At 49.6% G+C, this 70,525-nt stretch overlaps 1 protein-coding gene across 1 annotated transcript; it reads right to left on the bottom strand.

The window, feature by feature from the left end:
• Positions 1-8,738: 8,738 nt before the first annotated feature.
• TMPRSS4 (transmembrane serine protease 4) lies at positions 8,739-41,647 on the bottom strand. The gene is made up of 13 exons (XM_059392633.1): positions 41,458-41,647; positions 25,926-25,959; positions 22,484-22,600; positions 20,443-20,595; positions 19,265-19,394; positions 16,871-16,972; positions 15,861-15,901; positions 13,833-13,992; positions 12,591-12,757; positions 11,705-11,803; positions 11,375-11,517; positions 10,034-10,183; positions 8,739-9,640 (listed from the first exon to the last, which is right to left on the bottom strand). The coding sequence occupies exons 1-13, from the start codon at positions 41,458-41,460 to the stop codon at positions 9,629-9,631; spliced, it is 1,311 nt and encodes a 436-aa protein (XP_059248616.1). The 5' UTR covers positions 41,461-41,647; the 3' UTR covers positions 8,739-9,628.
• Positions 41,648-70,525: the final 28,878 nt, after the last annotated feature.

Here is a 70,525-nt window from a genome sequence, read left to right on the forward strand (position 1 = left end):
GGCTCCAGGTGGGGGGTGGGGTGGGACTGGTGTGTTAGAATGATGGCAGTTACTGGGGCTTTAGAACCACGGAAATGAAAGGGGCCAGAGCTGGGTCCATGACAGGTCCAATGACAGGAAGCCAGGCTTAGAGATGGGAGTTTGGGGGTTGTAGGCAAGGCTGGGTTAGAGATTGATGGGAGCACAAAAGTGGGTCTGATGGGTGCCCATATTACTTTTGAAATGTGTTGAGACTTTCTTTACGGTCTTACATAGTTGACTTTACAGATGTGCTTGAGAAGGATATTCATCTTCTAAGTGTTGAGTGCAAGATTCTATACCTGTTAAGCATGCTAATCATATTATTGAATCTTCTCTATTTTACTGATATTTTACCTGCTTGATGTAAATCCGTACTTGAGAGAAGTATGCTGCAGTCTTCCTCTGTGATGGTGGTTTTATCAATTTCTCCTTGTAGTTCTGTTAGTTTTTAGGGCTATTTTATATTCTGTTCATATAAGAAAAACCTATTTATTGAGAAACATTTCATTTTTTAAAAAAGATTTTATTTATTTGACAGAGAGAGAGAGAGAGAGAGAGAGATCACAAGTAGGCAGAGAGGCAGGCAGAGAAAGGAGGAAGCAGGCTCCCTGCTGAGCAGAGAGCCCAATGTGGGGCTCGATCCCAGGACCCTGAGATCATGACCTGAGAGCTGAAGGCAGAGGCTTAACCCACTGAGCCACCCAGGTGCCCCCGAGAAACATTTCAAATATACAGAAAAGTAGAAAGTATAGTAAACATCACTTCAATTTCTCACTTGACATTTTGTCATATCTGCTTCAACTGTTGTATTTTTCTTGAAGTAAATTACACCTTCATGTCATTTTATCCCAAATATTTCTGCATGCATGTCTAAAATTAAGGATATTTTTATAAAGTATGATATCATTGTCACATATAATGAACAGTTTCTTACTATCATTTAATCCCCATATCCTATTCACATTTCCCCAGTTGCCTCTTTGCCCAGATGTCTTTCGCTGTTAATTTGTTGAATTCAAGAGACAATCAAGGAACTCGTATTTGGTTGTTATGCTTCTTAAGTGCCTTTCATGACATTGACCTATGGCAGAGATTGGGTCACCTGTGTGGTTGAACGTCCCACCTTCTGAATTTATCTGTTAATTTCCAAGTGGTGTCATTTAACTCATTCCTCTAAAGTACATATTTCCTATAAGCTGGAAATTAGATGTAGAGGTGTAGAATAAGCATTTTTGATAAGGAGTCTTGAGGTGGTGCAATCTGAGGCATTCTTATTCACATCGGGAGGCATGCAGTGTCTTGTCATTCCACTGTTAGTGGGCAGAGTGATGTCAGCCTGATTCCTTGATTTTAACGTTAGAGTTTCCTCTTGAATCTGTGGGGTGATACTTGGGCATTAAGGAAGTACCCAGTTCTCCATAAACCTTTCACTTAATGCTTTTCACCTCCATTGATGATTCTTGCCTGAATCCATTGTTTCTTTTTAAAAAATTTTTTATTTGATTTTAATTTTAATTAACATATAATGTATTATTTTTTCCAGGGGTATGGGACTGTGATTCCTCAGACTTACACAATTCACAGCACTCTCCATGGCACATACCCTCCCCAGTGCCTATCACCCAGCCACTCCATCACTCCCACCACCCTCTCCTCCAGGAACCCTCAGTTTGTTTCCTGAGATTGATTCTCTTATGGTTTTTCTCTCTCTGGTTTCATCTTGTTTCATTTTTTCCTCCCTTCCTGTATGATCTGTCTTGTTTCTCAAATTCTTCATATCAGCAAGATCATGTGATAATTGCCTTTCTCTGATTGACTTATTTAGCTCAGCATAATAGCCTCTAATTCCATCCTTGTCATTGCAAATGACAAGATTTTTTTTATGGCTGCCTAATATTCATTCATATATATATATATATATATATATGGGTATATATGGATATATATCCATATGGATAAAGAAGATGTGATATATATATGATATATATATATGATATATATATATTTTGTATATATATTTCCATAGTTTGGGCATTGTGGACATTTCTGCTATAAACATTGGGGTGCACATGTCCCTTCAGATCACTACATTTGTATCTTTAGGGTAAATACCCAGTAGTTCACTTGCTGGGTTGTAGGGTAGCTCTATTTTCAACTTTCTGAGGAACCTCCCTACTGTTTTCCAGAGTGGCTGCACCAGCTTGCATTCCCACCAACAGTGTAGGAGGGTTCCCTTTTCTCTGCATCCTTGCCAATGCCTGTTGTTTCCTGACTGGTTAATTTTAGCCATTTTGACTGGTGTGAGGTGGTATCTCATTGTGGTTTTGATTTGTATTTCCCTGGTGCCGAGTGATGTTGAACACTTTTCCATGTGTGTGTTAAGCCATTTGGATGTCTTCTTTGCAGAAATGTCTGTTCATGTCTTCTGCCGATTTCTTTACTGGTTTATTTGTTCTTTGAGTGTTGAGTTTATAAGTTCTTTATAGATTTTGGATACTAGCCCTTTATCTGATATGTCATTTGCAAACATCTTCTACCCTTCTGTTGGTTGTCTTTTGGTTTTGTTGACTGTTTCCTTTGTTGTGCAAAAGCTTTTTATGTTGATGAAGTCCCAGTAGTTCATTTTTGCCCTTGCTTCCCTTGCCTTTGGCGATGTTTCTAGGAAGAAGTTGCTGTGACTGAGGTCAAAGAGGTTGCTGCTTTTGTTCCCCTCAAGGATTTGGATGGATTCCTTTCTCACATTGAGGTCTTTCATCCATTTTGAGTCTATTTTTGTGTGTGGTGTAAGGAAATGGTCCAGATTCATTCTTCTACATGTTGCTGTCCAATTTTCCCAGCACCATTTGTTGAAGAGACTGTCTTTTTTCCATTGGACATTCTTTCCTGCTTTGTTGAAGATTAGTTGACCATAGAGTTGAGGGTCCATTTCTGGGCTCTCTATTCTGTTGCATTGATCTATGTGTCTGTTTTTGTTCCAGTACTATACTGTCTTGATGATTACAGCTTTGTAATAGAGCTTTAAGTCTGGAATTGTGATGCCGCCAGCTTTGGTTTTCTTTTTCAACGTTCCTGTGCTATTCGGGGTCTTTTCTGGTTCTATATTAATTTTAGGATTATTCGTTCCATTTCTTTGAAAAAAGTTGATAGTATTTTGATAGGGATTGTATTAAATGTGCATATTGCTGTAGGTAGCATAGACATTTTCACAATATTTGTTCTTCCAGTCCATGAACATGGAACATTTTCCATTTCTTTGTGTTTTCCTTAATCTCTCTTTTTTAAAGATTTTATTTATTCATTTGACAGAGAGAGAGAGATCACAAGTAGGCAGAGAGGAAGGCAGAGAGAGAAAAGGAGGGAAGCAGGATCCCTGCTGAGCAGAGAGACCGATGCAGGGCTTGATCCCAGTTAATGAACTGTTGGATCCAATTGGTTAGTATTTTGGTGAGAATTTTTGCATCCATGTTCATCAGGGATATTGGACTGTAATTCTCCTTTTTGATGGGGTCTTTGGTTTTGGGATCAAGGTGATGCTGGCCTCATATAATAAGCTTGGAAGTTTTCCTTCCATTTTTATTTTTTGGAACAGTTTCAGGAGAATAAGTATTTATTCTTCTTTAAATGTTTGGTAGAATTCCCCTGGGAAGCCATCTGGCCCTGGGCTCTTTGTTGGGAGGTTTTTGATTACTGCTTCAATTTCCTTACTGGTTATGGGTCTGTTCAGGTTTTCTGTTTCTTCCTCGTTCAATTTTGGTAGTTTATCCCTCTCTAGGAATGCATCCATTTCTTCCAGATTGTCTAATTTGCTGGAGTATAGTTGCTCATAATATGTTCTTATAATTGTTTGTATTTCTTTGGTGTTGGTTGTGATCTCTCCTGTCTCTGAATCTATTATTTCAATAGAAGTTGCAAATTCTCTGTCATTCACTGATCTTGATTAGATCTTGATTAGCTTTTTTTTTTTTATCTTGATTACATTTTTTTGTGTGTATAAAGAAGAGCTTCCCTTCACCACCTCAAGCCACCTTTTTACCTGGAGGTAGATTTCTATGGTGAAGGAGAATGATGATTCCCCCCACCCCCCTTTGAATGCTATTTCAGAATAAGGTCTTGGTTTGACAGCCAACTCTATTGGTGACAAAGGGATCGTATTTTTTTCCTTTCTTTTTTTCTTTTTGTTTATAGGTCTTAACTTACTCTATCTTCCTGGTGAATTGATCCTTTTGTGACTATCTTTTGACTCTCTTTATCCTAAAATCAGTTTTGTCTTTTTGTCCTACATCCCTATTTAAAAAAAATATTACATAGCTTTTCCAGCTTAAATTTGGTAAAGTGCTTGTGTTCTAGATCTTTTTTATTTTTTTTAAATTTTTAATGGTTCCCTAACCTAATGTTTTGGGTTTCTCTTTTATAAACAACACATAGCTTGATTTTACATTTTTATCCAACTTGATTAACTCTATATATTAGTTGGTGAGTTTAACATGATTATTGATAACTTTTATTTTTACCATCTTTGTAGATTTTGTTCCATTTTTCTGTGCTTTCTCTTTTTCAGTCTCCTCCTCCTCCCTCTGAGATTGTGTTATTTCTGTTTGCTTTTCCTTAGTGTATTTCTTATTTTTATTATCTTGGGAGATAAACACTCTATTTCCATTAGAAATGGAAATGGGTGGTTACTCTTCTGACCACTTAAAATATAGTACATACACTTTCTGTAATGTAGCTTTATTCAATATTTAAACTTCTTGAACAATTTCAGAACTTTAGACTATTTTAACTCCACCCATCCCCTCCTGACTCACATGGTATTGTTATCCTGTATTTTAGTTAGGTTTTAAAAAATGAACCCACAAAATAGTTGCTATTTTACATAGACAAAGTTCGTTTAAATTTTTGTACGCTTTTACCAGTTGCTTCCCTATGTCTTCTTGCACCTCCATTCTTACTATGAGGATAGTTTTTCTTCTTTCTAAAGTACATATTTGAATTTACCCAAAGGATACAAAATATGAATTAGAAGGGATACATGCACTCTGAGGTTTATAGCAGCATTATCTACAATAGCCAGCTTATGGAAACAGACCAAGTGTCCATTTATAAAGAAGATGTGTGTGTGTGTGTGTGTGTGCGTGCGTGTGTGTGATGGACTCTTACTTAGCAATGAAAAAGAATGAAATCCTGTCATTTGCAATGACATGGATGGAGCTAGAGAGTATTATGCTAAGTGAAATAAGTTAGAGAAAGACAGATACTGTATGCTTTCATTCATACATGGAAACAAAACAAAAGAAACAAAACAAACCAGTAAAGGGGGGAAAAATGAGAGGCAAACCAAACAACAGACTTTCTTTCTTTCTTTCTTTCTTTCTTTCTTTCTTTCTTTTACAGAGAGAGATCACAAGTAGGCAGAGAGGCAGGCAGAGAGAGAGGAGGAAGCAGGCTCTCTGCTTAGCGGAGAGCCCGATACGGGGCTTGATCCTAGGACCCTGGGATCATGACCTGAGCTGAAGGCAGAGGCTTAACCCACTGAGCCACCCAGGTACCCCCAAACAACAGACTCTTAACCAGAGAACAAACTGCGGGTTCCCAGAGGGGAAGTGGGTGGGGGACGGGCAAACTAAGTGATGGGGATTAAGGAGGGCACTTGTGATGAGCACTGGGCGATGTATGGAAGTGTTGAATCGCTATATTGTACACCTAGAACTAATATCACACTGTATGTTGACTAGCTGGAATTTAAAAATTAAAAAAAAAGTGAGGTACATACTTGAGATTTTCCTTTAGAGAATATCTGTTGGTAGTATACTCTATTATTGTTTTCCTGAATGCCTTCTTAAAAGGTAGTTTTGTAGGATTCATAATTTGCTGTTGTCTAGGCACACTGAAGAGTCTTGTGGTTCCTTTCCTGCTGAGGGGATGTCTGCTGGCAATCTGTGGTTTGTTTATTTATTTATTGTGAGTGTGTGTGAGTGAGAGAGCACAAGCATGAGTGGAGGGGCAGATGGAGAGGGGAGAGAGAATCCCAAGGAGGCTCCATGCTCAACGTGGGGTGTGATTCCACAACCCCCTGACTTCAGCTGCAGCCAGAATCAAGAGTTGGATGCTCGACTGACTGAGCCACCCAAGGTGCCCATTGCTGTGGTATCTTGATGGTGTTGTAGGTTGTCTGGACTGTTTCTCTGGCTGCTTTAAAGAGTTGCTGTTTATTTTTGGTGTTCTGAAGCTTCATGATCATATACTGAGGTAAGGATTATTTGAATGTTTCCACCTGGGTTGTACACGTGTGTACCTTATAATGGCAAATACTCTGTGTGAGGGTTCATGCCTTTAATGAGTTCCAGACAGTCTCAGCTGTTACCTCTTTAGATGTGGTTTTTCCTTCATATTTCTGTTCTCTCCCTCTGAGACTTTAACCGGTTATGTTAGACCTTCTTATTCTAGCCTCCATTTTCCATAACCTTGTTTTCGTATATATGTGTGTATATATATATATGTATATATATACATATATATATATATATTTAAAGATTTTATTGAGAGAGAGTGAGTGAGTGCACACACAGGGAGAGGGAGGAGCAGGCTCTCTGTTCAGCAGGGAGGCTGATTTGGGGCTCAATCCCAGGACCCTAGGATCATGACCTGAGCCGGAGGCAGACGCCTGACTGACTGAGCCACCCAGGCACCCCCGTATATATGTATATTTTATTTCCTTATTTCTTTCTGCAGTAAACTTAGTAACTTCTTCAATCTACCTTACGGTTTGTTGATCCTCTCTTAATTTATGTCTGAAATGCTACTTAACCCAAACATTCATTTTATCATTTTAATAATTATAGTTTTTATTTCTAAGAGCTCTATTTGGTTCTTCTTCACATCTACCTATCATATTTGCTTATTAAAATACTTATTTTTTTTGAACAGAAAATAAGCGTTGGTGGAGAATGTGGGGAAATTGGAACCCTTGTGCACTGTTGGTGGGAATGTGAAATGCTGAGATCCTTATGGAAAACAATAAAAAATTAAAAACAGATACCATATCATACAGCAATTCTACTTCTGGATATACATCCCAAAGAATCGAAAGCAGGATCTTGAAGAGAGATCTGTAGACCCATGTTCATGGCAGCATTATTCACAATAGCCTAAAGGTAGAAGCAACCCGGATGTCTGTTTTGATAAACAAAACGTGGTATAAATAATGGAATATTATTCAGCTTTAAAAAGGAAAGAAAATCTGATGCAGGCTACAACCATGGATAAACCGTGAAGACACTCTGCTAGGTGAAATAAGCACAGGAAGGCAAATACTATATGATTCCACTTACATGAGGTACCTAGAATAGTCAGCTTGATAGAGACAGAAGGTAGGCAGGTGGCTTCCAAGTATTCAGGGGCAGAAGAAATGGGGAGTTACTGTTTAATGGGTACAGAGTTCTGGAAAGGAAAAAACAGCTTTGAGATGGATGGTGGTAATGGTTGCACAGCAATGTGAATATATTTAACACCATTGAACTGTATACTTACAAATGGTTGATATTAAATTTTATGGTTTTTTTTTTTTAAAGATTTTATTTATTTATTTGACAGAGAGAGCACAAGAAGGCAGAGAGGCAGGCAGAGAGAGAGGGGGAAGCAGAGAGCCCGATGTGGGGCTTGGTCCCGGAACCCTGAGATCATGACCTGAGCTGAAGGCAGAGGCTTAACCCACTGAGCCACCCAGGCACCCCTCATGTGGGTTTTAAATTAAAAGTATTTAAAAGTGTCTTAAAATGTGGAAAAGGTACCTATTTTAAATTTCTTTAAAGATGCGTAAATTATTGGCGGTCCTATAGTGTGATAGTTTATAGCATGAACATTGGAGTCAGAATACTCATATTCACTTTTCCCATATGTAACCCCAGGCAAGATACTTAGCCTCATTGAGTCTTACTTTCTTACCCCTAAAATGGGGATGGGATATGAATGGCATTGATCTTGTAGGTTTGTGTGAGTCTTAAATGCTCAGTACACAGTGAAGCACTTAGAATAGTGTCTGGCAGGTAGAAGTATTCTACCATATCACTTTTTCTTATAATCTGATAATTCTAACATCTAAGGTCCTTGAGGTTTTAAATTTGTTATTTTTGATGATTCCCACTCCCAAGGTTTTCTTTTTAAAAAACCTTGGCTGATCTTTGATGGTGATCACTGGGTCTGGGTTTAGTTCTGATCTCAGCTTTCATATAAGTCTTGGTCCCTTGGACACCCCAGATTTTAGTTAGCTGTTGCCCCCAGATACCTATCTTTGTTTCAGCTCATGATTCTGATAGCTTTGTTTGGTTGATTTTTTTTTTTTTCTGTCTTTGAGGATTTCTGTTATTTTCTGAGAACCTACTAAAGCATTGTCAAGTATATTTAGGATCTGACCAAGTATATTCAGGATTTAGGCCTCAGAATACCCAGGCCCCAATACAGTGGCCTGAGAAGTTTATGGGGCTTAATCCTCTGACCATTTGAGTGTAGGACTTGTGCTTATGTCCCTAGAACCCCACTAAGGGACCACCTCAGACTTTACAGGTGATAATTTTTTTTTTTTAAAGAATGAAAGCAACCGGCCTGGACTCTCTAGGTAGAAGTAAGGACTCAAAGGTGCAGTATTTCTTTCCAGCCCCTGGGCGAACCATGATTTACTGTCAGTCTTTTTTTTTTTTTAAAGATTTTATTTATTTATTTGACAGAGAGAGATCACAAGCAGGCAGAGAGGCAGGCAGAGAGAGAGGAGGAAGCAGGCTCCCTGCTGAGCAGAGAGCCCGACGTGGGACTCGATCCCAGCACCCTGAGATCATGACCTGAGCCGAAGGCAGCGGCTTAACCCACTGAGCCACCCAGGCGCCCTACTGTCAGTCTTGAGTACCAAAATCCTCCCTCTCCCAAGTCATAGGTGTTCTCTCTGGTCTTTGGGTCTCTTTTTCGTTGTTTGAGAATCCGTGGTCTCCCCAAGAACTTTTCATACTCAGGTTCAAGAATGATGCAATAGTTCTAGCTCAGTTCTTAGCATGCAGCCCAGTCCGCCTGTGTCAAGGTCTTCACACACCTGTTTAATAGCAGCAGCTATAGAGCTAACAGTCATAACACTAAGTAATAGTTGTACCAATAGCAGGACAGTGCATTTTAAATTACAACTGGTTTCTTGCTCTGTTGGGCCTGAGGATGGGTGGAGGAGAGGGCTGGCTCAGACTCTTTTCTCCCTCTACTCCAATCCTTGGTGATCTGGGTTCTCATTGGAGAGTCTGCTTCCATTCATCAAGGTGGGAAGGTTTCTTTTGTGCTTAGCATGCCTCTGAGACCTTGGCCAGAAGGCTGGCCTGTCCAGTGGACGGTGTCTTTCTCCCAGGGATATCAGGAGCCCCAGGGGTGGCAGTGCTGGGGCTGCTGACTTCCTTCTGGGTACGTTTGAGCTGTGAGGTCTTTTACAAGAATGGAGGCCCTTTGCTGCACGAAGAAATGTTAAGGCTGTGGGCAGAGTGGTGTGCGCTCGGGGGCTCTTGCTCCGTCTGACTTCTCGGATCCTCAGGTGGGCAGGACAGGGGGAGGCTGTTTCCAGGAGAATGGAGGGGCAGCAGCATCATGACTCCGACTATGATAAGAGACCAAAAAAGACATGATTTGAAACTGAACAAGGTGGTGATGTGTGTGGAATTAGCCGGCCTTTTTTGAAGCTCTTTTCTCCTCTCTCCTCTAGGGAGTTTTCTTGAGCCTTTCCACCCTCCTCCTTAACGGAGTCTGTTCCTGGGAAACGCTCTGCCAGAGAATAGAGAATGATAAAGCTGGGTGTATTCTATACCCTAAGGCGTTTGCATTCATTTGAAATCTCAGACTTAGAAATTTCAGCTCTTCTGGTGGAATTGCAGATTTTCCCTGGTGGGGAAGATGATTTAGGATGTCCGGGGTCATCTCAGAGCCATTTAAATCAAACTAAAGATAGTTTGTATCTTTAAGGTGGAGGAAGGGGGCGGCACAACAGGCTCACCTTCCGGACATTGTAGATCCAGTTGAGATAGGCTGTGACCTTGGTGTATACTCCTGGAGTGCTGGGGCCCCCACAGCCATGGCCCCAGCTCACGATGCCCACCACTTGCCACTGGTCAGAGTGATACATCAGGGGCCCACCGCTGTCACCCTGTGAAACACCAGAACAGGGGTTGCTGGGGAGGGCAAGCAGGGGCGGGGTGGAGGAGTGGGCTTCTCTTTCTTCCCTGCCTCGCACCGGCTCATCTGTTCCTCTGTATGCCCCCCACTGCTCCCCAGTGTTCTATGCTGTTCTGCCCTCATTGCCTCTGCTCATGCTGTTCCTGTAGCCTGGAAGGCCCTTTCTTTTGAGGCAAAAGGGTTCTTTTTGTGGTCAAGTAAGTTGTTGGTGTGCCTTCTCTCAGATTCACAAGGCACGCTAGCAAACTCAAGGCTCTAGGGTTCCTCAGTGAGAAGCCTGATTATCTTTGTTTAATCCGGTACTTCCTAAATTTATTTAGCTGCTCATGGGTTGCCTTTTGCATGCCAGGTACCATTCTAGACAACTGGGATTCAATCAATGAAAGGAACAAAGATCCTGCCCTCAGGGAGCTTAGAGTTAGATGGAGAAGAGAGAGAGAATAAACAAGCAAAAAACTCAACAGACCAGAGCATGTCAGATAGTGAAAAGTGCATTACTTTGGGTGTCAGTCCCAGCTCCTATAGCCCCCGAGACTTCCTCCCTCAGAACCCAGTAACACCATAGCCTAACTGCCCCTCTTGTCCACCACTGTGAACTCCCTAAGGGCAGAAGACACTGTCCCCAAAACCCAGTATTCACCTGGCATTCAAGTGATGGCCAAGAGCTATCTCTTGAGTGGAGGAATTTAATGACTGAGAATGGGGTTGGAGTGGGGTTAAGGGCTTTAGTGAAAATGGCTCGGAAGAACCTCTGGGGATGGAGGGAGTGAAAATGTATTTAGGGACTAATGGGGTTTGGGGGCGGGGGAGGCATTGTTCCAGGGCTCATCCAGCAGGAGATGGGTTTTCTCTAGTCTAGTGCAGCATCTTGACAGTTCTAGAGAAAACAGACCTGGCCATCCTGCTCTCACGTGACTCCTACTCCTGTGGGTGATGGGAGGTAAGAGCAGGTGGGTTGGCTAACCACCTTTGTAGGTGAAATACACACCTGAAATCTTTCTGCTTGTCTCTGTCCATCCTTTCCCTCCCTCTCTCTGTTCTTCCCTTCATCACGATTGAGTGCCCACTGTATGCAGGACTTCATTTGGGGCTGTTGGCCTCTGGACTTACTTGTTTTTCCAGGACTAAAATCTCTATCCAAGGAACTCCCTCATGATCCCACCTGGCAGGTATCCACGCCGCCCTCCAGGATGCCGGCACACAGCATCTGCTCAGTAACTTCCCCCTGGTAGGCGTCCTCTGCGTTGCACCGAGTATGGTCAATGACTTGGACCGAGGCCTGCAGCAGTGTGTCAGACAGCTTTCCTGGGAAGGTGAAACACATGTGTATTCCCATTCTTGCCTCTTACCCCCACCCAGGATAATTCTCTGGGTTACCTGGCATCTCAGTGCTTGGATTTCCAGGATGGGTTTTTTCCCCCAGGGTGGTCCTCCTTCCCATCACCTCCAGGAGCTGCTCCCTCAGCCCTGTGTTCCTGAGCCCAGGACTTACCTCCATCCTGCTTCGTAAAGCCCCATCCAATGACCCAGAGTGGGGTGGCTGGAGTGAGCTCCTCATCAAAAAAGGGTAGGCAGATGGGCCTGACTGTGCCTGCCAGGAGCAGAGAGAAAGCGGAGAGAGCCTGATGGCTAAGTACTCTGGAAAGGTTGACACCAGGGTTTCTATGACCTGTATTCCAGGGGATGTTAACAGAAGTGGCATGAGAAAGTTCTGTGGTCAAATAAGTTGAAGTATAGTTTAAACATAATACAAGGAAATTAAAAATTAAAGGCCTTATCATATCTTTATATGCTAGTGTGCCCCAAGAAAAGAGCTCTACTATAAAAATGTTTCCCAAATTTAGGATAGAACCCTTTTTTTTCTCCAAGGGACCAGTGTCCTGTGGAACTGACAGTTGCAAATGCTGAGAAATACTATCCAAGCATGAGTCATCTAACAGAGCTGTTCAAAGAGTCCATGGGCTGCTTTAAAGGTAATGAGCTCTCTGCCTGTGGAGGAAACCAGGTGGGCACAGTAACCCCTTGGCAGAGATATGGTGCAGGCTCTTGGCACTCATTGAGGGTGGAGGATGGACTAGAAGATCTTTTAGTTCCCTTTCAGCCCCAAGATTGGATGAGTCTATGATTCTCACTTGATATGCTCCACATGGAGAAAACAGACCTCAAAAGAACCCAGCTTGACAACTGAAAGGGTTGTGAGCTGACAACTGAAAGGGTTCTCATGGCCCCTCACTGATGTTAGGCTGGTGTATTCACCGGAAACAAATGTACAGCTGAGGGCTTGAGAGGAGAAGCAGTGTGCCCAAGTCCATGTAGTGAGCTAGTAGCAGAAGGGGAGTATAACCTGGCCTAGGGGGTCTGTTCCCACATGCCCTCACCGGAGAATGTGAGTGGGAACTGCAGCTTCACGAGGGCAATGTCCTTCTCTTTTGGGTACGTGGTGTTCAGCTCAATGACGAAGATGCTGGCCACAGCCAGGGATGGGAAGTTGTCCAGTTTGTCTGAGCCAGCCCTCACTTTCCAGGTGGACACATCGTGATGCTTCCTGGGGTGGAGGCAGAGACAGCGGGGTTCAGGCCTGAACCAAGCCTGTGCAGTCTTTGCCCACAGCTGGGTCCCCAGGGCGCTGGGGGTCGGGGTGCTGAATGTTCCTGCTGTAGGGGGTTATGATGGTGAGGCCAGGGGTGGTAGAGAAGGAGCAGGTCTGAAGAATCCCTTACAAAAGGACAAATTCTAAAAGGGAATTTGATCCTTTCCCCTGGTGAAACTTGCTCAAGGAAACTTCTAACTGGAGGGCTAGGGAAGGGGCTGTTCCCAGCACCTGAGCTCTGGGGTCCTGGCACTTTCCTGCCCCCGGTACTGTCTGTGCTACTCATGTGGTACTCGTATTGTCAGTTTCGTTATGCACTTGTCTGTCTGCCTCCTGACACTCCTGCCTGCATAGTGTGCATGGGTGGTTTCCCAGGAAAGGACTTAGAGCTTTGTCAGATCTCAAAGGTTAAGAATCTCTGGCCAACACTCTGAATTCCTCTAAGGCGCTGACAGAGCTAATGCATACAGATACATAATATAGTACTCATTAGATATTGAATGAATGAATGAATGAAGGAAGGAAGGAAAGTGAAGAGGGCCTGGGAGTAGTCCTTTCCCAGAGGTATGGGCAGGCCTCTCTCTGCTGGCTTGTAAAGGAATCTATGCTTTCTGCTTTAAGTTTTTGGGTATAATGGGGGAGTGACAGTGATTCTCAACCCCAGAACCACTCCAGAGAAGACTGGCAGAAGGAGCACATTCTCAGGACTCCAGGAAGATGGATGGGAAGAGCTTCTGTGGAGTGAGTAGGGACTGGACTGAGGACCCTGGGTATCTGATTGCTTCCCAACTAGAAGAGGTCAAGCTTGGTGATCAAGCTTGGTGACCAGCGCCTTCTCCTCAGACCCTGGGTGGCTAACAAAGGATGTTCAGTGTCTCATTGGGGGTGGCCACACCCAAGGACGTGTTCTTTAGAGGGAGGGGAAAGAGAGGGTAGGGGTTTGGAAAACAGGCTGGGAGGCAGGGAACCCGGATACTTAGGCCCCTCCAAGGCTTTGAGCCCCCAAGGCTTCCTTTTGGTGCAGCCTTACCTGAAACAGTGGGCTGCCGTGAGGATCCAGTAGGGGTCCAGAATGCTCCCTCCACAGATGTGTTGTTTGTTGTACTGGATGCTGACCTGCCAAGGCCAAGAATCCACAGAGGCCGTCTCCCCGCCCACTACCCGAGGGGCCTTCAGGCTGTCCCCACAGGCTGGAGTCAGCAGGGAGGGGGGAGAAATCAGGAGTCAGGCTCTTGAGGGATGGACTGCCTCCCCTTGGAGCCCTGAGTCAGTTCCGTTAGAGCAGGGCCCTTATGACTGGGACCTGGAGGGTTGGGGAGGACCGCCCATTTTGAGTTATTCTTAGGGAGCTGGTGTCTCAGACCATAGACTTTTTCCCAATCTCCATCTCCTTTTTTGGGCTTTGGATGTGTTTATATTGTGAACATGGGTGTATCCATTGTGCTGGGAATTCATGGCCTTCAAACCACAGGTGATAGAGAAGTACAAAAGTCCTGCCCAGGTGGAGTGTCCCAGCTGCTCCTGCGGAATATTGGCAAGCAGATGCCCACAAACTGCTCTGGGAGCCGGGACTGGGAAGAACATTCCAGATACTAGATCTTCCTATCCTAAACTCACCTTTTTCCAAGTCCCTTCCCCTGTGATGAGTAAGTTTCCCAATTTGACATCCTATGCTCTTTCATATGCCACTGTCCTTGGCTTTTCCATCATGGCCCTAAAGCTCTGGTAAAAGCCTCATTCCCATCTCCCTGCCCTCCAGTCTCTCCAGTCCTGGTGGTCATGGCCACAGTGGTGGTTCTCAGGAAAAGGCTGCCATTCTTTCTGGGCCTATGCCAGCCAGGGGCTTTTCAGATACTTGTTATTCCAAAATCTGCTTTCTCCGTGTCTCCTTGCTCCCTCACAGCGCAGAGGCATCTTTCTTTCTAGAGTAGAGTTTAAAGTCCTTCTGGCAGTTGCCCACTGTCCTTGTCTGAAGTTTCTGTCTAGCCAAATCGATCTGCTTGTGTAGCTCCCTAAAAAGTTGTTCTGCTTTTGCTTGAGGAAGCCCCCATCCCTGAGATGCTGTCCTATTGCTATTTATCTAAACCATTGATCCATTCAGCAAATTTGAATTAAGTGCCTACTGTGTTCAGGGATGCTGGGAGGAGAGTAGAGGACAAGAAAGACAGACAGACGTGGTCCTTCCCTTTTGGGAGCCTACAGCTCAGTGTTTAGCCTGGGTACCACCCCCTGGGAGCCACCCAATCCCTGGAGACTCCCCCACCCCCATCCTGGAATTTCCATAGCCTGCTCCCAGTGTTGGCCTGTCTTTCATTTCCTTTGTGCTTTGGTCTTCCTGTTAAGACTGACAGCTCCTCAAGGGAAGATCTGTGACTCCAGCCTCCCTGTGACATCAGGGCCATTCAGCTTAGAGCACAGATGATGTGACTAATGGTTCAGTCATTCACTAGCTAGCCACCACACACCAGGGATTGTGGGCATCACGTGCTCATGATAGAACGTCTTAATATCCAACAGGGAAGCCTATATACTACCCAACGGCAAAGGCAGTGACAGTGGCCTTGTTCCATTCCGCCTATCCAGTATCTAGCCAGCCTGGCAGGCTCTGTTCAGTTCTTCCGCAAGTCTGGGAGGACAAGCTGGGTCACAGAGCTTGTTTTCTCTTCTGTTCTCTGTAAGGATCTTCTGGGGCAGTTGGACAAAAGGCTTTCTTGGGAAGAGGAACCTCAGAAGGGTCAGGTGAATTACTCAAGGTCACACTGGAAGCCAGTGGGACTGGTGCCTGGGTCTCTCTGTGGCAGTCAGCTATGAGCTCTGTTCAGTCTGGCACCACCCACCTGTGGTCTTGCATCTTTTTCTTTCTCTCTGTTCTCTGTCTCTCTCTGTTATAAACTCCTTGAAGGAGCACTTCCCTACAAACCCAAGACAGAAAGAAGTAAGTTTGGGACAAAACAGAGAGAAACTTAGAGTCTGAGAGATTTAAGAATGAAGATGAAGGTCTTTCTCCCCACTCTTTGCTGGCCCAGGGCCCAAACCCTCAGAGATGGGGCGTACTCACCAAGGCAGTGCAGGGAGACCAAGGAGCCTGAGAGACAGGGTCTGGAAGGGAGACACAGGGCCTTGAGGTTTCTGTGGGAGGTGCGGACTTCGGTCCCCTGATCCTGTTGACCCCAGTCCCCTTCCCGAAAAATCTGGAAGATTTTCCCGGGAAATCTGGAATCCACATGCTGAGGTACTATATAGAAACCACGTGACCATTTAGTTCAGTGCAATTCAGTTGGCTTGGGTTCAAGATCCTTGATTTTAAGGACTCACAATGTGCTGGGCCCTGCCTGTGTCCGAGCCCAACCCGAGCCCTTGGCATCCTGGAGAGGATGGGAGAGCAGAGCCTGGAACAGTGTCTGTAACACTGTGCACTTTTCAAATGAACGAAAAGGGGGATTTCAGTGGAATTACAGGCACACGATCCTTCTGCTACCATCTTGGTTCTTTTTAAGATTTACTCTCTGGAGAATGAGCAGCCCTCAGCAGCAGCCCCAAATGCTAGGGAGCCAGCATCCTCTCCAGTACTCTCTGCTGCCGTGTGACCATTTTTCTCTAGATGCTGAACTGTCATGTGGGGTGGGGAGGCAGAGGAACAGGCCGCTGCCAGAGGCTGTGGGGCCTTTTCTCTGGAGAGCTGGGAACGTGGAGAGGCCTTACCCTGGCCTGGGTAAGTGGCGGGATGGATAGAGTGGCCTTTGGAATCTTGACTGTTGGGTTTAATTGGGAGTGTAAAGCAGTAGGAAAATTTTTCGTTTTATTCTTGGATGAGAAGGCCACCCATACGTGGACATGATACCTTGTCCAGCTGTCTGTTTTATATGAAAAAATGGAGTCAACCCAGAAAACCTCTCAGAAATCTGATTCTCTAGCTCTTGGTATCTGACAGTCTGCATGGCCTGGAGTTCTTCCTGTGTTCTGACTTATATTCCCCTTGCTGCACCTGCTTGGGCTGGCTGCCTACAGCCCCGATGGCAGCCTCCATATGCGAGCTTCTCGTGGGCCAGGGGCCATCCTCCCACTTACCCACTTAGCTTTTGCACCTGAAGCTCTTGGCCATTTTCTGTGATTCCAACAACATCCAGATTTTGGTCTGGGCCAATCTCCACAGCTTTGAAGGAGGGTTTGCTGCTCACATTGGGAGAGAGAGAGAGAGAGAGAGACGTGAGCTAGGGCAGGAGGTTAGGAGATGTCAGGAGTAGCCCCCACTCCCAGGAGCTGCGGTGGGAAAGAATGTGTCCCAGGACTCAGATCTGGGCACAATGCTGATGTGGTCTTGCTTTCCCAGAACTCTGGACAAGTTATGGACATGCTTTCCTAACTCCCAGCTATAACCCTATTTCAAATGTCATAGGATATTTTCTCCTGGGTCATAGCCAGAGAATTAGAATGTGGATATCTGGTTTTCTGAACAAGGCATCTGGGCTGAATTGGGTAGGAGGGGTACTTTATGGCTCCCTTGGAGGTAGGACAGGATGAGATCATTCTTCACATGAGTCCAGAAGAGTCTCTCCCTTGGAGCACCCACGCTCTTTCTCTCCACCGATCCGTGTTTGTCTAATTTCAAACACGGGTTTAAGTTTTAGCTCCTCCAGGAAGTCTTCCCTGAGTCATCCTGTTGTCCTGATCGTCTGTTCTTCCCCATTCAGCTATGCTAGTGCTGGTTCTGTGTGCAGGGTTCAGGATGACTGAGGCATGGGGTTACTGGCCACTGATGCTCTCACATTCCCGGGCAGGAGTTGTGCACTCCTGATGGGCCCGGTACACCTAGAAGGGCCTGGGTGTGGTGGTACTGGGTTTCAGAATCCTGGAGATGGAGGCTTTGGTCCTGCCTCTGACATTAGCTTGATGTGTAACCTTGACAGGTCACACCCTTCCTTGGGTTTCCTTAAGCCTCACTTTCTCCCTCTGTAGAATGAGAGGTGGACCCCCTGATCTCTAGAGCCTCTCCCATATTGAGCCATCTCAGGTTTATGGTCCTGGGACAAAAAGGGCTTCTTATCTAGGTGGAGAAAGGAGAGAGTAGAGAAATCTGAGACGTGGAAGGAGGGACAGTGGTAGAAATGGATAGTCCCTGGAAAGCTAAACTGTGTTCACCCATTACATCCTAATGAATAATTCTGACCAGCTTTGATTCTGTAGAACTCAAGAAGCCAGCTGGTTTGGTGCATTAGTGTACTCCAGAAGGGCAGAAACGTTAGCATCCTATTACCTTAAGAAGCCTGGGAGACACCTTGGTTGCATAAGGCAGCCGCAGCCGGAGGTGCTGCCCATGGTGCTGCCCGTGGCACTGGGCCCTGCTGATGCTGCAGTGGCTGGACTGCAGTGAGGAGGAGGGGCTTGCTGCAGGGGAGGCCTGGCTGCTGCTGGAGGAGGGGTAAGAGCAGGGGCCAGGCATAAGCAGCCCAACTGTGCCACATGGAGATTGTTGAGCAGCAGAGAGGCCTGATAACCAGAGAGCACAGGGGGCCCCAAGGTCTGATGGATCAGTAATGCTGCTGGGAGCATTTACTGAAAAAGGACCTGGAGGCTGCTTTAAGGGACGGAAGAGAGTTCCGTGATTGACTGACGGTGTCTGCCTAGCAATTCTCATTTCTGCCTAGACCAATTTCCTAGAGTCCTTGGGGACCTGCCCCACTCTGCAGCTGAATAAATGGGTTCTTTTCCCTCCTTTCTGGTTATGCTTTCTGAGTGGTCGGTGGCTTCACTTCTCTTCCCTTTATAGGGAAGGCCTGGGGAGGAGAGAATTACCCAAGCTGGAAACAGAGATGCTGCGAGGACTCCTGATAGGGGGCTTGGGCACAGCCCCCAAGCCTCTCCCTCCCCAGCTCCTACCAGGCGAGTTACTTATCTTTCCTGAACCTGTTTCTAAAATAGATACAGTAGTAACGACCCTATTGGTTTTTGCCAAGATCAAATGAATATAATGCATCAAGCAGATCACCCTTATGATTATATAACTCTTCACCACTGAAGCTTTGGAGCTGCTGTAGAAATTTGCTGGCAGAGCTGTGATTGCCGATGGGGCCTCGATGGAATCAGGTTTGTTTAAACTGAGTTTTAATCAATGGGACATTGAATAAGTAAGTATTATACTCTGGGGCAGGGCAGCTTCTTGTTGAGCTGTGAAGGAGTGAGGGTCTCGAGGAGCCAGCATGGTGTTGGGGGTGCGTGGTGAGGCTTACATTCTCTCGCTGCACCTGATAGCTCTCCTATGACATTGCCAGTACTTGCCCCAATTAACCCTTGAGGAAACCGGGGTTTAGGAGATTGAACTTCATGTTGGTTCTATGCTCAGGTTCAAGAGCAGTTCTGTCTGACTTCTGTATCTATATTTTTAGGAAGGGAGGGAGGAAAAGAGGAAGGAGGAAGGAGGTCGTAGGGGTTAGGGGACGGCCTCTGGAGGCTGGGGCCGGGTACCTGGCATAACCCATCTGCCCACAGGCTGTCTTGGCCAGAGCTTCTGTGAAGTTGTCAAAGCAGGCAGAGGCCCAGCTCTGTGTGGCCGGGTCCAGTACTTGGAGGGTGGATCGGTCCCTGGAGAGGCGGACTGAGAGGGGAAAAACCTGGGTCAGTTCCAGGGCAGGGATCTGTCTGGCCCATCTCCCTCAGAATTCATCATGGGACCAGCACAACCTCCCTACGCCCAGTGTAGAGCACTACAGAAAACCAGCCCTTTCAATTTCAAAGGACATTCTTCTGTTTGGCTTTGCCTGATTGAGCCTTATTTCAGTGGTAGCGAGGGTGACCAGATGTCCTGGAAGGAACCTCCTTGTGGACCTCTTGTCTTGGTAGAATTACCAGCAGCTCTCCATTTTATTCTTACAGATACCAGTTTTGGTGATCTATGGTGACTCTACCCATGGTCCTCATGGCCTGCCTAGCCTGGGGGACTTCTCACTGAGGAACCTAGCTTCCTTTTGATGTGAGGGAGGAGGTTGAGAGGGAAGTATTATTGGCAGTAGGATGGCCGGTGCCCATAGACATTTGACTTCTGATTTAAAAAAAAAAGGATATGTGCAAGAAGTCACTTCGTCCTGCCCGTCAACCCCCCCCAACACCCATCTCCTGGCTGACTTTTCTCTCCAGAGCCCAAGTACTAGGTGAATGAAGCTGGGCCAGCCCCATATGAAAAGAACGTGAGTTTTTGTTGGAAACCTCTTCTAGTCCTTTGAAGGACCTAGCTCAGTCTTGTTACATAGCAGGCTACAATAAACACCTAAGGATAGAAGGATCAATAGTTAATGGCCTGACACCCACTTTTCTAGTCCTCTTGAAAGAACAGATGTCATAGAAAGGAGGGAACTCCCCAGCGTTATCCAATCCAGCTGCATGCCTCAGTTCCACCCCAGTGTAGCAGAACAAGGCAGGCTATGTTACAATTTCCTGTCCCTTCTAGCCTGCATCTGTTCCTCATTTTCACCGAGTACTTGCTCCGTGTTAAGTACTGGGAATCTAGTCCTGTTGCTCTTACGAACCTTGCAGCAGGGATGGAAACTGACCAGTCAGTTGGCAGATGCTGTGCCTTGAACCCAGGGGGACCTGAGCTGGTTTCCTGCTGTGCCCTCCCCCCTGGTCCCTCCAGCCCCTGTACTCACCTGCCACTGGGGACCCATCAGGGAAGGTCTTGACACAGTGCTGCTCGTCCTCCCCAGAGGCACAGTCCTGCTGGCCATCACACACTTGCCTCCTTGAGATGAAGTGGAGAGGCTGCCCGCAGAGGAAGTAGTATTTGTCCAGAATCATCTTGACTGGAAGGCAGGGGCAGGGAGGGGGCAGAGAGGACTGACCGTGAAGCAGGCAGCCCTGGCGGGAGTGGGGGATGGGATAGGCTGTGTTTCCCTGAAATCGTGCTGGGCTTCAAAATAGGCAGGTGAGGGTTCCAGACCCAGTGATGCCACTTGATAGCCTGGGTACGTGGTGCTGAGCCTCTGTTTCTGTCTCTGTAAAGTAATGCCTGTCCCATACCTATATGGTGTGAAGCAAGAGAATGTGTGGGAGAAACTTTAAAACAGCCCCACTGGCCTCATCCTCCCGGTGCTGGCACAGTACCTCTGGTAATGAGCCCAAAAGATGAGAGTGCTGCCCTGCCGCCTCCCCTGTGACTTTAGACCTATCACATCCTCTCCCAGGGCCTCAGTTTTCTCAGCTGTACAGTAGGGTGAGGTGGTTGAGAACGTTTCGTGAGCTTGTGGCCTTGAGGGTCTTGTAACCACCAAGTGCATGCAGTTATGGGTCTGGGTGTTTTTTATCTGGGGCTGAAAGAGCCATGGAGGGGCTGGTGTTTCGTTGGGTTTTGTCTCCTCCCTGCTGCTTTCAGATTCTGTTCCTCCTTTGCTGCCTTGGCTGATGGGAATGAGTCTAGTGTTTGTGACTCCTCAGGCAATGAATACTTCACATTTCTAAAGGCTCCTGGTAGGAAGAGACCCTCCTGCCCAACTGACCCCACCCTTGGCCCCAAGCTCCCTCCTGCCTTCCAGCGTTGCCCCTGCCTAGCCACCCTAGGTGATGGTGACAAGTCTGACCGTGGCCTCGCTGCACACTGTGGAGAGCTTCCCATGCACTGCCTTGTGTCATCCTGACCATCGCCGAGTCTTGGTGGTCGCTGCTAGTGGAAATGCCACTCTGGCTGTGAGTGCAGGCTCCTGAAGGGCCCATCCTCCCTGGGTTAACAAATGCGTGCTTTTGTGTGTGGCTCTGTCACATCTTTGCACCCTGTCTGGTGACCCATACTTTGGCACCACCTGATTTTCATCTGGGTGTTTTACTCACATTATCTCCTCCTCCTCCTCCTCCTCCTCCCCACATCCCTCTGGGAGAGACAGGATGTTTTACAGAGGAGAAGACTAAAGTTGAGAGCGGTCAAAGGACTTACTCAAGGTCACACGGCAGCAAGGGGTGTCCTGACTGCTAGCCTGGTCTGCTGTGCCCTGCTCCCCACCCTGAGAGAGCAGTCAGTAGCCTGCTATTACTGTGGCGGGTCGGCGGGGGGTGGTGGGGAGGCAAGGACAGTCGGTGGCGGAGTGGGAGTGGAGACCAGGGTGGTGGGCATGGCAGGTCATTCAGTTCAGTCTTCATTACTGAATGGCCTGCTGGAGATCACACTGCGTCTCGGGCACTGGCCAAGAGGAAGACAGAGCTTAAGGCAGTGTGTGTGTGGTGTGTGTGTGTGTGTGCATGTGCATGCGCTATCTGCCTGGGTGGCTTCCCCTGTGCTCCCTGTGTGGGTCCCTGCCTCAAAGGTGAAAGGGCTCCCCAGTCTTCTAGCCGTTAGGGCTGCTTAGGTGTCTGCAGGCACCTGACTAAGGAGGCAGAGGCATGGCCGCCCTGGCCCATTCCCTGCGTGGGTTCATACTATGTGCAGCTGTGCGTTCCCGGTGGTAGAGTTCATCTGGGGTAGGTGGGGGCTGCGTTCACCTCCCCCTTTGACTCTTGGAGGAAGGCTTCCTTCAGAGCAGGGGGTGGACAGATGTCACACAAAGCTTTCTGCAGCTCAGCTGTCTGTGGCTGCTAGGTGGAAGGGTGGTGGGTAAGGTTGTGCTCCGAGGGGCAGGTGGGAGCTTCAATTTCCTGTGGGGTTGAAGGGGAGGTGGGGGCAGTCATGAGGGGGTGAGGGCAGGGCTGGGGGCTGCCACTTACTGAGGACAGCCACGATGATGATGGTTGCCAGGCTCAGCAGCGCTGCGATGATTGGGACCCCCACCTTTTTGAAGGTCTCCAGGGGAGGAGTTCGGGGTTTGCGCAGGGGGGTGACATCTGTGAGGCAGAGGGACAGAGTCTGCTGTTAGCACTTGGCGTCACCCCACCAAGGCTCACAGCCTACCTGCCCTCTGGCCATGGGGCTGAGCCGCAGAATGCTTTGGGGACAGTTTTGCTTAGGACTGGGGTTTTATTCCTGCAGACTGGGCTTAGCTTTAACAGCTCAAGGTCATCCCCCCTCCTTCGCTTATCCAGGCTTGTCCATCTTTCACCTGTGCCCCCCAGAGGAGCCTCCAGAACAAGATGTTGTCTCTTTGTCTTGACTTAGCCTATTTTGCAATGTTTCACCCTGTCTGGTCTGCCCTGCGTCTGCCTAGGGAGAGGCAAGTACTCATTTATTTTACTATCATTTATCCTCTTTTCTGACTAAACTTTAGTTAAACTGTAAGCTTGAGGAAGGCAGGGACTTCCAACTCATTTCATGCTTAGTAGAGCCCTGATACGTGCTTGCAAATGAGCACATCCTGACGGTCTCCATCTCCAGCTCAACAGATAGTGAGTCCCTAGGATGGTCCTCGTCTTTAAGGAGATGCCAGTTTGGGGGAAGAAGCACGCAAGGACAGAGTTGCCACTATCTCTGGATGCCAGCAAAGCACTTAAATGTGGTGGGGGGCTGGACCAGCTAGGCAGAGGCCTGGTGATCTTGTCTTGTGCCCCAGATATAACATGGGCAGGTGCGTGTTACAGAGGCAGGACTGGCAGTGTTGGTCCACAGAGAGTCTTGAACACTATGCCGGGAATTTGGGTTTTATCATGAAGGCAGTATGGAGCTATGGACAGCTTTGGCAGTAGAAAGATGTGATCATTTTCATATTCAGAAAGGTGAATAATTCACTGGGGAGGAGGTGGATGGAAACAAGTTTGGGGTTAGGGTGACCAGGTAGGAGCCTAGAGGTGCCTAAAACAGAGCTAATAATAACTATATTGTCTATTCATATGGTTATCCAAGGAGATGGTACCAGGGCCAGGATCTGAAAAGTTAAATTCTCAGGAAGTATCTGAGATGTGTCCTCTTGGATCCTCTCTCCTTGCAGGCAGTAAGCTGGGGCGGGTGCCCGGGGCTTCTCCAGGGCGAGCTAGGGCAGGAAGTCTGGCTGCCGTGAGTCCAGGGAGGGTGATAGGTCAGCTCTCTTCTCCTCACCTCCCTGTAGCTTGGTCTGTCACCTTCCTTATGAGGCCTTCCTGACTCCCTTTTGAATGGTAATCTTCCAATGTTACCTGTCCTCCTGCATTTTGAAAAACACTTACCAGCTCTTTACATACTCTGTATTTTACATATTGTATGTATTTTCCATCCCCTCCTGTACGTTTCTGAAATGAAGACTTTGAAGTTAAGGAATTTTTCTTCTTTTTTTCTTCTTGTTTACCTCTGAATCCCAGGTGTCTTCAACAAGTATCTGCCAAGTGAATACATGCATCGCTCTTTGCTTGATCTCTTAAGCGCATCCTTCCCATTTTTGTTCCAGGTCTGGTTTCCTGGCTTGAATGAGGGCTGGTGATAGTCTGTCTTGAGCTCTTTCCTCAGCTCTTTAAGAGTGGAGAATGGCATCCAGCCAGAGACGGGTGCTCAGGAAATGCTGATATCATTGAATCTGTTGAAAGGGAAAGCATCGGACAGTGTCTCCTCAGAAAGAGAGTTGAAGCCTCAGACACAGAACTCAGGCCTGCGGGGCGTGGGCTGGTGTTGCCTGTCCCGAGCAGGCGCCAGGGAACTTCTCAGTCTTAGCAGGTATCTCTTGAAGTTTCCAGCAGTTAGTGTGCAGAGCTCTCCTTTTCCCCGTGACCGTGGACATGGCGACATTCTGTTTATCCCTCCTTTATGCGTGATTTATTTATTGAGCGTCTTCTGCTTGGGACGCGAGGTGGCTTATTTCCTCAGAGGTGCCTCAACTCTTGGGAGCCCCTTGCTAGATTCCCCTGTCCAGGTCCCTATGCCTCCCTGATGTTCTCAGGGAGAACAGCATCAAGAAGGGTAGAGTTTTCTGGGTTTACATTTTATACGTAAAGTTGACAAAGCACCATGAGCTACGACGAGCCTCCTGGCCTGCCACCATTCCTTCCTGCAGCTGGTCCTGCCCACTGCGGCAGGACAGCGCCTCCCAGCACATTGCTGTCATCCGGTCACATCCCCGCCTGAGAACCCTCCATGACTTCTGGATCTAGACCACTTTCTTCTTCATACTTGCAAAGCCACCGTGATCTGGGGCCACGTGGACTTCCCACTTGCCAGTCCTCAGTGCTACACGGACAGTTTCTGCCCTGGTCCTTGCACACCTGCCTTCATTCCTACCTCTGAACCTTTGCTCCTGCTCTTCCCTTCACCACTGAAACCCTCATCACTTCCTTCTGTTTTGTGATAGCTTACTCCGGTGGGGACTTTGTCAGAGCTTGCCTGATCCATGATGCTGTTGTCTCTGATTGTTTGGCATTGATCGCTCCTTCTCGAGCTCCCCCAATGCAGGCATTGGTAGCAAATCTAACTTGGTGGTTCTCAGGGTTATTCAGGTGGTGGAGCCCTTGGATGTCTGGTGTTCTCTGAGGACACGGGGGTCTATCATTCTGTCTAATTCCAGAGTATAAACTAGGCACCATCTTACTTGCAGAAGGTTACATTGTTTGTGATCATTATTAAAGTGGGGTCCTGAAATTGTTGCAGTAAGCGGGAGAGTATGACAGATTCCTTGTGGATCTGTCATACTAATTTGTGCTTTGCTCACTTGTCTTGTGGATCCAGCAGGCTATTGGGAGTGGTTCTCATTGGTTTAACAAAATAGAGTGGGAGGGCAGAAAAAAATCCCTTAAATTTGGGAACGCTTTGTCTCTTAAATTATTCTTCTCCCGTAAATCAGGCAAATACTATCATTTTCTAGTCTACCAGGGAAAATACCTTTGTCCAGCTTGTTCCATGGCAGTAGGTCAGACTGGCAACTCTTTGAGGGCAGGGACTCTGTCTTAACCTGCTGTTTTAGTCCAGCATCTAACCCAGACCCTGGCACGTGGCAGGCATTCACAGAGTTGTTGAATGAATAAGAAAATGAGTAACTGAATGAATGAGTTGGAGGATCACCGCTCTTGGGGTTTTAGGTTTGTTGGTCCTATTTCCTTGGAGACCATGCTTCCTACTTCTAGAATTATCCTGGACCTTAGAGTTGCTTAAAACATTTTTGCTGAATGATGAATGAGTGGGTGGATGGAGATCTTCCATAGTGTTTAGCCCTCAGTGGTGGTGGTGAGGGGGTGTAAGAGGTGGATAGTATTTATTTGGTAACTGACTGAAACTTGGAGGCTGACGTAGACAAGGCAAAGCTGGACCTGAGCTTACCAAGGCTGTTCAGGGGTTGATCGCTGTCAGGATCCTGTAATTGAAGGAAAAACAATCTGTGAGTGGAGAGAGGGAACCTCTCAGGCTGAGGCTGAAGGCTCAGGACAGGCTCTTGGTTCTTATTTGCATCCCCTTCTCCCCGCTGAGTCAAAGTTGGGGGCTCAGTGATACCTCACTGGTTCTCAGTTATATGTCTTTATTACATGGTACAACTAGCTTACTAATTGTAGCAGCTAGTTAGCAATTATGGAAATGATTGGCTGCTGGGTTGTTGTATTGCTGGGTTACTTAGGATGATTCTGCCCTGCTGTCTGTTTTGGTCAACTATTTGCCTACTTTGATAGATTTAATTCTGTAAAAACCTGGACACTTCACAAAAGGAGGTACTTCAATAGTCATTCAGGGCCAAAAGATGCTCAATGTCATGGCTCACCAGGCAAATGCAGATTCACACCACAATGAGATATCTCTGCAGAGACACCAGAAAAACTAAAATTAAAAAGACTGATAATACTAAGTGTTGAAGAGGATGTGGACTATTGGGACTCTTATACACTGTTTTCAGGAGCATAAATCAGTACAGGTACTTTGGATCTGCTAAATCTAACTATGTGACTATTCTAGGATTCTATGGCCCAGGAATTAGCCAGGAGAAATGAGTGCATGTGTCTAGTGAAATATCTGTACAGAGATGTTTGTAGTAACTGCACTCCTAATAGCTACAAATCGGAAAAACCCAAATGTCCATCAATGGTGGAGTAGATAAATAAGTTGTGGTATATTTATATGATGGAATATATTTCAACAACAAACATAACCTATTGCTAAGTGCAGTGACCTATGGACTGCTCTCACAGACATAGCAGTGACAGAAAGAAACTAGATACTAAAGAGTGTACTCTGTGTCTTTCATATATATATAGATTTTAAAAGATGAAATTGACTTCTCGCGATACAAGTCAGAATATTGATTACCACTGGCTGGGGAAGTGGGGCAGTTATTGGAAGCAGCACAATGGAAACTTCTGGAATGCTGGAAAACTTACAGATCTTGATCTAAGTGTTGATTACATGGGGGCACGTATGTTTAATATTCACTGGGGCGTATACTTTAGATTTGAGCACTTTATTAAATACATGTTATACTTAACAGAGCAAACAAAGACAAAACGTTACTAGAGCACTATGGTACTAGAGCATTACGGTTTCTCTAAGTGTACTCTTAGATCACCGTGGACATACATACACGAACACAAGCCTCTGTTCTTCCAGTTACACTGCTGCACGTGTACATTCAGCACACTCACAGCCATATAGGGTCGTACCCAGAAGCCGTGCACACAAGGCTCACATATGAAGTCCATTCACCCCTTTCCTGCAAAGCAGAGGATAGGGGAGGGGACTGCCAAGGCTCATATCTCACTCTTGTGCCTCCCAGAAAGCTCTCTTCTCTTAGCTCCCTTTGCAGTCGCTATAGGAGCTTGATTCCCGGGGCTGGGTGAGCAGCAGGCCTGCCTGGGGTCTGGGTCTCCATCCTAGGACTCGTCTGCTTGCGGTGCTGAGGTCATGACGGTTCCACTGGTAGGTGGAGATGCTGGAGGACTCTGAATGTTTCCACCTGGGAATTTTCCTAGTCCCATTTGGGGGTGATGGGCTTCATCTAACCTCTGGGTGGGTGTCCCAGATTAGGTATGGTTAGCAGCAGTGGGAGAGGGGGATGTCCCTGGATGTTTGTTTCCTTGGCTGAGTGTGGCAGACATAGCCATTGGGAGAGGGAGCTCCTTTCTTTCCTCCCAAACTCTGTAATCTGCTGGAGGGAGGTGCCTGGCTTTGCCCTTTGGTGGCATGAGGCCTTGGGTGGCTGGGAGATGTCGCAAAGGCAGCAGTCTCTGGAGTCTGCAGAGTTGGAATATAGGTTCTGCGTCTCAGTTGTGAGTCTTGGGTGTGAGATAGTTAAGCTCTCTGAGCTTCATGTTCCCCCTCTGTAAAGTGGGGAAGGTGGCACTGGCTTCAAAGTGCTACCATGAGGTTTAGGTGAGCTATGTAGTGGGACGGCCTGGCTCACACAGGCGCACTGCACTCCCTGCGCTCCCAGGGTCTTCCAGCATTTGCTGCAGAACTTTCCCACTGGGCAGTCATCCTTGTTTCTTGTAGCGTTTGCACCTTCAGAGTTTTGCGTTGGGCTCGTACCCAGGAAAGACCAGAGAGATGTTGTTAAATGGAACTGGACTCTGGGCTCTGCCCTGTGGGTCATTCCTAGACCCCTGTCCTCTGCCATCTCCAGGGCCTGGAGGGGGTACTGTTTCCAGGGTAAAGATGAGAACAAGTCCTACAACACTGCATTGCTGTGGCTGCCACGTTGGGTAATAATAGTTATCAATAGTACTTAATCTACCTACAATCACTGTGTAAGAGTTTACCAAATTCTTTTGTCTGACTCGGTCAGGTTCAGGGTTGAAAAGGATCCCAATTGTCTGATAACCAGTAGGGGTGGCTTTAAGTAATTAAGTATTCAGTGAACTATTTGACAAGGCCCTGCTCTGGGAGCTGTGCATTCAAAGACAAATACTAAGTGCAGTAGGATGGCAGAGTTGCCCAGACAGGCCAGGCCAGGCCAGGCCCTGCCCTCACCTCTGGCAGCTGGGGAGTGGGGGAAGGAGGGAAAGGTGTGAGCAGATAAAGCTGGAGTGATGAGTGCCATGTAGAGCGAAGCGGCGATGGGAGCCAGTGCCTGGTGGATACTTAGAGCTGGAGGCTTAGGGAAGGGGCCAGGGTGGTTAGATCTTGGCCTGTAGGCTGAGATCTGAATGCCGGGGGGGGGGGGGGGGGGAGAAAACCTGATGTTGGAGGGACAGAATAAAGACCAGCAAAGACAGGAGGAAGGAGAAGAAGGCTGGAAGGTCTAAGCAGCAGGGCTCACCAACTGACTGGATGCTCTTGGGTTTCAGGGAGCAGGTAGGAGGGTATTTGCTGAGGGGCGAAGGCTGCGAGAGGGGCAGGTTGGAGGGGTGTCAGGAACAGCCACTGAGTGGCCCTTGCCCAGCAATTCATTCTTTCTCGCTGACTCTGCTTGTGCTCACATGCCTGCATTAGTTGAGGTAGGTAGGGCAAGTCTCTTGTTTATTATTAATTCAACAAATATTGACTGTATGCTTTTGATGGGCCTGGCGTGATGCTGGAGACTGAGACACAGAGGGAACAAAAGAGGCTTACAGCCCGCACTTTCTTGATTTCTCATCTGTGAACAGGAGTGACCTCAGTACCCCTTTAGCTAATTAATATGTTTTTGATTGTGATCCACTGAACAGGGCTTACACAGAAAACATCCCACACCTTTTTGAAAACAGAGAAAATAAACTACATCAAAACTACAAGCTACAATGACAGAGACTTTGACAAATTGGTAATTCATCATCCCTGGTGTCTCCTACAAGACCTGGCCCAGAGTGGGTATTTATTTATTTTAAAAAAGATTTTATTTGATTGAGAGAGAGAGAGAAAGAGAGAGAGAGAGAGAGAGAACATGAGCATGAGTGGGGGGAGCAGCAAGGGAGAGGGAGAAGCAGGCTCCCCGCTGAGCACAGAGCCTGGTGCAGGGCTCAATCCCAGGACCCTGAGATTATGACCTGAGCTGAAGTCAGACGCTTAACTGACTGAGCCACCCAGGTGTCCCCAGAGTAGGTATTTAATATTTGTTGAGTGAAAGAATTAAGGAAAATGTCTTGGTTTCAGGGCTCAGTCCCAGGCTGACTCGTACATTCATTCACACATTGGAATATTAGGGTTTTTTATTCCACACATTGGAATATTATGCTGCAGTCAAAACAAATGAGCTACGGCACCACAAAATCCCATGGATGACATTAGTAATTTAACATTAAAGTAAAAAGCAAATCCCTGGAAGATTACATGTAACACAGAATTTTTTCCATAAGGAACTAGGAAATGATAAACATGGGGTTTAAGTTGAGGCTTATTTTCCAGGGGGTTTCTAGCACATTTCCTGGTCTGGCAAAGATGTAGAATCAATATTTGTTGAATTCCTAAACCTGAGAGACTTGCCCACACCCTCAGTAGGACTGGGGCTGTGGGGTGTGGGTGGGAGGGCAGGAGATCGCCTGGTTAGAGGCAGCGCTTGTTTGGGGTGCTGAAATAGGAAGGCTGACTACATTGTTAAAGCCCCAGCTAGAGAGATACAAGGGGGCCCTGCGTGGGCCAACAGAGGAAAATGTCATGAATCCAGGATTATGATTCATCCAGTAGTGTGCCCCTGAGATTCAAAGAGAAAAAAAAGCAGTCTCCTGGCTGTGCTGAGGGGTCCAAGGAGTCAAGCTCTTGTCCCCCATCCTCCCGTGCTCTACTTTGACTCTCATGTTGCCTGAGTTCTTCGTCAAGTGGCCTGCTCCTTGGCTTTCTTGACGCCTTTCTGACAAATATCTCCAACACAGTGAGATTAGACATGATGGGTTGCCAAACTTCTGGGAAGAGGAGCTGTGGAAGGTCACAAGCCTCCAGGGTCATGGGCAGGGAGGGTGGGTACATTGAGGTTTATGAGCAGGGACTGGGGAATATTCGTATCAGTTACCTTCCTGAGCAGGGTGGGGACGGAAATGCATAGCAGCTGTGTTGCCTTTCAGCCCAGAATTCATCCCGAGTCAGGGCTGGGAGTGGGGAGAGATGGGGCTGAGAGATGAGGTAAGAATCTTACCAGATAATGTTCAGGAACCTGGCCCATCCCCCATCCCTGGGTGAGTTCATGCCATGATCATGGGAGGCAAAGGGTCTCTGGGGACCATTCCAAGCAACTTCCTAGTTTCCTAGACCAGGGAAATTCTTAGCCCTAGAGTTGTGGAGGGAAGGCACTTGAGAGACCACGAAACACCCACTGTGTGCCTCCTGTTTTGTTGGAGGTGTCTCAGTGTATCCCCAACTTGAACTCTGCCCCTGGCCACAGCTGCCACAGCCCAAGCCTAGCCCAGGCCCAGCCAAGGCACCAGGCTTTCCTGTGTTGTTGGGTTGCTGGCTGGGTCAGGCCTGTCTGCTGTGTTGATTCAGTCAAGCTGTGGGGCCCTGACTCATGGGCCCAGCCCAATTCCTGTCTGACCTAGGGGTTCATCTGGGAAGGAAGCTCCTGGATTACAATAGGAGGACAAAATGCTAGGCCCCCAGAGCCCAGAAGGGCCCAGCTGGAGGAGGAAGTTAGAAGGTAGGTGTTAGAAGGCTAAAAATCACCTAGTGATGGCTGGTCTCACTTAGAGAATTATCTTTCCCTGCTTTTCATTCAGTTGCTGGTCACAGAAAGACATTAATCTGAGACTCATGTGTAGAGGCTGAACAATTAACTACTGCATTTGGGGATGAGTACAGAGCTTACAATATTTTGCACAAATGCTGTCCCATTTAATCTTCAGAACTACCCAGAGAAATTATCCCCATTTTCTAGAAGAGAAGACCAACCCTCATGTAGATTTAGTGGCCTTAGAGCAAGTTAGGAACAGAGCCAGCTCTTGGGAGTGAGGGTTTTGGACTCTGTGGACTATTGTTTTCATTCCCTTCCAGTACCCTCCCCATTGATATACAAAGATTACCCCCAGCATCTCCCCAGCCCTCCCTAGATCCCCAGGCAAACCCATCTCTGCCTGGTTCTTAGCTCTGCCAAGTCTTCCATCAGCAAGGGTAAGCACACCCTCCCAGAGTCTGTCTGGGGAAGGGCTTGTGGCTGTCCTGGGCCCAGCAGGGCCTTCACTGTTATTAGCATCCCTCCTTCCTCTTCAGCTCTTCTTCCTCCTCTGTTTATTTACCCTCAGGTCCTGGTATTTCAGATTTTGGAGAATCCTGGTTGGGTTTAGAGCTAGCTCATGGGGGATGAACCCAGGCCCTGGGCAGCTCTTATTTTAAAATGAGGATGAGCATTAATTTGCTGCAGAGAAGACACAAAGAACCAGCCTGGGGAGTATAAGTTCTCATATTGCCTTGTCTTTTGACTTGCTTGGTGCCTCTGGGCACACGCCTCAACCTTTCTGAATTTCGGGGTCCCTAGGGTAATTGGAAACTCTCAGAGATGGTAAAGCAGATAAGAAGGTTAATAACCATGTGTTGAAACAGGCAGGTGCTTCACCAGGCTCGTAATGAGACAAAGAAGACGTGGTAGCTCACAGAGGCCACCAGAACAGAAAGCCTAGCAAGTTCCTTTGTCTGTTTTCCTTTCCAAGCTGCCTGCCCCTGGGTCTTATTTTTCTCTTCCTCTCTGCACTGCTGTCTCTGAGCTTCCTTGTTCTGGAAAGAACTCGGGGCAGAGCTCGGATGACTGGGGTGCCAAGGAAGGGAGAAAAGCGGAGGCTCGGAGGAAAGGGGCTTTCTGGCTCTGCTCTGGTGTGCGGCAGTTTTGGGCTCCTATGGGGGCTTCCCATGGTCCCTCAGGGAAAACCTAGAGGCAGAAATGCTGCTGTTGCTGGGTGATGGGACAAACAAGTCCTTGGTGGCAGCTAGGTGGCAGCTAGGTTACCTAGGCTAGGGACACAGCACGGGGGAAACCCAGGGGAGTGGGTGGGGAAGTTCTTTGATGATCCAGGAGACCCAGAGACTGCTCCTAGTCGGGAGGGCTGGGCCGCTGGCAGGCTCAGGTGCTTAGGGGCGGCTCTGAAGGGGCCTCTCACTGCTCTCTGACCCTGACCCTGACCCTAACCCTGACCCTGCACTCCACTCCGACCCAACAGCAGGTGGCTGTGCGCTCTCCACCTGCAGGGGCGGGCAGGACAGTTGGATGCCTTTACCAGGCTGGGGCAGGTGTCTCCTGTCTTGGGTGCTTCAGCCATGACAGGTAAGGCGAGGAGAGGGGCTGTGAGGGCGCGGTGATTGTGAGTCAGCAGAGGGACAGGTAGGAGTTTCCCTAAAATGGGCCTGGCCCTGAGTACATGGAAAGATCTTGGAAATGGCACATCATGCTGGCTCTCAGGGGTCCTCTGAACGAGTAGCCTGTCTCCAGACACATTCCCCTGCCCAGGCCATGCACAGGTGGGTGTCCCAGCTCTCACATGCCAGGGCCTCCGCGGACGTTGCCTGGCGCAAGGCGTCCTAGCAGCGCGTTTTCCTTCAGGACTGACCTCGAAACCTTCTGAGCCACAGAGGTGCTGACTTGTTGGCAGTTTGAGCTGAACACCTCAACCCCCATTGTAGTGCACAGTGGCTCCAGGGCAGGGCCTGGGGCAGCCAGTCAGGTGGCCTGCCACTGTCCCGCTGTCAGCCTGCTGGTGGGTTGCCCTCCGCTAAGGGTCAGGTTTTGTGTCTAGGCACAGTTCCCCACTCCAGGTAGAGCCGTGGGAGGGGGTATGGGTGTAACTATTCCTGTTCCACAAAAGGGGAAGCTGAGGCACAGAGTCACCGTGCTTTCTCTCTCCAGGTCACATGGCAAGCCCAGGTGAAGGGCAGGAGTGAGGTATTGGTGCATGGCGGTGGGGTTGAGTTGAACTTGCCTCCGGGTAATGCTGCTGTTACCTGTAACTCGTACAAAGCCCTCAGACGTCCTTCTCTTGGTGCCCAGGGGAAGGAAGACCGTTCTCTGCAGCCTGAGTTCTCCACAATTCTACTTCTCTCAACTTTCTGCTCTGGGGTAGGGGTTGGTGAAGCCCCCTCCCTCCCAGGAGTGTCTGTTGGAAAGGAAGACGTGTCCCCCATCTCTTTTGCACAGCTGAGGGTGGCATGTGGGCAGTGGCTGAAGGGGACACGAGAGAGCCATCGGGAGTCAGGCCCCTTGGACCAAAGGTGACCTGCAGGGGTTTGCCTGACAGGCACTCTCCGGGGTTTGCTTTTAGGAGGGGCTGCTGGATCTTAAAGCTTGGGGAGAGGGGAGTGTTCTCTAAATGCTGCAATTTACCTGAATGAAAGAGCTTCCACCCAAGGCATGGCCTGATGTTTATGAAAGAATCCTAGTTTGTTCTGCCTTCGAAAAATCATGCTCTCTTCTGCTTGTTCTGATCTGTCCTTTACACTTTGAGGGAAATGGTGTGGAAGGAAGAGGGCTCTGGCGTTCTAAAGTGGAACTCTAGTATACCTGCTGAGACAGTGATTTGGGCAAATCACTGGGCATCTCTGGGACCCTGAGATGTTTCTGCCTTTGGAAGGGGGTGTGACAAGTTCATGATAAAACTGGAGAGTGAGAAAGGTTCTGGGAGGGGCTCCAGCTGCCAGTAACCACGTGCCTTTTCAAGGCCACAGGAGCCCTGTGTGGTTCTCTCCTGGTTTTACAGATTTGTTCATGGTCCCCCTCAGATGGTTTTCACATTTCAAGGGGTCTCAGCTGTGCTGCTCAGACAAGGGTGGCCCCATCCCTGTTCCTTCTGAGCTTTACATTAGGAGCTCTGGCCTGAATTCTGCTCTGCCCCTTATGAGCCATATGTTTCTAGGTAAGTGACTTAGTTTTGTCATCTGTAAAATGGGTAGAGTGTGATCTGCCTCCTGTGGTTGTGAGTATGGATGATCTAGATGACACACATGGTGTATCTGACTCAGGGCTTGGCGTACGGAGGAGTTGAGGACCTGAACATTCAAACAATTGTGCCCTCAGTTCCAGTTACCCCGGAGGGCTAGGGAGCAGAACAGCACACGGCGTTTGAGGCGGGTGTGCCTGGCAGTGTTGTTCAGGGGCAGGACTGAGTGTTCTCACTTGCTCCGGATGCTCCCGGGGAAGCAGCCTCTGGGGGCCCAGCTTGGCTATCATAGCAAAGAGCTGCCATCTCCTGGCAAACGTCCTCAGTGACTCCTGGGTCTCTCATCTGAACTCCAAACTCGGGATCCCTTAAGAAGTGCTGCCACCGTGCCCAGCGGCTCCTCTGCACCTAGTGCTGGCCAGTGACATCACTGATGCTCCCTTGTGCCACTTTCCTGCCCACCCAATAACTCCGTGAGGCCACATGAGGGCTTCCTCTCTGGGCTGCGGTTGGCTAGAGGAGGCTGTGGACGGAGCACAGGCCTCAGGCCAGGTGTTCAACGGCTGGGAGCCTCTATTTCCTGTGTGGTATGTGTGTGTGTGTGTGTGAGAGAGAGAGAGAGAGAGAGATACGATTGATTGATTCCAAGTCTTCTTAATGAGACCAGAATATGCATATCCTCTAGCACATTGCCTGGTATACAGTAAGAATGCCCTAATGCCAATAATAAAAACAACAACAATAATAAGACTATCTAATCCATTTGGTGAAGCCCTGTTCTGGGGCTTGGTTATACAGCAGTGAGTGAAAAAGACAAAGGCCTTGTGCCCATGAAGCATATATGTTACTATTTCTTATTAGTAATTAGTAACTATTACCATAGAACCTAGTAAGTGCTTGGCATAGCACAAACTCACAAATCCTTTCTTATCTGTGGGAAGAGCCTGGCAGAGAGCCTTGCACATGCTTACCAGGCATTGCACAGATGGCCGTTGGTGTGATTTCCTGGGGCCAGGGCCCTGTCCTCAGGAGGGAATTGGGCCCTGGAGCACTCTGGGCTGAGAGGGACCAGGGCAGTTAGGGGTCCTGAGATGATGTCACCTGACCTCTGCAACCTCTCTATGAACAAGTGGAGGAGGCTACAGGCCAGAGAAGCAAAGACCTTTGGTAGTACAAATGTGGTCCTTTAAAATGGGTAGGGGCATCTCAAGGATGCAGCCAAAGGGTTGCTCAGGATCAGTAGGGGACATTACAGAAAGACTTGTCTGTCTATCTGTCTGTCTTTCTCTCTTTCTCTTTCTCAGTTAGGGAAGATCATCTAAGCAACAGAAGGTGTGTGAGTAGAACTGGACAGTGTAGCTGTCCCTGATAGACCAGGACAAGGCCAGAGAAGGGGTATCCCTTCTGGCATCCCAGGGGACTTGGTGGAGACCTTTGAGGTCGCTACAAGAGGATGGAAGCATGACAGGAGTGGGTGGGGGTCCCAGGCTCTTTTCCACATGGGTGTTCTATGTTAGGTTTCAATGGTCAGTGGGCTATGAGGCTAAAACAGTTTTGGGGAAAATACCGACTCCTTTGAGAAGACCTCTAAGGTCCTTTCCTGAGGGTCTGTGACTTGGAAGAGCTTGTTTGTTGTTAGCCTGGAGCGTCTGTTGCCCCCTCCCACAGAGGAGACTAGTCCTAGGCCTCATTTAGTTATTATTTCCTCCTTCTAAATCAATTTTCTATCCTTAATGATCTCATGGCAACTTGGGTTGTTTCCCTAAGCAGCCCTGGGTATGAAACTTCCTTCGTCTTCTTGAGAAAGTCTAAGTTAATTCTGCCCACTGGTTTTTCTTGTCTGTGTGTTCACTTCCTCCTCATGACCTTTGGTAGGCTAGTGAGGGATGAAGTCTCTTGGAAGAAAGGACATCATCTTTCCTCCACTTGGCTGTGTCAGCTGTACAGTCTTCATTCAACGCACACTTTATATTATAAAGTGGATCAGCTTCTATGTAGGGAGATGGTTCTATAGTTACTAGTGCAAGTTCAGTTTCAAGGTCTAGTTTCCAGTTGAGGTCTATGGGGTCACATCTTGGTGGAGGAGGAGGGCATAATGGAAACTCTGGGCACTTGATACTGAAGTCCCAGAGCTTAGAGCTCCTGTCTTGACTCTTGGCAGAATGATCCTTTCAAGTCCTCAACCTCTTGAGTCATGGGATTTCCTCATCTGTAGAATGAGGAGCATGATGTCTCCAGGAGTTGGTATAAGATTCAGGGAGATTCTGGTTGTGAATGTGCTTCTCAAGCTGCAAAATGCTGCATTTGCTGCATTCAGGTAGGGACGAGATGTTGCTGTTGTCATTCTCTTTAGACCACTGGGGAGTTGTACCCACCAGGAGAGATGCTTCCAACAGCCTGGCTGTGCCTGCCTCCCTGGGGATCCAAAATAGGAATGGAGGCCCCAGTGTCAGGGTGGGAAAGGGACGGAGGTGAGGAGGGGTGACCTCAGCTGCGTTACCCTCTCTGTGTGGACCTCCGTGGGGCAGCAAGTGGCCTGCCCTGCGTGGGGTGGGGGAAGCTCTGTTCCGTCTGGGAGTACATGGAACTGAGAGCTCTGATTGTGCATATTCTTCTCTGAATCTTCAGGCCTCTTCCCAATGCCTAGCATGCAGTTTATGCTTAAGGAACACATGCTGAATGAGTGAGCGTATATTATAAAGGAGGAAATTGAGATCACAGGAAATGCCTGGAGCTATGGTGGGCTTGGCCAGACGGGTGTGCAGGACATGTTGTGATGGGAGACTGCTGATATGCTGGGCACGTGCCACCTGTCTCTTGCCCTCTTCCTCAAGTGTTCCATTCACCCACTACCCTAGGAGAGTTTCTGGTTGAATGTGGATTATGCCGGGGAGCTGGCAGCTGCTTCGGGAGGGAGTGGTAGGGAAGGGGTGTTGAGCCCTGTTTTGAGCTCTGCTTTGAGCCCTGTTTTGGTTTTGAGCCCTGTTTACCAATTTCTCTGCTGCAATTGTGATTGTCAGAGTTGTAGGCTGGGAGGTGGAGGGAAGCACGTACCAGGGGGATTGCCACATTTGTTCTGCTCAGTCTCTCTCTCTCCTCCCTGGGGCTTTCAGGCAGGCTCAGGCCTATCCCTCTCTCACCCCACCTTGGTAACAACTCTGCTAGAATTTGGGATCTTTTCCAATTGGACTTGGCTAACTTTGTTATCAGTGTCAGATAAATCAGCTGGTTGTGGGAATTCAGTCTTTCATCATTTATTTGTTGTTTGCTCACAAATATTTATTCTGTGCTTGCTGTGTGCCAGGCCCTGTGCTAGGTTTAGGGCCAACAGGTGGACAAGACCCAGTCCTTGAGGAGCTCACCATCTGGCAGCAACAGATTTAGACAGAACTGTAGCAGACAAATGCAGTTTAGGTTGTGGGGTGGGGTTCACTATCTTGGGGAACGGCTCGTGGGAATTTGAGGGGTTTTTCTGAGTAGATGTTTTCATCTGGTCAATAGGGAAGGCTGGGGGAAATGCTGGGAAATCTGAAATGCAGATTCTCAGGCCTGAGAGCATGTGTCTCCTGCCTTCCCAGGCTGGAACATTTTTCCAGGGTTCCTGAGTCCTGTTTTTGTCTCTTTCCCCACCGTCCCCCTTACTACATCCCTACCCCTTCCCCCGCCCTTGGAATCAGCTCCTCCTCAGATGCTCTTAGGCTGTGTCAAAGAGCCAGGCTAGGGCGTGCAGGGTGGTTGCTGCCCGCGACTGCTCGCCTTCATAGCCATACACCAGGAAGGCTGGAGGGAGAGAGGCCAGGGCCATGGAGGAGACCTGAGTTCTAGACACTACTCCCTGTCAGGAGCTGGGCCTGGGCTCTCTCCAAAGGCTGCAGGGGAGGGGCCCTGGGAGGTGGAAGAGGGTCTGGGGGACGTACTTCCACATTCACATCTGCTGTTCACTCTGTCCAGAACAGGCCCTTCTCCCCACCCTCTGGGCTGCTGCAGCCCAGGCTCCCCTGATCCCTGACAAGGCCATGTCCCTGCCCCAGCTCTCACAACTCCTGGTGTGTTTCATCACACCACGTGTGTCAGTAGTTAACCGTGAGTTTGTGTGACTGTCCCTTCCTGCCCTCCACCCCTCTGGACTCTGAACTCCATGAGGGCAGGACTCGCATCTGCTTTCTCTTCCCTGTGAGGCTAGAGCCAGCACAGAGGAGGCCTGTGGCCCATGCTGTGGGATGAATGAATGGATGGAGCTAGATGCTTGCTGCTCTGTCTGGCAGGGAAGGGTGGCCTGTACCAACTTCTGGACATGGTTCCACCTGGAGTGTGAGACTCCGGCAACCGCTGGAACACCTTCCCTTGGACACTGTCCAGGCTCCACTGAGCTCTGTGGCTTGGCGGGGACCCGGAACCCAAGCTGGATGTCGGGGCCTGTGTGACTGCCCTGGGGGATCCAGCCCTCAGCTGTGTTCCTCTCTGCCACTGGTGCTCACCGCTCCAGCCACAGTGCCTCCCAGTCCCCCACACTGTCACTCTTACTGTTCAATGCTGTCCCTCTGCCTGGGATACCCTTCCTGCCATCTCTGCCCAGAGAGAGCCTGCTCATCCTTCAAGGTCCAGTGCAAAGTCCTCTTTCTTCTGGGATAGCTTCCTGACTGCCCTTGAGAGAATTCCCTGCCTTCTCTGCTCCAGGGGTATCTTGCAGTCCTCCCTGGGATTAGACTTGCCACATTCTCTCACCATCCTTTGCTTAAGGAACTATCCTCCTTCTGGATTTTGGGAAGCTACAGGGCAGAAAGTAGGCAATGTGCCCCTTTGCCCCCCTTCGCCCCCCTTCCTGCCTGGTGGCTGGACAGTTATAGGGGCTGATTCAATGGTTAGGTGGATGGAACTACTTTGGGGGTCACAGCATCAAGCCCCTTGCCCAGATAGTGAGGGGATAAGGGGAGCAGGCAGGGACCTAGCCCTTGCCTATCTTGCCTTCTAGGATCTTTCCAAAGCCCAGTGGCTGCTGACTCTGTCTGAGGTGGGCCTGTCCGTGCTCCCAGAACCCCCACTGCCACAGGTGGGCGTGCTAGACCTGCTATGTTCCTGAACCCAGCCAAGCCTAGCAGCCCCCTTGGGCTGAACCAGCTGGCAAGGAAAGGGGGAGAGGGTAAGGAGGACCTTTTTCCTTGGGAGCATCTGGGCCAGAACTGACCTCAGGTGTTTAACACTCTGCTCTGGTGGCTTCTGGTATATTTGGAGCATCATGTGCAGTAAGGAGTCAAAACCAGGATAGGGAGGCTTCCCTCTGGGGCTCAGCTGCAGCCGAGATCACAAGGGAACTATTCTCCTTGGGGACAGAGCTTAGGCTCAGACCTCTGCCCAGGGCCTTCCTCAGCTCCTGCTTTCTGTGGGCCCACCCAGTCATGCCCAATTCTCAAGAGAGAGCCACTGCTATGAGGTAGCAACCGTGCAAGATCAGCGTCTGTCCAGGGCGGGGCCGGCAGGGGTGAGAGGAGGCAGGGAGGGGTAAGAGAAGGGAGGGCCGGGCCTGGGCATGAGTTGTTTCACTGCTCCCCAGGGCTGGGAGCTAGGCTTGTCCCAGCCTTATGAGAGGGAGTGACTGGGTTATTAGGCACAGGTGGCTTAATGGCTAGCTTAGGGGCCAGAAGTTCCCTGTTCCTACCTGGGATCTGGGCCATGCCGCTACCTTGCCTCGGGGGCCTCAGGCCTGGCCCCCTGCACAGTGTGCCCTCCTGCCCTGCCTCCTTCCCTGGCTGGTGAAGCTCTGTGTTGGCCTTGCCACCCACAGGTCCTTTCCTGGAGTGGATTCCTCTCGAGTCCCATGTCCTTGCATTTGTATGGGGGCTATTCTCACATTGTTAGCCCAGTCTTTCTGCCAACTGTGTGTGTGCACAGGGTTGGCATGGATAATGTTTCCATTTTACAGAGGAAGAAAATGAAGTCTCAGGAAGAGCAAAGTCTCTTAAGGGAGCTCAAAAGGAAGCTGGCCATTTTACCTTCTGATTCTGTAGTTTGTGCTCTAGTTAACGGCCCCAGAAACTGCCTCCTGCTGTGTCAATGCCTCAGGAGACACCCAGGTCTCCTTGGTGCCACCAACAAGTGGCTCACAGCCACGAAGGCAGGTGGGGACTGCTTCCTCTTCTCTCCTGAGAGCCCAGCAAGATGGAGCTTCTCTGCACACAGGCTCGGCTTCTAGGTGCTTCCTTGGATGGGGATGGGGGAAGCTGGCACTTTGGTCCTGGCTAAGTTACAGAATAGCCGGCAAGCCCTTCCCCTTCCTGACCCTCAGCTACCCCAGCACTGGGGCTAGAGTTTTGCCAGCCTTTTCAGGGGAGTGTCATGGGAAGTGCTCAGGCAGGGAGTCAGGAGACCACCACATGTGGGACCTCATCCCACCACCTCTGTTCCCCTTGGACAGAAAGCTTCCCTTCCTTTTCCTTCCCTCCCCTGTCATTTTTGTGTTGGTCTTTTGGCAGCTGCAGCATCTTCGCCAGGAATCAGAGAAGGAAGATTCTCCGAGTTGCACTTCAGACCTGGACCTTATTTCTTCCCCTCCCTGTCCTCAGGTGTCCTCGAAAGATATGGTTGATTCTCTTTGTCCCAACTCAGTGAAGAAGCTCTAGGTGTTCAGAGGAGGAGGATACAGGGCACGGCCCAGAAGGAAACCAAGTGGGTGTCCACAGACACCTTGGATTGCTTTGAGGCAGCTGTCCATTGTTTGCTTTAAGAAGAAAAGGAGTCCGTTTCCCCAAGGAGGTGGCAGAGAGCCATCATGACAGCCCCTTGCCCTTAGCAAAATAGTGCCAGCCTCCAGACAACAGATTAGGAGACCTTGGACAAAAGAGCAGGCAGGATTTAGGAGGGTAGTCAGAGAGGGGAGGCCTGGTCTCTATGTCCCAGCTTCCTTGGTGCTGTGGCAGGGGCTTTTGGCCAAGGGAGGAGGAGGAGGGCAGGTGGGTACTGAGATAGGTAAGGGCCGGAATGTGGGGGTGATGCGGTATGACCTCTTTTTTTAATTGGGAAGGTGTTACAAAATTCTCAGGCTGCTGGAAGGGCCCTTTATGGGAGACTTGCCCTCCCCCAAAATTCAGACAGAGGGCCCCCACACTCACCATGTTGGCTCTGTGATCTTCCAGATTTCTCTCTGGGCGGGAACTGAGGTGGGTGGCCCGTCAGGACGTGGGCCTCCTTGGATCGGGCCCTGGCTGGCCAGCAGGTCAGAGGCCCTGGGGCAGCTCTGGCTAGAAGAGGCCTTGGTCCCACATGCCCGGTATCCGTCTCCCCTTAGCACCCTAGCCGCCTCCGCTGCTGTATTCCAGGAGTGATTTGGGGACAGCGGGGCCAGTTGATTAAAACAACCACACGGGTGAAGTTGCCAAACTGGAATGATGATGCATCTTGTAACCTGACACCTGTCCTAGGGGCTGGCACACACCTGGAGTCATTCATGGCCCTTTGGCCTCAGAACAGGGGACACGCCTAAGATGTTGCAAAAGCAACCTTCCCGCCTGAATGACTCCCACCCAGCCCAAGACAGCAGGAGGCTCCTTTTTTCTATCTCCTTGCTGTGGGACTTCTCAGTGTGTGGGTGCTTCTGATCAGGGTTGTGGAAGGTGGAGGCGTTTGGGGTGTTCCACAGAACTGGTTTGTTGCCACATGGGGAGCAACAGGAGAAGATGAGCTACATGCACTTCCCTGGCCCCCAGTGCATAGCTGGCGAGTGCGGGGCTCATACCCAGCACTCCCACCAGCACCCCTTCCCAGTGTCTCTTGCCCATCCTTCCAGGTGATTACAGATTTGATATCTTGACCCGAGGTGCCCTCCTGGCCAGGGGATATACAAGGTGACACCTTGAAGCACAGAACCAGAGAGCTGGAAGGCACCCGAGTCACTGTCTTCTCCCAGTCCTCCATGTTGTGGGCGAGGAAACGAAATTCCAGAGACGCAAAGATCACACAGTATGTTTGTGTCAGATACGGAACCAATTCAGATCTTTAGTTCCTTGGCTTTGAAACCCTCCCGGAGATCAGTCCAGAGTAGATGCGTGTCTTGGCTCCTCTGTGCCCGGTGTCTCTTTAATTCCGCTGCAACCGCGTGAGGAAACATTCTGTTCCCACTGGACAGGTGAGGAAATCTGAGCTCACGGACATGAAGTGGCTGGCTCCTAAGTCTTCCTGAGGTTCTGGCAGAGCTGGGACTTGAATCTGGTTCTTCCTGTGAATAGGTTGGATGCAGCCCAAGTGTCTGAAGCCCCATGTCTGTGGTCTGGGGAAGTATGGCTCAGGGCAGACTGTAGTGGTGTCTGAGCAGAAGGGGGACAGGTTTAACTGATGGTTGGCCCCATCTCAGCTACTCAGTGTGGCGTGGCCTTGGACTTGTCTCGAGCAGTAGAGCCCCAAGGCGGGTCTGGAGGCTCTCTAGAGCCAGTGTGGCAGCAGCCCTTCCCCTGTCTAGGGCAGTGGGCTTTAGAGCTAGAAGTCTGGGGCTGAGTGCAGTGCTTCTTATGTCAGGACAGGTGAGTTCGGGGGACAGGCTGCAAAGACCTAGGCAGGTGCTTCCCTTTCAAGGAGGACTCCCCTAGTCAGACAGTGAGAAGCCAGTGGGCCTCCCTGCACTAGCCTTTCCCCAGCCTTCATTCTTCTCTGTGCCACAGGTTTGAATCAGCTCACTAGGCACTCAGGTGTTGAGCACCCCACAACAGTGCTGCTGGGTGGGCCATGTTGGAGGGGTGATTCCTCCACCCTTCTGACTCAGCTCTGGGCCCAGCTCCCAGGTGGGTCCGGGAGCCTGGGGAGTGGCAGGGGCTGCTGCGGTGCCTGGAAAGAGGCTGTGGGATCTCCAGGTGGAGGCACAGAGGGCTCACACCTCCCAGGAGCTAGGCGGGAACTACTGCTGTGCCCCCCCATTCACCCAGAGGCAGCCTTAGCTCCCCACTCAACCTCCTCCTGTCCCTTGTCTGACCACTCTCTCTCTCTTCCACCTGTCTCTTTAGAGTCCCATCCTGGCATCTGCCACCTCTCCCTTCCTTTTGCTTTCCTCTGGTCTCTTCCTCTTTCTTCCTCTTCCTTGCCCTCTCATTTCCAGCACATGGGTCAAGGTCAGAGGCAATTTTGCCATGAAGCTAATGCAGCCTGAGCTGGGTTATCCCTCTCCACTGCCCACTCACCCCCGGCTTCTGCCTCCCTTGCATAGCCTGTCCAAGGCCAAGAAAGTTCCCAGTGATTTGTCCACGTGGGCATAGGTTAATGGAAATTGTGTAGCAGGTTTTTGGTATGCTTTTTCTGAAAAAGGGCCCCTTGAAAAGCGTCAGGCCTCACAAAACTGGGCTCTCCCTCGGTCAGGAGCATGGGCTCTGGGAGCCTGGAGTCCTGTGTCCTCATCCCAGCCACTGACTGGGTGACTGGCCATTTTAGTCCATCCTCCTGAGCTCTGTGTTCCTCCTCTGTAAAGGGCAGATGATGACAATACTGACCTCATGAGGTTTTTACATGGTTTAAATGAGATAGTCTCCATCTGGCTCCTAAAAATAAAAACTTCATGAATGGAACCGTTATCCTTATTTGTTTAGCAAAAATACATTTGTGGAGCTCCTGCGAGGGCTGGCTCCTGTGCTAGGTGCCCTGGGTTTGGAAATGAGAGACACGAGCCGAGCACACACCTCTGGGAGGTGCTACGATGCATCTGTCAGTCATGCTGAGTTACATAGGTGTCCCAGTGGAGATGGAAAGAAGACTCTTGGGGGTTCAGAGATCCTTTTTCATCATTGACTACCCTCCGCTTTATTTCCTTCTTTCGTTCCTTCCTTCTTCCTTCATTCCCCTCCACCCCAGGACAGGACATTTTTACTTATATAAATGTCATTTTTAGGAGAGTGTATAAATTGTCAGTTGTTTTGATTGCAGACTTGGACTTCATATCAACAACCACCTGCTCCTCTGCCTAACAATTAATTTTCTGTGGTGTTAAAGGCACTGTGGTGGGATGCCTGGGTGGTTCAGTTGGTTAAGTGCCTGCCTTCAGCTCAGGTCCTGATCTCAGGGTCCTGGGGTCGAGCCCTGCCTAGGGCTCCCTGCTCCATGGGGATTCTGCTTCTCCTTCTGCCTCAGTCTTCCCAACTGTTCATGCTCTCTCTTGCTCTCAAATAAATAAATAAATAAATAAATAAATAAAATCCAGAAAAAAAAAAAATAAAGTCACTGTGGTTAGAACTGTGGTTGGAAAAAATAAATAGCTTGTGTCTTAGCCCAGTCTGCCCACGTACTACATTTCTCCTATGAAAGATGGAGCTTCTGAGGCCAGCAAGCCTTCTAGATCCTTCCTGCTCAGGGTGTGTCTGTGGAGCTCCCAGCATCCATGTATCACCTGGAACTTGTTAGAAATGCAAAATCTTATTACTACCTTTGCTCTGATCGACCTACTGAATCTGAATCAGAATCTGTATTCCAGCATCCCTGGGTGATTCGTATGTACCTCAAAGTTTCAGAAATGCTGTTCTAGATCTCTTCCCACGCTCAGGAGTGGGTAGAGGCTGTTATTTCTGGAATGAGCTGAATTTAGACTGCAGCTTGCCATGGATGAACCTTTGGAGTTCCTTCCAGCCAGCAGAGCCTCTGGTTCTTTGCTCTGAGCCCAAGTCATTTGAGCTCAGTTTCAGTGACAGACTCTTCTGCTAGGGCCTCTTCTGGGAAGTTCCAAGGAGAAGGACGCAGGTGGCAGGCACGTGCTGGCACCAGCCTGTACCACCCAAGCCAGCAGCTCTGGAATGTGGCATGTGGGGAATGTGGCATGCATCTGTGGGGACAGAAGGGATGCCTTGGCTCACTGTGAGGTGTGCAAGTGTAGCTCTCTGTTGATTCGCTGACTTTCTGCAGAGGATTTTTACTGCTAACCAATCCTTCTCCCAAGACATGGTGTAGGCCTCAAAGCCATGGACTTAAGCTTCACTTATCTGCACTGGAGGGAGACTGGGGATGTTGAAAATGCCTGATTCTGGTGGATCTCTGTCAGGTGGGAGCTGACTTTCCTTTTGCGGCCCTTGCTGGGGTGAATTCCACTCAGGCTGGGACAGGGGGTGAGGGCAGACAGGCATATCTGACAGAAGGACGGGTCACATTTGCTTCAAAGGGCCACAGAAGTGAAAACTTGCTGACACATGGAATGGGTTCCTGCATGGCAGGCTTTTGTGCCTCTGCAAAGAAATGCATTACCTCAGTTAGACTTCAGGGCCACCCTAGGATGTGGGTGCTGCCGTTACCTCCATTTACAGAGGGGGAAACTGAGTGCAGAGAGTGCTGGGTCCTAGGTTTGTGTAACCTAGGACACCTAGGCCTTTTCTACTTCCTGAGATGTAGTGCGTCATGCCTGGAGAGGGTCTGCAGAGCTCTCCAGAGGCCTCAAAAAGCCACTCAGGCCCCCATAGCACCAGAGCTCTGTGTGGGCCAGCCTGGGCCCTGGGGGCAATTTCCACATTGCCCGTGTAATTTGAAATTGGTCTCAGAAAAATACCTTGTCATTTGGCCTTCTCTCCTCAACTTAGGCAAAGAATGAATTTCAGATTATTGCTGAGTCCAGCCTTTCTTTCCGTCTTTCTCTAGAAGATGCTCTGTACTCCACCCCGGAGCAACGGGCGGCTAAAAGAAATGCGGAGGGCAGTGGGGAGGGGAGACATTGCATTTCATCCTAATTGTCCTATAGATCTGAGACCATGAGCATATAGGACTTGGATGATTTTTTTTTCTTAAGAATCTGACTAGAAATTAAATTGTATAGATGAACATTTTACTACATTTTTATTCTCAGGATCAATATCTTGTACATGGCATAATCACCATGCATGGCTTTAACCTGGACTGTAAGGGCTCTGTCACTTGCTGGCTGTGTCACCTTGGGCACATTCATTCACCTCTTTCTCCCTCACTTTTCTCATCCGTAAAATGGACAACAATAAAAAGACCCACTTTCTAGGGCTGTTGTGAGGATCGAGTGACTTAACATTTGGAGAGTGCTTACTGGTATGTGGCATGTGGTAAGTGCCATGGAAATACTCCAGGAAGGTGAACATGAGAATTATTTCAGTTATAGTTAAATGAATCATTACCTTCAGAATGTGTTTTTGGATTACTGTGTGCCATATATTCTGCACATGTCATTCATTCTTTAATGCTTCGTCACACACTGTGTGTTTGTAATTCCCCTTCCAGCCCCATCTTCTGCCAGTTGTGTGGGGGAGGGCAGGACCCTTACCCTTTTGGGCCTCAGTTACCTGCAGGGTAAAAGAGCTGCACAGTCTGCCCCTATGGCTGGGAGCATGGGGGAGGCACGTGGGGGGAGGTTCTGATCTTCCCCAGAGCCCTATCAAGGTAAAGGGCCAGTTGCTGCTTGCGTATGGGGACTTGGGACAATTTTGAGGGCCCAGATGTTGTCCCTCCACCTGCAGTGGGCAGGGCTGCACTGTCCTGTACCTGAGCTCCTTCTAGGTTCTTAGAGCTGCACTGAGTTTTGTTCACCATGTGCTGGGCTCATTCTGTTGCCTCGTTCTGCATCTCACGACTGTTACAGGAGAGGTCCAGCCCCCATCTCATTTCTGGCACTCTACTTTTACCCCCTTTCCAGGGATGGAATTACACACTGATCCCTAAAGAGACAAAAGCAAGTTCCTGGTGTAATCAGAGGCCTGAACCAGTGGAGAAGGTGAGCCAGAGGCTTAACAGGACAATCCCTGCCCCCGCCCTTGGTTCCCTCTGGTCCAGCTACTTATGGGGGCCATCCAGAAGTTGTAAATCACAAAATGATCCAACTTTGACTTTCTTCAAAGGTATGCTGGCAGATGCTTGTTGATGTGATCAGGACAGCTCCCTATTACCCCAGGGAGCTCACAGGTGACTAGAGCGATAGGCCTCAGAGGTGCAGAGGGCATTGTGACAGAATCTGTGGGTCCAGCAAGGAGGCATCGAGGGTTATCAGTGTCTTTTCTGGCACTGTTGAGGGAGAACGTGTGTGAATTGGTAAGGAAACATCACCTGTGTCTCTGTACAGAGCTTTATATAACAGTACTTTTTCTTATGTGACCTTCAAAATGACCTTGTGCGGTTGATCCAAGAACGGCGGTTCAGAGAGGCTGACTGACTTGTTCAGGGTCCTACGGCTACTGAGTTGTCCACCTGGAAGTGACCAGTCCCCAACCTGTTCATATGGTACTTTCTTCTACCCTCTTTTGACAGTGGGGCCGGACAGCTTTCTGCTGGGTGGTAGAGGTCTCCACCGGGTGGAACAGCCTCCTCTAGGATTTCATTCTCACCTGAATCCTCAGGCCGAGAGTTTATTTGGAAGTAAGGTCTTTGGAGCTGTAATTGGTTAAGATTAGGTCATGTTGGAGTAGGATGGGCCCTTCATCCAACAGGACTGGTGAGAAGAGCCAGAGAGAGACACTCACAGAGGAGGGACCATGTGAAGACTCAGGTGGGGAAGCCACGCAAAGATGAGGGGCAGAGATGGCAAGGGGCAGCTGCAAAGCCAAGGAACCCCTGGAACGACCAGAAAATGGACGAGGCAAGGCAGGATCCTTCCCTGGAGGCTTCAGAGCGAGCCTGACCCTGCCAGCGCCCTGATTTCAGACCTTCAGAACTGTGGGACAATAGTTCTCCACTGTCTAAGCCACCTAGTTTGTGGGCCTTTGTCACTGTAGCCCCAGGACATGAACGTAGTGATAGTTCTCCAGGTTTGTCTTTCTCTTCTCTGTGTTCTTCTTTCCTCTGGAGTTGCCCTCTCCTTCCTCCTCCTTGACGGTTAGACACACAGAGCAGTTAAATCCTGGCAGCTCATGGCCTGCGAAGATAGAATTTTGACCCTTGACCTCGATTATATTTATTGTGCCAAACCCCCTTGTTAGCTCCTTTTTGGCTCTGGCTTTTTTTCAGAGTCCCTTGTACCACTTCAGCTACACCAGCTGTGCCCTGTTCTATAGTGTGGTGTGATGGTGTCTGGGAGGGAAGGTAGGAGGTGGTGTGGCCATCGTGTATTGGGAACAGGCTTTTTTCTTGCAGCCTGGGACTGGTGGTCTCCAGCTAGGTGTGTGAGGTCATTGCTGGATCTTGCTCTTGGCCTTCCATTCAGGCCAGAACAACACTGCCCAAGGATGGAAGGCTGGATGGAAGCCTGGTGCCTTGGGCTTGTGTCTTGTGGGGATGGAGGTGCTGGGTTTTTCTCCTTTTGTGTGAGGATGCCCTCTTGGTTGAGGATCTGATCTTGCTCAGGCTGCCACCTACAGAGAAATATGAGCAGGGAAGTGGCATTTTCTCCACCAGAGCTGTGAGTCAGATGGGTGGAAGATGTTTGAGTCATCATGTTTGCCTGGTCACTGTTTCTTTCACTGTCCCCGACAGTCTTTTTGTGCTGGGACTTCTTGCTACCAGTCTTTGTGCCAGGGTGGGCTGGGAGGGAAGGAGGTCGGAGGAGATGGGTGGTGAACTAGAAAGACCGGTGGTTCAGTTCGAGTCTCAGCTTAGAGACTTTCTAGTGAAAACAGCCAGAAGTACGTATGGACCCTGCGCCAGGCTTCCTGGGGGGCACCACACTTTTCTTTCTTTCTGCAGCCCCAGGGCAGTATCTGCCGCACAGACGGTGCTTCAGCATTGGATGGGTAAATGTAGCTTAAAACACGGCTCCTGCCACAGAGCAAGACAATTCCGGCAACAGTGCAGGGGAGAGGACTGAGGCAGGGAAGAGGCAGTAGTTCAGGGGAAGGATGGAAAAAGCCTTCATCGATGTGTGGTCCACAGGGCTGGGGAGGATAAAGAAAAGGGAGAGGAACGTTGTCTCTGACTTCCCACTCTGTTTTGTCTGGTGCTCCCTGCCGTGTGCACCATAACTGCTGCTGTCCTAAATAGCCTTGCGGACTCAGTCTCTCTCTGTTCCCACGATGGCTGTGGGAACAGAGCTAACTGGTCCATCACCCCACAGCCTGTACTAGGCAGACTGACTTGGCACGCAAGTAGGTGCAGGTTGCTGGGCAGTGCTGGAGTTATGCAGATACAGACCCCAAAGGACCCACTGAGGGAGAGCTTGGGGGCGACTGAGGTTCTCTGTAGGTGGTGGTGTTGATGGCGGGCCATTAACTGATGAGTTCATTGGGTTGACCCCATTGAAAGAGGGAATGCTTTTAGATTGTCTTTGTCCAGGCCTTGCCAAATTCCATGGATGATCATTTATTGATAATGCTGGTGCCTCTTGCTTGACTGAGTGCTTTTGGCCGCAGAGTGATGCTTGGGGAGAGGCGGGTTGGCTCCTTGGGGCTACTCAGGCTCCGTGGGGGTGCCAGGGCAGTGCTGTTATGTGCTGGGGGCTCACTTCCACACCAGGGGCCCTGCTTCTCCTCCAAGAAGACTTCATATCTGGCCTGAAAGGCCATCAGCGGGCAGCACTTCATGAATTTCAACATGTAGACATGGTCCTGTGTGCCCCTCATACCATCTCACATGGCCTTCGTCCTCTCCCTGCCTGTGATCCTGAACCAAAGTTCTTGAGCCTGATAGTCTCCAGCCCAGACCATCCTTTGATGTCATTCCTGGCTTTGTGTATCTGGTTCATCAGATGCTTACTGACCATGTACAGGGTGCTGAGGACACACAGATGGATGAAGTGTCTTCTTTGCCTCTGTAGCTCTTTGGTGGGGGGTGGCATGGGGCTTGGGGGTACCCTGGCCCAGACATCGTACTCTGATCTCCTGGTATGTGTGCACTGAAAGAGCAAACAGAGCCAGAGGTCAGGGCAGCCTCCTCAGAGGAGGTAACATTTGCACTGAGCTTATGAGGATGAACAGGACTTGCTCAGGTGGAGAAGTAGGGGCCCTAAGGGGGAAAAGAACCCTCACAGCACAGAGAGGAGGCTGAGTGTGTTTGGGGAGCCAGCTCTTAATTCCACAGATATTTACTGAGCACCTCCTCCGTGCCAGCCTTGTGCTGGGCCTGGGAGCATAAATAATACATGACCTCGAATAGGAGAAATTTACAAGACATCTTCTTTTGTGGGATCTGCACACAGAATGAGGAGTTTGGACACAGACCCTATGTACACACTAGGAGTTCCCAAGCTAGGGTTCTTGAGCCCTGGGATTATGCAAGAGGATCCATTGGGATAGGAGAAAAAAAAATGCCCAGACCTCTGTTTATGTGTAGTCTTTAAACTTAAAAATTTGAGCTTCTCTAATGTTTACTGTATGTGTTGACCCTGGTGCCTGCACTTAGCCCCTGTGTCACATATGTTGCCTGTGGCACAGAGGGTCTGAGGGGCTCCATGAAACCGTCAGGGGTGTTTCACATTGTCATTCAGCTTTAGTGCATTGCAACATACGTACACCTGTTTCTGCAGGGGATTTGTGGGTGATCTTCTCTGGCTTTAACTAGATTGACCCTCCCACAATGGGTAAGGTCTTAGCAAGTGGAAAGACACTTGGGAGCTAGAGAGAGGGTGGGTAAAGCAAGCACAAGCAGATAGCAAGAACATGGCAAGGTGGTTGCTCTCCCCCACTCCTAAAGGGCTCCTCGTTATCCTTCCATCTTGAGTTAAAAATGGTAACAATCCGATGGTAGTCAATTAAGCTGAACAGAAATATTCAAAATTACCAAGGTAGTTTTACAACATAGATTCAAATCTGATATCAGTAATATTCTTTCTCTAAAGGTTTATTATTTTTCAGATACACCATATGCCAGGTATTTCCGTGTCCTACCATATAATGATGGTGGTACAAGGAAATGTAATATCCACATAAATAAAAATACATATGTTAGGGTTGGGTACCAACATTTGTTTGGTTACAGACAGTGATGAAAGAGGTTTGGACATCCTCGCTGCAGGCAGTCAGGAGCCAGTGGAAGTTTTTAAGCGTGAGGATTATGCTCTGATAATTTCAGAGGCTCCTCCCTGGCAGTCGTGGAGAGAGAGACTGGGGTACAGAGAATAATAGGACTTTTGCAGAAGTCCAGGTGAGGGGGGATGAGGTCCTGAACCTAGGTTAGGGGGATAGGAGAGGAAAGAGCAATTTTACATATGAATTAGACTCAGGGGACTAATACATTTGGCAAACAAGGCGGGGGAAGATCCAAGGTGAGTCTCCATTCTCTTGAGTGGCTGAGCAGGTAGGGCTGGCATTTACCATGGTGGCGATGGGATGGAAGCAACAGGTGGGTTTGGGGGAAGGAGATGAGTCTGAATTTGAGCAGGTTGAGTCAGAGTTGCCAGTGAGAGCCTTGGGTAGAGTCATCCTACCAGATCGGGCTTCTGGAGGTCTTGGGCTGCAGTTGTCCCTTCCCCTGGTGGGGCCCCAGTGAGGGAGTGCTCCAAGGAAATGAAATAAGTTACTAAAGGCATCAGTGGTGTCTTCCCTTCAGTCTTGTTGCCTTTCCAGGGATCAGATCCAGACTACTCCCCATATTGTACTTCTGGGAACCACCCAAAATATGGGTACCCCTTGTTTTCTTCCTCCTCTGAGCCATCTTGGGTTGTGATCAGGCTCCTTACTCATGGGAGTTCAGGCCAAAGTCATTGGGAAAGTCTGATGAGGTCGGGTGTGTTCTTGTTCTCATCTTTGGGTACTAAGATAAGCAAGTGGAGGGCAGGGGTGGCACAGGGTGGGGCAGGATGGGGTGTGGGTGCTGTGCAGATGCCAAGGCAGGGACAGGTGTTGGATCACCAAGGCTCCATGGGGGGCCATGCTCGAGCACAAAAATAGTTCATTCTATCCTGGTCTGGTCATTTCTGAGTTGAAATTCCCACGCTGCCCCAGGTCAGGATGTGCTTCTCTCAGAGTCCATGTGGGGCTTGATGTGGAGAAGGCAAGCAGTTGTTATTCAGTGGTGCCTCTGAAGGTGGCACCTGGAACCACCAGCGTGCCCCTCTGGCGGGATCCTGGGCTTTGTGTGCACGACGGTTGAGGGGACAGGGCATGTGATGCTAATTGGAGGCTAGTGGCTATCTTCTCCCATTTTAGTGTTTTTCTTTAAGGAAAAAGAAGAGAGGTAGAGATGGACCAAAGGGGGGAAAAAAAGACTTAAGAGAATGGAGTAGGTTTAGAAATAAAGACAGAAAAATGATGCTGAGAGAGATGAGAGACAGAAAATAGGAGAGAAGCGAGGTTATCTAGAGAATCACCATCTGAAAGAAAGAGAAGAGTAGAATTGAGACCCATGACAGGAAAACAGAGAGTGGGCATGAGGAGGCAGAAGCTCAGGGATGTGGGGGAGGCAGAGGGGGCCAGGGGCACGAGACCTGCTTGGAGGAAGCATTCCCTCACCTTCCTTCTTCCCCATCCATCTGCCCCATTTCCTGATTGCAGTCGAAGGGGCTGGAGCTGGGCTGCACCAGAGACCTAGCAAACTTCCTGCCTCCGTTCCTGACACCCAGCTGGGCTGCAGAAAAAGGTCAGAGGCAGAGTCAGCTTTGCTGCTGCTGGGGCAGGGGGCCCTCAAGCAGGGTCTGGAGAGGAGCCAGGCTGACCAGTGGTCCAGGCCCCCCTGAACTGAGGGTGTGCCTGCCTTGATGTTGTAGCTCTGGCTGCTTCTCCTGATTTGCTTTTTGCTGTGACGGAACAGAATTGAAAGCCCACGGGATGGGTGGTCACACAGGACCTTACAATTCAGGGGGGAGGACTAGGCCATCCTAAACCAAGACCGAGGCGATGGGTGGGGCGGAAGTGCTTTATCACTGTCAGACTCTGCATGGTGAGCGGCACGCTTGCCCACCAGCAGCCAGGCCGTGGGCTGCAGGCGCGGGGAAACCTCTGCGTAGTTAGGGTTGGTTTTCTGAGGTTAACTCGTAATAGGGAGAGAAATAGCATTCCAGAGGCCCAGAGAATAGGGGCCTGACTCTGGCTTAGTCAGTGACACTCATGCATCTGGGCAGAGAAAGCTTCCTCAAAAGGGGGATTCCGGATGTGGAGGGGAGGAGGCAAGCTGCCTAGATCCAGGCAAGCCCAGGTCAGAGGCCAGGGCCTGGGGCGGAGGGGGCAGAGTGCCAGCAGGTGTCTTGTGGAGAGGTATCCTAGTGGAGGCCTCATGCGGTTTGTGGGGCCTTTTTGGAGTGTAGGAGACATTGTCCCTCCCACCCTTCCACTTCCCTTGATCGGATTGTGTGTTCATTTGGTAGATAGTCACTGATTTGGCTTCCATGGGATACTGATGCCAGATAGAAGACAACCTGGGGTGGGCCCTTGCCACGCTGATCCCTGGGATAATTTACTATTAAAAAAATAAATATGTTGGCATAATAGTAGCAAGAAATGCCACTTACAGGATGAGCACTTACCAGACTCTGCTAAATGCTTTAGGTGAATGTTTCATCTGATGCTGCCCTCAGTCTTGGGAGATGGGCATTCTTTCCTCCGCTTCATAGATGGGAAGACAGTCCCAGATCTGGGGTTTGCAGAAAGCTGTCAGAGGCCAGAAGCCTGGTCTTGTCACCCTTCTCTTCTTGAGGGAGCTGGGGGCGGGGTGCTGCTGGGCTCTAAGCCCAGACCCAGTGCAGCCTGAGTCATCCCCACTGAACGTGGGCAGTGTGTATCTGCGACCAAGAAGCCGGTGCAGGGAGTCCCATCTCTGGACGCGCATGGCTAGGGCCAGATGCTAGAACCAGTGACTCAGCCAGACTGGCCTCTCTGGGAGGCTCTGCTGGCCTGGGGTCCTCCCCATGGGAGTTGCCCACACCTACAGCTAGGATCCTTGAGATGGCAGGACACAGGGCTGGTTTTGCAGCATGAGGTGCTTACTCTGTCCCTTAATCTTGGATCAGTAAGGGAAAATCAAGGGCCAGCATGAGTATATGCCTAGGACTGCAAAGAACAAAGGCAGATAAGCAGAAGAGGTGGTGATGGGAGGGCCAGCGTCTGTCCTCAAGGCTGGCTGAAAAGAGGTTTAGAAGACAGATTGGACCAGCATTCCAGGAGGCCTGGGGCTGGCAGGGAACCACAGGAAGACAGGGAAGGAGGGGATTGCTAGAGGGTAAAGAAAAGAGGGGTCCCTGGGGTGCTTGGGTGGCTCAATCATTACGTGTCTGCCTTCGGCTCGGGTCATGATCCCAGGGTCCTGGGATCGAGTCTGCATCGGGGCTCCCTGCTCTGCAGGAAGCCTGCTTTTCCCTCTCCCACTCCCCCTGTTTGTATTCCCTCTCTCACTGTCTGTCTCTCTTTCTGTCAAATAAATAAATAAAATCTTTAAAAAAAGAAAAGAGGGGTCCCTGTAGTCTCTGGCTGTGCAGACAGAGGCTCTAGCCAGCTGGTGGTGGCTGCTTTGGTCCCACCTGGGAGGCAGGGGCACACAGGATCCTAAGCTGGGAAGTGGAGTGAAAGAGCCTGCTCTGGGTTTCTACCACAAATCCTTCTCAGCCCACCTGCTCCCTGTCTAGCTTCCATCGGTGGCCAGGGGAGAGAAGCTGCTGATGGCATTGGTTGCGGCCGAACTCTGACTCATGCCTTCTAGAGCCAACAGATCTTATTTTCGTATTTCCCAGGGCTGTCATTGGCACCCAGGGTTCATTGCAAGAGGGCTGTGGGGGAGGTGGGAGAGGGTGTTCACACTCAGAGCACAGAAAGGGTCTGGGACTCCTGTTGCTGGAGGAGTGCCTCAGCCTCGCCTGCACTCCTGCTCCTCAAGGGCAGTCGTGGGATGAGTTGTCTGGGCTCTGGGTGGAGACTCCAGGCAGACTCCCCCCGGGTAGAGGCACCAAATTGGGGGGTGGCCTTGGCAGCCTGTGAGAGCTGTCAGCACCCCTCCTCCTCATCCCACACAGGTGTGTGTGCTCCTGTGTCTGCAGGGGTGGGGGAGCCTCCACCACTCCCCAGGCTCCCAGCTGGAGGTACAGAGATAATATGCTAATCACATTCTCCTCTGGGCCTGCAGGTTCTTAGCTTGCTGCACCCAGCAAGGATTCTCCTTCCAGGCTCCCGGCCCTATAGGGAGTGGGGGGCGGGGCACTGATCCTCTTATCTAGCAGTGGTTGTGCACCTCACCCAACCTGGGGACTCCCCACAGCACTCCAAGGTTTCATCTGGGCCCAGAGCAAGCAACCCAGACTGCTATTCCAGGCAAAGCAGCGAAGGAATGGAGATACAGAGCTATATTTAGAAGGCCTGCTGAGACTGGGGGGTCCTCATGGACCCCAGTGCATCCAGAGGCCTGTCATGTTGCCTTTCTTTTTTTTTTTTTTTTAAAGATTTTATTTATTTATTTGACAGAGATCACAAGTAGGCAGAGAGGCAGACAGAAAGAGAGAGGGGGGAAGCAGGCTCACCGCCGAGCAGAGAGCCTCATGCGGAGCTCGATCCCAGAACCCTGGGATCAAGACCTGAGCCGAAGGCAGAGGCCTTAACCCACTGAGCCACCCAGGTGCCCCTCATGTTGCCTTTCTTGGCAGTGGAGCTCCCAGGACCTATTTTTTTGTATTTTTATCAATGGCGGCAAATATTTGTGCAGTGTTTTACAGTGGGTAAAATTCTTTCACAGATTTTCTGCTTGAATCCTTAAAGCAGTCCATGAGGTAGGTTAAATAAGGCTGGTCATTGCCCCAAAGGAGGGAGGTGACCCCCTGGTAAGTTCCTGATCCAAGACCCAAACAGGCCTGAGGGCCCCATGCTGGGAGGACCCAGCTTCTGCAGATAAGGGTGAAGCCTGGTGGGAGGAGCTGGAGCTGGTTCCCACCCCCCACCCTCGCAGGGCCTGAGAACAGCCTCACCCCAGCTAGGCCAGGGGCTCTGGTGACATGTCTGTTCAATTTGTAACTTGCCCTATTTTGGCCTCTCCTGCTTCCTTAGAGTTACTGGCGAACCCTCAGAAGCCTAGTACTATTCTCGACAGGCAGGGAAGTGGGGGAGATACTCTGAAACCACTGCCTGGCCCCTCTGCAGAAGGCTGCCTCCAACCCCATTTCTGTCCCAAGTTCCCAAGGCTGGGCTCTGGTCAGACCTCAGAGCCATCTCACCTGGAGGGGGGACATGCTCAGAGTTCTTGCCCTTGACTCTGCAGCAGACCCAGCCCCACTGGCTCTCAGCTCCCCAGCTCACTTTGGTAGATGCACCTGGACCTCAGTTTCTCAAGGTCTGAGTTTTCTCACATTCTTGCAAGTGGATCTCTGGTTTGGTCCCTATTCTAAGCCCTGCTTCTAGGACCCTGCTTCCAAGGCCACCCTGATCCCTGACATGTGCTTCTCACCTACCTGTTGGGCGCCCCATCCCAAGGTCCATCATTTCTCCATCGGCCAGACCCCCACAGCTGCCCAGGTCTGTGTTGTCCCCTCCCTGGGTCCCTTTCCTGCCCATCCCCTTCCTGGCAGGTCTGGGCCTGGGGTGAACACCAAACCCGAGATTGGGCTAGGAGGAGAGAGCGCTGAGTGGAAAGGAGGACAGATGGAGGAAAGGGGGACAGCAGACCACCCCGGGGGCTGCAGGAAGCCCTGAAAGGGACCCAGCAGCCGAAGTGAGCCCGGGACGGTGGCCCCTCTGCTTCTGGGGCCCTGCTTTCCTGGCCTCCAGCAGCATGGCCCCTGGAGTAGGGTGCCTGGCGCCAGGGCATTGGTGCCTTAAGTATTTTTTAAAAAAAAAAATTACAAAAGTTCTAATTAGGGAGAATCGGCTCCCAGCTAGGTCCTAGGGTCTCTGGTGTTGAATCCCCCGCCTGTGATGACATTACTCTTGTGGCCAGCTGTCAGATCATAGGCTTGGATCAACTGAAGATAGCATCGTAGTTATTTATTTTTAAAGTATTCATGTTTAATTCACAAAAATTGCACCACGAAGCAGACCTTACAAGAGATGACTGGACAAAGGGAAATTGGAGTGACTTCAGGCCTGATTCTCATTTGGCTCCTGTCTAGCAGGTTGGCCCCTTCCAGTGGACTGTTGGTGTCAGTACATGTGGCTTCCACAGGAGCAGGTTCCTCCTTGCGTAGGCCTTGCCTTTCAGAAAGAGGGGCTTCAGGTATCCATGCTGGGAGCCCCTGTAAGTCAGGTGGGAGGCCTCAGCCCTGTGCATGGCCATGGCAAGTGCTCAGTGTGCTTTCTTCTTGTTATCATTCATCATTCTAGTGATAGCGTCCCCTCAGACTGTTGGGAGGGAAGGAGGTAGGGAAGAGGTTGGTGCCAAGCAGATAGTAGAGTGTATGTGTGTATGTGCGTATGTGCATATATATGCATATGTGTATGTGTACGTGTGTGCATGTGTGTGCATGTGTGAGGCTGGGTGGGGAGGAATAGGGTGGAGAGAGTCAAGATTCTATGTACCTTGGAGGTTATTGGGGAGTGGTTGGGAGTCAGCTCCCTTGAATGGGCAAGCCAGCTGGGCAGCTGCTGCTCTTCCTGGAGGAGTCTGGGCCGCCCCAGATGCTTTGTCTGCTGCTTTTTTGTGGCTCTAGGCATGGGGGCCCTGCAAGCTGGCTGGTCCCGTGCCCTGGGGCCTGGGATTTCTTAGGGAGGTGGGTGCTGTAATAGCTTATCCACATCCAGTTTGGAAAACCACAGGAAGGGTGTGCTGTCTGGCTGGCATTCCCAGGCCTCTGTCTCCAGGGGCCTCAGTGTGTTCTGAAGGGAGAGCACTGGGTAGTTCAACCCCGTCCTTTGGTCCTAGTCATCTGGGTTGACATGCTAGATGCAGGCCGACTCCTGCTCTCTCTCCATTCTGCTCTGAGCTTCTCATTCCCTTCTCCTCCTCTCCAGGGCTCCCATTCTGGGAGAAGGATCTCCACTAGGTTCTCAAGATGAGTCCAAAAGTCCCCTTCCTTTCCAAAACCCAAACCTGAGTACCCTTGTTTTCTTTCCATCCGATGCAGAAGCTGGTTAGTCTAACGCCTGTGTGCAAGGAGGTAAGAGGGGAGAGGAAGGGGCAGTGTTCTTCCAGCTCACTGTTGTCACTGCTTAAACACTCCACCTCCAAGTTCATGTGAAAGAAAACCCTCTCACATCTGGGACTCGAGCCTTCGGGCAGTACAGTCTGAGCCTTCCTGTTGTGTTGCTCACTGTTGACCCCGTCACTCTTCCAAGGAAGAGTCTGGCATGTCCCCTGTGTCCAGCCCCCCTGCCTGGATGACAGGAACAGATGCTTCCTTGACCAACATCTTAACTTCCTGTTTCTTGACCACCCTTCTCCCAGGCCCCAGCCCAGCTGCCCACCCTGTTGCCTGTAGCTTGGTGTCCTCTCAGCCTTATAGAACTCAAGCTCCAGCTCTTCTTCCTCCACCCGTGCTCTCCTGTCCTCCCCGCTTCCTGCTGCCTGGACTTCGTCATGCCTGCTGCTCAGTGTCCTAAAGATCCAGCTCCCAGACCATCCAGTTTCTCTCCATCCAGTAGCCCCTTCTTGGCTTTGCCCTCCATCCTCTCCTACCCAGTCCCCAGGGCCAGTGCCCTCAGCACACCTCCCTTTTGCCAACACCCTTGTCATTGCTCTTCTGCCACACCTGGCCAGCCAAACATCATCCCTCCAGCTACCCACACCTGCACCTGGGATGCTGGAAAACTCCTTCAGCCTCATGGTTGTGATCCCTGCAGCAGCGTTGTCTCTGACCCCTGACTGACCTGTCGTCTCCCCGCGCCCTGCTTCCTGATCCGTGGTCAGTGCTCTCCCTGCATTCCCTGCCACCCACATGATCCTTCACCGCTCCCTTCCTTCCTTGGGGACTACTCCCACCGAGGCCCGGTGTCCTTGGTGTTGTGACCCACTGCCACGTGTGCGGTGGCCTCATGGGACTTCTCCACAGAGTTCACCTTTCTCCCTGGAACCTTTCTGCCACTGTGATTGCCACAGCCTCCTGGTTGCATTTCTCTGCCCCCTCCTTCTCATGGTCCTTGGGGCTCCCACTGTGGCCTCTATTTCTCTTGCTTATATTCTCTCCCTGGGGACTTCATCCACTTCCAAGGTTGCACCTGTCACCTGGGGGCTGCAGTCTCCCAAATGAAGTTATCTAGTCCAGAGAACTCTCCAAGTGATAAATCCATATTTCCGTTGCCTGGGAGACATCTCCTCTTGAGGGTCCTAAGGTACCTGGAATCCAATAGGGCAAAATGAAGTTGCCTTCTCCTGTGACCTCCTTTAGTTCAGTGGCACAGCCATCTACCCTGTTACCCATGTCAGCATTCTAGGAGTCAGCAGGTTCCCCCCTAACTAACTAAACACATGGAACTGATCTCCGGACTGTGCTGCCTCCCCAGCACCCCTACCCAATCATCGGGCTCCCCACGTCTGTCTTCAGGATAGCCCCTCTGGCTCCTGAGGGTCTCCTTAGCCAGCCTTGCTCCTTACCAGAGTGTCCCCACGCTGTGGCTGCAGGGACCCTCCTGAGCAGCCAGTGTGATCACAGTCTCCTTGATAAACAGCAAGGCCCCCAGTGACCTGCCCTTGGCCACCACTTGACACTCAGCCTCTGACCAGACAGAGCCTTTAGTGCCGCCTCTCCTTGCCTTTAGCCCAGAGACCCTTCTTCCTTGAGCACGTCCTGTCCACAGTGCCTGACTACCCAGGCATCCTTTGCAACTCAGTACATGTGTCCCCTCATCCAGGAACACTTATGTGACATCACCCTCAAATCTGGAGTCTGTGCAGCGCCCCTGTACTCTCAGAGCCCCTACACTCACCTCTTAAAGCACCTGTTGCCCCATAATAACCACTGTAGTAATATCTCAGCTCCTCTGTCTCCCTGACCAGAGGCCTGGGGTTGTGATCTGTTCATCAAAACAGTGCTTCATGATTTTTGAGTAAATCATCAAGGTGGGCTTCCTAGGAGAGGCAATTCAGAGGCATTTTGTAGGCAGCTATGAAATGGTGTGGAAAGGGAGGATATGAATCAATGGGTAGAATCGGGGTGGGTGGTCTTTGATTTCTTCAGGAGTAGGGGGGACAGGGACATGACCATATTTAGTAAGGGACAGGGGACAGCTGCAGAAGGTTGCCTCACTGACAGCACTGGCTGGATAAAATACAATGGTTTACTCTCCTGGTTTCCAGGTGGCAGGGCCGGGGCTCTGTGTGCTATGGAGTGAGGTAGGCAGTTGGAGGAGGGTAGCAGATGTGCTCCTTTAGAGACCCAGCAGTAGAGTGTGACTGTGCTATGCTCACAGTTCCCATGGCTCTTCCTAGCCCCTGCACCAGTCCCAGGTGTCTCGGAAGGCCCTAGGATTTGAGGTGCTCACTCACAGGCTTAGAGGAGGTTGGCAGGCCACAGGTGAAGATGTTGGGCCAGAGACACAGGAAGCAGGGACGGCATTCCCTTTTCTCTGAGATCTACTGAACAGATGTGGAGATAGTCTATGCAAATACTCTATCAGTATCTAACAAGATAGTCTATGCAAATACCTAACAGATAGTTTATGCAAATACTCTACCAACCATCCCCATAGGGGGACCCTACTCCACAGTGGGGTATTTGAAACCACAGGTGAGATGAGTCCTCCTAGTCTCTTCCAGGCCAGGGAATTATAGACTTGAGCCTCCGCATGAATAAGACCCTGGTTAAACATGTTGCTCTGGGTGTGCGTCAGACATGTCCGGGACTGGTTCCTTTGGTTCTGGAGCAAGGTGCTGGTGGCTGCTTCAGCCACACGAGGGCGCACAGGCTCCAGGAATGGTTTCTCAGGGCCCGGTCTTCCAGGCAGGGGCTGAGTGATATATCCAGGAAGGGTAGTCAGAGTGTAAGAGCAACGGCTGCTGGCTGCTGATGGGACACTAGAACCGCACTCTGACCTCTCAGAATCACTCTGTCATTGTCCCCAGCATGAGGGCCATTCACTGATTCATTTATTTATTTTTACGTAGGCTCTGTGCCCAGAGTGGAGCCCCATGCAGGGCACGAACTCAAAACCCTGAGGTCAAGAGTCGGACACTTAACAGACTGAGCCACCCAGGTGCCCCTTATCAATGCATTTATTTAAGAAACATTTGCCCAGCACCTGGGAGGGGCCAGCTCTGAGCTGGCAGGTTCTGGGGATACAGAATCGGATAAGCCCGCCAGGACATTGGGGGAGCACACAGCCTGGCAGGGAGGCTGATCCTCCAAACGGAGGTTTCCAGGTGACATATCTGTGCTGTGATGGGGCTCCCGTGAGGGAGTGTTGATTCTGCTTGGAACTTGGGAAAAGTTTTCCTACTGTTGGGACTGTTTGCTGTGGGTTTTGCAGAGTGAGTAGGAGTTCAGTAGGCCAGAAAGTTAGAGACATGGCAGTCCCAGCAGGGGAAGGTCCTGAGCCCATGCCTGGAGGCAGGAACTTATTGGCTTGTCCAAGCTGGCTAGACAGGTAAATGTCTGGTGGGAGGAGGGTGGCTGGCAGAGGGTATTGGCTATTGGACTGTGGGGAGAGATAGGGAGAGAGGAGTCCAGTCAGATCCGGGTATTATGAGACCAGAAGCTTCTAAGATTTTGGAGGCTTTTTAGAACAAGACTACAATACTAGGTAAAGGGGCTTTGAAGGGTCTATGTAAGTGGAAGGCCTGAAGATTCAGCTTACTGCCCGGAAAACCCCGTGTGTGGGAGACCTATCTTTCACATCTTCTCTCCTTCCTTTTAGATATCCTGCCAGTGCTTCTGCAGCTAACTCCCCATGGGCAGCAGGGAGCTTCTGCTTGCTGCCTCCCTTCACGGGTGTCCCGGGCCTCAAGCAGTGGTTCGAGGCTGGGTTCAGGGACCCAGGGTCTGGGTCTCTTCTGGAGGCAGGGAGGCAGCACTGCTCAGCTTGGGTTGGGGGATGGGAGGTGGGCAGGGATGACTTTTCACACCGAGTCTGTGCAAATAGTGGCCTGCCATTTTACCACGGGGTGCCTGTGAATCTGTCCAGCAACTGCTGTGAATGCTTGAAATAATTCACAGGTGCGGAGGATTTTCTGTTTGTCAAGCACTTTTCACACTTCACCACATCCCAGTGAGGCAGGTAAACTGTTCCCTTTCCACAGAAGGCTTGTGATTGGGCCCCGGGTACCTGGCACACCGGACCATGGCAGGTGGACTGCATACTTCGTGCTCTCCCTGGTTCACCCTCCTGCCTCTTGTTTGCGGTCAGCTCACCAATATTTCAGCCTGAGACGGCCTTCCTTGGGCACCTGCACAGGGCTGTGATTCACCATAGAAGTGAAACCACATATGATGTGGCTGGCTTTGATACCTTCCCATCCTGCCGTATGCTCTGATGGTAAAGGCACACACAGGTAGGGTGGTGCTGATGGCCTTTTTGACCCTGTCTGTGTCTGCACTGTGGTGAGAGTTTCTCACCTTTCCCCCTTTCCTGGGCTGATGGGAGAGCTCACACCTGGGTAAAATCTCCATTCCAGTCTGTCACCTATGCAAGGGATCTCTGAGACCCAGCACTGATTTGCAAGATCTTCTAGGCTGTCTAAAGCCTGCATTTAATTTGGACATCTCAGCCAGGGCAGGGAGAAGTCGGGGGGCGCTAATTCCATCAGATTTAATCAAATAAACAGTACTAAGCATCTGCTGTGTTAGACACTGTGCTCGCTGTAAGGGTAGAGCTGAATCAGCCATGCCCTTGTCCTTGTGGCTTCAGCATCTGCCTGTGCTGGGCATAGAGCTGGGTGGGGAGGTGTGGAGAAGGATGAGTATCTGTGTGGCTGTGCATGAGAATCTCAGAGTCTCTTTCAGGATGTCAGCAGAGGACAGGAAAAGGCATAATATAGACTGTACAAAATTGGGGAGGGCAATTTCTCTGCTTCTCATGCCACCAACTTTAGTGAAGAGCAATGGCTTTGACCTTTCTTGATTCTTTCTTGGTCCCAGACACAGGCAAAGATCCTCACAAAAGTGTACAGGAAAACCTTCTCTCTCTTTCTCTCTCTCTCTCCTGTTTCTCCCGTGGCAAGAACCAGACATGGGAGAGAACACTGAGTCAAAGCATATTTCTGCTCATGGAGAGGTTCTTTTGCAGGGATTTGGAGAAAGTACATGAGATGGAAATGGATCAGAGAGGTCAGTGGAGGCATTTCCTCCAAAGGGTACACAAAGTTTTGGGAGCCTCTGGTTTGGGGTTCAGTATACATCAGGGTGATTAGGGCAACAAGGGAGAGAAAAGGGGGGAAACCACCCGAGGATTCAGGTGTTTCTAGATGCATCAAGGCCAGATCCAGAAAACCCCAAACCCTCTGAACCTGCAGCCATATAAACAACCCTGGTTTATCGTGTTCTCAACAGCATGCATGAATCAGCCTGTGCTCTGCCCAGGAAGCAGAGGTTTGGGCGCAAAGGGTGCTCTGAGGCACAAGGATCTGGGGTGTTCAGAACAAGTACCTGCCACTGAGTATGTGTGTCTGTCTCCCCTCCTTCCCTTCTCCCACAAGGGTCTGACAGACATCAATGAGAAGGGTCAAACAATGAAAGCCTCCTTGCCCCTGCATGTTCCACCAGCTGCAGGAGCCTGGACACAGGTGGCGGATGGCTGGTGGGGGTGGCTGGGAGCCAGTGCTCCAGCTCGCCTGGGCCGTGCATGACTTCTGGTCCCCTTGCGCAGAGACCTGGCTTCGTCTGGGCAGGGCCTCAGCATGGGTACCTCTGGCTGGCCCTGGGGTCCCTGGTCCTTGCAGGCTTTGGAGCATTGGAGCCTCTGGGGCCACCATGCCTGGGACAATACCTCAGAGAAGAAGGATGCTCTGTGATTCCCCAAAGCCCTTTTGTCTTACCTCATATGAGTCTCACAACGGTGCCAAAAGGTATGCATCATTCGTTAGCTCTTCATTTGCCAGAAGATGAGCTTGTAGTTCAGAATGGCTCATCCAAGATTGCACAGTTGGTGTGTGCTAGGGCTGGAGCTCCATTGTGCATCCCTCTGAAGGCAAGCCCTGTGCTCCTTCTGGGACTCTGAATAGACTTTGCAAAGCCTCCCTGGACCCTCTCCTCCCAAGAAGCCTGGCTCCCCCCAGTCCCTAGAAACCCTGATGCAGCAGGAGTTGGGATGAACTCAGTGGCACAGGTGCCTCCAGCCTTGAACCCTCCTCCCTCTGTGTCCAGTGGGGGTGGTACCAGTTTACACAGTGAGGGCTGGCAGCTGTCCGGGCGGTGTTGTTTGTACTAACATAGACCTGTAGTTGTCCAACTTTCTCGATCCTACCTGCCATCCATAAGCAATTCTGAGTGTACATTCTGATGTTTATAGGTTATATTTGTAATTATGCTCTAGTATATATGACCATTGATAAAACACACATCAGTTAAAGAGAAGGAACAGACATGCAAGAATACGGGAACACCGCTGCTTTTGAAACACTTGCAGATGGCATCTTAGCTTCTCTCTCTGGACCAGCCTTCTTGGCCACCCCTTGGCAGAGCTGTCCCCTTTCTGTGGATCACCGTGGCTTCGTCCCCCCTTGCTGCTAATGCCAGAGCGGTGGCCACAGGGCTGCCCTTGGGGGGAGGGACCTCTGCCTGCAGACCTCTTATGTCCGTGTCAAGGGGCTGCTGTCTCTGGTTGCTATGACAGCTCATGCTTGCCATGTCCCATGGAAAATTTTCTGAAATAGCACACTTTTTTTTTAAGCTAAAATATATTTGTCACAAAAGTAGCACGTTAGGATTATTGACAAAGCTGTTGTGGTTTTTACTTGTTCTTTTTTGCAGCTCTTCAGTGTGGTGTTAGGCATGAGGTTGTGGGCGGAAGGAAATATGAGGAGTGGTTTCCCCTGCCCCCCACCCATGGGCTCAGGGCCCCCAGCATTTTTTTCCTTTAGGACATCCTCCTTTCCAGAAGGCATCTCCATCTCTTCTGGGATGGCCTGGGGTTCAGCTGTTACACCCGTAATCCAGACCTGTGTTTTCCCAACCCCTTTATGACCTCTCACGCCCAAACCAAGTGTACTATTATTTAATACTTTTCTTAAACCTGAGTCACTTCTTAATATTAAATCTCTTGTTTCTTTAAATTTGTCCTAAGCAATGAAGTCCGCAAAATCCAGCTGTGATATGCTAATTGCTCTTCTTAAACACGTTAAAATAAATGCATGACTTGAACAGAAACACGGTTCCCCACTGTAATCACCTCCCGGTCACCAGCAGGTGCGCCCGTGCTCTGGGGAACACTGATGTGGAAGGCTGGAGGGAGAGTCCATGTTCCACCTGAGCCTGAGAGCTACCTCCTAAAAGACCATTGACAAGACTTGAAACACTCAGTGATGCTTTCTCCATTCCACACCTCCCAAGACACAGACCCTGTCCAGCAAACTTAGGCACTCAAAAACTGGTGCCCTGGGGTGGGGGTCACAGTGATCCCCAGCTCACAGCAGCCATTTGCTTTGCTAATGTAAAGGAAACTTGGCTTGACTCCCCCTGTGGTAAGTGACCACAGCTTATACTCCAATCTGGTGGCAGCTGGAGTGTTTTCTTTGCTTCCCCTGTTCATGAGGGCCAGGCCCTGCAGACAGAGGCAGGATCTTCTCAGTCTCTCCAGCCCTTGGTGTCTGAGTAGGACAGTCTCAGGTGGGGATTTTCTGAGATGACTGGGACTAGCTATGAGATGTACTATACATGCCTCCCCCTGGATCATGTCTTGGCTTTACTGGGATACCACCAAGACTCTGTTCAGGGAACTAGAGCTTCCCGGTATTATCAGGAAGACTCTAGAATGCTAGCCTCAGCACCCCGACTCAGGGCCAGGGCTTCGTCTTTGTAGGTTTTTCTCTGTCTCTGTCGTCAGACACCCATTGATTGTATCACTTCCCTCAAGATCACCACAGCAAGGGGGTGGCTAACACTCAGCAATCAATTTACTCCTGAGCCTCACTCCTGAGGCTTATTAGAAACGAGGCTTCTGATTTTCTCATTGACCTTATGTGGTTCAGAGGAGTAGTAAAACGAAGTGTTCTTGGGATTGGAATCTACCAAGAAACCTAAAATGTTTATTTATCTTCAAGTCTTACTCAGAAGAATACATTTCAAAATCTAAACATCTTTGTGTCTAACCTTAAGTATGTTCACTATGACTCTTACCTTCTTCCTCTTTAGTGTAGATAACCGGAACTATTTCTTTGGGAAACTCCCTATACTGACTCTCCTAGAATAGACTTTGGTAGACCCATTGCCCTGTCCTGCAGACCCGAATGGGGGCAATCTGGTCTGTAAGAGAGTCCCCTTGGGGACTTAGTGAAAATTACAGATTCCTGGGCTCCCCCTCTGCAGAGATGGGGGAGACTGATCTGGAATGGGTTCCAGGTAGCTCCCTTCTTGGAAAGATCCTTAGGGGACTCTGGAGTATTTGGGACTACCTGGTCTATAACTGTTCCAACTTGCCCAAATTGCAGGGAAAACTTGACTCCAGCTGGGGCCTGGGGTACACAAGGGTGTGCTGAGGCACAGGCCTGAGTAGGCAGGCAACCAGCAGATGTCAAGATTGCATTTATGTTGGTTGTCAGGACCAAGAGGTTCTTGAGGTCTCCTACTCCATAAACCCTATGCTGAGCATCAGGGGTAATGCTTAGCTTCCTGTGTAAAGGGGCTTTCTCCATCTAATCTAGAAGTGGCATCAGATCACGTGGTATCACTTAAAGAGCAAGGGGCCCAACAATCAGCCTTGTTTTATGTCATGTGCGATCACGATCTATGTGGAGACCATTGCTGCCTACCCTTGTTCTTACAATGGGATCAGAGGCAGACTTGTGAACAGTGTGGGCAGATGGCGATCACTGTGTGGGCTCACATGGCTTGGTGCGTTGCTGATTTCTGCCCTGGGGTGGGTCAAAGGTTGCTGATGGATCAGTACAAAACTTCCAGCACTCTAATGCTGTTCTAGAAGATTTCACCTTCGGTGAAGGAAAGTAACTTACAGAATATCTGCTATGTTTCAGTAAGTGGTATATATCATACTATTTTTGCACAGACCTCTCAGTCACCACCATAACCATGTGAAATTCCTGTTTTTATCTCCGCTTTGATATAGGCAAGGATTGAAACTTGATCTTGTTCAAAGTAACAATATTTCAGCCTGCAGATGGCCTGCCTCTAACTCTCATTCCATGATGTCCTACCACTAAAGCAAGTACTCTGGTAGCCGAGACTTACGAAGATGGGTGGGACATCTGCTGTCCACTCATTCATGACACTGGATTGAAAGAATGGGATAAAGTTTCGAATTTGAGAGGCAGTGAGCAAATCAGTGTGTCTAGTTTTTAAAAAAAAAATATTTTTAAGGTTTTATTTATTTATTTGACAGAGACAGTGAGAGAGGGAACACAAGCAGGAGGAGTGGGAGAGGGAGGAGCAGACTCCCCACTGAGCAGGGAGCCAGATGCAGGGCTCCATCCCAGGACCCCGGGACCATGACCTGAGCCGAAGGCAGAGGCTTAACAACTGAGCCACCCAGGTGCCCCTAAAAAATTAATTTTTAAGTACAGTTTTAGGTACACAGCAAAATTGAGAGGAAGATACAGAGATTGCTCATAAACCCCTGCCCCACCATGCATTTTCTCCCCCATCAGCACTCCCACCAGAATTCTACATTTGTTAACAACTGATGAAGCTGAGTGATATGTCATTATCACACAAAGTCCATAGTTTATTTTACACAAACATTCCTATTGCAAAAAATTAAAATGGTATGAAATTGCTGATACCTGTTTTGACTTAAAAAAAATTGCAATGTTATAGGGTTCAATTAATGCAAAGGCAGAATTAGAGATTCTGTCTTTACTCCTACCCCCCTCCCATCCAATTACAGTGTCCTTTCTGTATGTGTGTGGGCTCTCCTGTGTGTGTGTGTGTGTGTGTGTGTATGGCATTTTGTTTGCAATTTGGATTGATCTTTTAAAAATGGAATGACTATATTTTAATTTGGCATATAACTAAGTTAATTGAAGTAAAATAAAGTACAGTTGACCCTTGAATAACACAGGTTTGGACTGTCTGGGTCCACTTATACTCAGATTTCACCCCCCCGCCCTCCAAAGAGGTATACTGTTACCATTTGCTTTCTAGCTTGGATGAGGTTTAAAAAACTGCCGAGGGCCTGCAGGGAGAGGCTCAGGCAGAAGACCCAACAGGAGAGGGTGCAGAGGGACCCCTCAAAGCCATGGGGGCTGCCTCTCCGCAGGAGGGTGAGCCCCTGAAAGTGAAGCTGAGCAGCCCAGCCCACCGAGCTCAGGCAGGTGCGCCCCATCTTCCTGATGAGCTTCACCTGCTGCTCTAGGACGCAGTTCTCCAGCAGGTCCCAGAGTCGCGCACAGACCGCCTGGGGCTGGCAGATCCAGAAGGGTCAGCTTCAGGTTTTTTTCTGGGGCAGGCGGCTTCCATGAAATTCAGTTTTTGACTGTCAGTCCTGGGAGTCTTCTGCTTGTCCTGAAGGAGGGCACTGCTGCAGTCTTGGTTTTGCACCCAAGGACTCCCAATGCCTTGGTGCTGGTTCCCGGCCCACTCTTGGAAGAAGTGCCATTGAGGTCCAGAGCCACAGCATCGAGGTGGAAATAGAAGGCCAGGACAGGGAGGGTTGGAGGCATGCAGGTGCAGGCTGACCAGGTGGCTGGCTATGGCCTCCACATTGGTGGAATAATTCTGGCAAATCTGTGAGGTCCTAGCTCATGGGCAGTGGGGGCTAAGCTCAAAAGCTGGTGTTGGCTGGTCCCCAAGGCAAGGGGGTGGTTGTGAAGATGGCTCCGAAGTTTACTGCTACAGAGGAGGTTGAAGGATGGTTGGAGGCTGGAAGAAGGGGCTCCCTGGCTCTGTTCTGCCCAAACAATGTTGCAGTAAGAGAGAAACTTGAGGGATCACAGGGTGCACTGTCTGTATGGGGATTTTTTGGAGCGCAGTACTGCAATTGTATTTTCTCTTTCTGTGTTTTCCTTAATAACCTTTTCTATTCCCTAGCTGACTTTATTGTCAGAATACAGTACAGAATATATAGAACATACAAGATATGTGTACATCGACAGTTTATGTTATAAGCAAGGCTTCCATTAAACAGGCTATTAAGTTTCTGGGGAGTCAAAACCCGTGTTTGTCCACAGGTCAACTGTTAATTTTAGGGCTCACAATTCAGAATGGGTTTAAACAGTTTGAGAAAAAAAAAAAACTGAACTTTGCATCATTTTATTGCATTGTTTGATGAAATGAACAATAAAAGGGACTCTGGGTTCCAACTGCGGAGAAACTAGGCTCCATAAAACTTGATGGATTGGGGAGCAAAGGGAACCAGATTTACCAGAAGTTTGAGGAGATCAAAATATCTGGTTTTCTATTGCCATAGCTGGACCTCGGGCCCTATTGTCTCCATGTCTGCCTTCACCAATATTAATCCTAATACTTACACCTACCACTTCCCACTGAGGTTGATTACACTGAAATTTTGAATTTTAACACTTCCCTCTGATTTTGTTTGATGTATTTGCTAATTTTATTGTTTGTTTTTAAGCCCCTTGGCAGTATGGAGCTAAAAGTTAGAGAGATCCAACCACTTGTTAGAGGTTCCCTCTAAGTGAGGAGGGTCCAACTGCTTTTTTGGGTTTTGTTTTGTTTTGTTTTTTAAATTTTATTTAATTTTCAGTGTTCCAAAATTCATTTTATGCACCATACCCAGTGTTCCATGCAATACGTACCCTCCTTAATACCTACCACCAGGCTTACTCAACCCCCAACCTCCCTCCCCTCCAAAACCTTCAGTTTGTTTCTCAGAGTCCACAGTCTCTCGTGCTTTGTCTCCCCTTCCGATTTCCCCCAACCCACTTCTCCTCAAACTGGTTTTTATTTTGTTTTTGTCAAAATAAACTGGTAAATGGGAGTTGGAGGGGCATCTAGAGGGAGGTCATGGTATAAGTGGGCGGGCTGACTATTTGGAAACTATCTTGGTTTTAGGTCAGCTCATCCCCATAGTTTAGGAAACATTGTGTTGCATGAAGGGTAATACCTGAGTTTTCCCAAACCTGGCAGACTGGCCAGTGACTAAGACTTCTTTTCCGGAATGTGAGCAGATGGGACCCTAACTGTAAGGATTTTGGTACCTCAGCTTCTTGAGTGGATTTTAAGCATTATATCTGCACAATACTTGGATCATAGAAAATATATTTCAGTGCATTTCTTTGACTTTAAGGATTTAGGGACCTCTTCTTTCCAGCTGCAAGTGGGGATAATTAGAGATAAAAATAGACTGTCATTAAAAAAAAAACAGCTTTATTTAGGTGTAATTCACATAATACATAATTCACCCATTTGAAGTATATAATTCAGTGATTTTTAGT

This window comes from Mustela nigripes, chromosome 1 (assembly GCF_022355385.1).
Source record: "Mustela nigripes isolate SB6536 chromosome 1, MUSNIG.SB6536, whole genome shotgun sequence".
Taxonomy (NCBI): Eukaryota; Metazoa; Chordata; class Mammalia; order Carnivora; family Mustelidae; genus Mustela; species Mustela nigripes.

Bases quoted from the DNA above. Each gene is read 5' to 3' on its own strand.
- TMPRSS4 (XM_059392633.1), bottom strand. The intron at 13,993-15,860 runs GTGAGTACGCCC...TGCTGACTCCAG, and splicing joins GGTCTCCCTGCACTGCCTTG to CCTGTGGGGACAGCCTGAAG. The intron at 11,518-11,704 runs GTAAGTCCTGGG...TCACCTTCCCAG, and splicing joins CTTTACGAAGCAGGATGGAG to GAAAGCTGTCTGACACACTG.